A 72,089-nucleotide genomic window follows, 5' to 3' on the forward strand; every position below is an offset into this window, starting at 1 on the left:
TTTATCTCCAACATGGTTCATCATGTCATTTGGCGCCTGAATAACACAAATATGGTCAGCAGAATTATCGGAACCAAAAGTAATAGAAAGTTCAAACATGGCTCAGAACGGCGTTTAACGTCATAATATCACGTTTTGGGCACATTTTGTTTTTTTATCTCCAACTTGCTCCAACATGTCATTTGGCGCCTGAATAACACAAATATGGTCAGCAGAATTATCGGAACCAAAAGTGATAGAAAGTTCAAACATGGCTCAGAACGGCGTATAACGTCATAATATCACGTTTTGGGCACATTTTGTTTTTTATCTCCAACATGCTCCAAGATGTCATTTGGCGCCTGAATATCACAAATACGGTCAACAGAATTACCGGAACCAAAAGTGATAGAAAGTTCAAACATGTCTCAGAACGGCGTATAATGTCATAATATCACGTTTTGGGCACATTTTGTTTTTTATCTCCAACATGCTCCAAGATGTCATTTGGCGCCTGAATATCACAAATATGGTCAACAGAATTACCGGAACCAAAAGTGATAGAAAGTTCAAACATGTCTCAGAACGGCGTATAACGTCATAATATCACGTTTAGGGCACATTTTGTTTTTTATCTCCAACATGCTCCAAGATGTCCTTTGGCGCCTGAATATCACAAATATGGTCAACAGAATTATCGGAACCAAAAGTGATAGAAAGTTCAAACATGTCTCAGAACGGCGTATAACATCATAATATAACGTTTTGGGCACATTTTGTTTTTTATCTCCAACATGCTCCAATATGTCGTTTGGCCCCTGAATATCACAAATATGGTGAACAGAATTATCGGAACCAAAAGTGATAGAAAGTTCAAACATGGCTCAGAACGGCGTATAACGTCATAATATCACGTTTTGGGCACATTTTGTTTTTTATCTCCAACTTGCTCCAACATGTCATTTGGCGCCTGAATAACACAAATATGGTCAGCAGAATTATCGGAACCAAAAGTGATAGAAAGTTCAAACATGGCTCAGAACGGCGTATAACGTCATAATATCACGTTTTGGGCACATTTTGTTTTTTATCTCCAACATGGTTTAACATGTCATTTGGCTCCTAAATATCACAAATATGGTCAGCAGAATTATCGGAACCAAAAGTGATAGAAAGTTCAAACATGGCTCAGAACGGCGTATAACGTCATAATATAACGTTTTGGGCACATTTTGTTTTTTATCTCCAACATGCTCCAATATGTCATTTGGCCCCTGAATATCACAAATATGGTGAACAGAATTATCGGAACCAAAAGTGATAGAAAGTTCAAACATGGCTCAGAACGGCGTATAACGTCATAATATCACGTTTTGGGGACATTTTGTTTTTTATCTCCAACATGGTTCAACATGTCATTTGGCTCCTAAATATCACAAATATGGTCAGCAGAATTATCGGAACCAAAAGTGATAGAAAGTTCAAACATGGCTCAGAACGGCGTATAACGTCATAATATCACGTTTTGGGCACATTTTGTTTTTTATCTCCAACTTGCTCCAACATGTCATTTGGCGCCTGAATAACACAAATATGGTCAGCAGAATTATCGGAACCAAAAGTGATAGAAAGTTCAAACATGGCTCAGAACGGCGTATAACGTCATAATATAACGTTTTGGGCACATTTTGTTTTTTATCTCCAACATGGTACATCATGTCATTTGGCGCCTGAATAACACAAATATGGTCAGCAGAATTATCGGAACCAAAAGTGATAGAAAGTTCAAACATGGCTCAGAACGGCGTATAACGTCATAATATCACGTTTTGGGCACATTTTGTTTTTTATCTCCAACTTGCTCCAACATGTCATTTGGTGCCTGAATAACACAAATATGGTCAGCAGAATTATCGGAACCAAAAGTGATAGAAAGTTCAAACATGGCTCAGAACGGCGTATAACGTCATAATATCACGTTTTGGGCACATTTTGTTTTTTATCTCCAACATGGTTCAACATGTCATTCGGCTCCTAAATATCACAAATATGGTCAGCAGAATTATCGGAACCAAAAGTGATAGAAAGTTCAAACATGGCTCAGAACGGCGTATAACGTCATAATATCACGTTTTGGGCACATTTTGTTTTTTATCTCCGACTTGCTCCAACATGCTATTTGGCGCCTGAATATCACAAATATGGTCAGCAGAATTATCGGAACCAAAAGTGATAGAAAGTTCAAACATGGCTCAGAACGGCGTATAACGTCATAATATAACGTTTTGAGCACATTTTGTTTTTTATCTCCAACATGGTTCATCATGTCATTTGGCGCCTGAATAACACAAATATGGTCAGCAGAATTATCGGAACCAAAAGTGATAGAAAGTTCAAACATGGCTCAGAACGGCGTTTAACGTCATAACATCACGTTTTGGGCACATTTTGTTTTTTATCTCCAACTTGCTCCAACATGACATTTGGCGCCTGAATAACACAAATATGGTCAGCAGAATTATCGGAACCAAAAGTGATAGAAAGTTCAAACATGGCTCAGAACGGCGTAAAACGTCATAATATCACGTTTTGGGCACATTTTGTTTTTTATCTCCAACATGCTCCAAGATGTCATTTGGCGCCTGAATATCACAAATATGGTCAGCAGAATTATCGGAACCAAAAGTGATAGAAAGTTCAAACATGGCTCAGAACGGCGTATAACGTCATAATATCACGTTTTGGGCACATTTTGTTTTTTATCTCCAACATGCTCCAAGATGTCATTTGGCGCCTGAATATCACAAATATGGTCAACAGAATTACCGGAACCAAAAGTGATAGAAAGTTCAAACATGTCTCAGAACGGCGTATAACGTCATAATATCACGTTTTAGGCACATTTTGTTTTTTATCTCCAACATGCTCCAATGTGACATTTGGCATCTGAATATCACATATATGGTCGACAGAATTACCGGAACCAAAAGTGATAGAAAGTTCAAACATGGCTCAGAACGACGTATAACGTCATAATATCACGTTTTGGGCACATTTTATTTTTTATCTCCAACATGCCCCAATATGTTATTTGGCCCCTGAATATAACAAATATGGTCAACAGAATTATCGGAACCAAAAGTGATAGAAAGTTCAAACATGGCTCAGAACGGCACATAACATCATATCACGTTTTGGGCACATTTTGTTTTTCATCTCCAACATGCTCCAATGTGACATTTGGCATCTGAATATCACATATATGGTCGACAGAATTACCGGAACCAAAAGTGATAGAAAGTTCAAACATGTCTCAGAACGGCGTATAACGTCATAATATCACGTTTTGGGCACATTTTGTTTTTTATCTCCAACATGCTCCAAGATGTCATTTGGCGCCTGAATATCACAAATATGGTCAGCAGAATTATCGGAACCAAAAGTGATAGAAAGTTCAAACATGGCTCAGAACGGCGTATAACGTCATAATATAACGTTTTGGGCACATTTTGTTTTTTATCTCCAACATGGTACATCATGTCATTTGGCGCCTGAATAACACAAATATGGTCAGCAGAATTATCGGAACCAAAAGTGATAGAAAGTTCAAACATGGCTCAGAACGGCGTATAACGTCATAATATCACGTTTTGGGCACATTTTGTTTTTTATCTCCAACTTGCTCCAACATGTCATTTGGTGCCTGAATAACACAAATATGGTCAGCAGAATTATCGGAACCAAAAGTGATAGAAAGTTCAAACATGGCTCAGAACGGCGTATAACGTCATAATATCACGTTTTGGGCACATTTTGTTTTTTATCTCCAACATGGTTCAACATGTCATTCGGCTCCTAAATATCACAAATATGGTCAGCAGAATTATCGGAACCAAAAGTGATAGAAAGTTCAAACATGGCTCAGAACGGCGTATAACGTCATAATATCACGTTTTGGGCACATTTTGTTTTTTATCTCCGACTTGCTCCAACATGCTATTTGGCGCCTGAATATCACAAATATGGTCAGCAGAATTATCGGAACCAAAAGTGATAGAAAGTTCAAACATGGCTCAGAACGGCGTATAACGTCATAATATAACGTTTTGAGCACATTTTGTTTTTTATCTCCAACATGGTTCATCATGTCATTTGGCGCCTGAATAACACAAATATGGTCAGCAGAATTATCGGAACCAAAAGTGATAGAAAGTTCAAACATGGCTCAGAACGGCGTTTAACGTCATAACATCACGTTTTGGGCACATTTTGTTTTTTATCTCCAACTTGCTCCAACATGTCATTTGGCGCCTGAATAACACAAATATGGTCAGCAGAATTATCGGAACCAAAAGTGATAGAAAGTTCAAACATGGCTCAGAACGGCGTAAAACGTCATAATATCACGTTTTGGGCACATTTTGTTTTTTATCTCCAACATGGTTCAACATGTCATTTGGCTCCTAAATATCACAAATATGGTCAGCAGAATTATCGGAACCAAAAGTGATAGAAAGTTCAAACATGGCTCAGAACGGCGTATAACGTCATAATATCACGTTTTGGGCACATTTTGTTTTTTATCTCCAACATGGTTCAACATGTCATTCGGCTCCTAAATATCACAAATATGGTCAGCAGAATTATCGGAACCAAAAGTGATAGAAAGTTCAAACATGGCTCAGAACGGCGTATAACGTCATAATATCACGTTTTGGACACATTTTGTTTTTTATCTCCGACTTGCTCCAACATGCTATTTGGCGCCTGAATATCACAAATATGGTCAGCAGAATTATCGGAACCAAAAGTGATAGAAAGTTCAAACATGGCTCAGAACGGCGTATAACGTCATAATATAACGTTTTGAGCACATTTTGTTTTTTATCTCCAACATGGTTCATCATGTCATTTGGCGCCTGAATAACACAAATATGGTCAGCAGAATTATCGGAACCAAAAGTGATAGAAAGTTCAAACATGGCTCAGAACGGCGTTTAACGTCATAACATCACGTTTTGGGCACATTTTGTTTTTTATCTTGAACTTGCTCCAACATGTCATTTGGCGCCTGAATAACACAAATATGGTCAGCAGAATTATCGGAACCAAAAGTGATAGAAAGTTCAAACATGGCTCAGAACGGCGTATAACGTCATAATATCACGTTTTGGGCACATTTTGTTTTTTATCTCCAACATGGTTCAACATGTCATTTGGCTCCTAAATATCACAAATATGGTCAGCAGAATTATCGGAACCAAAAGTGATAGAAAGTTCAAACATGGCTCAGAACGGCGTATAACGTCATAATATCACGTTTTGGGCACATTTTGTTTTTTATCTCCAACATGGTTCAACATGTCATTTGGCTCCTAAATATCACAAATATGGTCAGCAGAATTATCGGAACCAAAAGTGATAGAAAGTTCAAACATGGCTCAGAACGGCGTATAACGTCATAATATCACGTTTTGGGCACATTTTGTTTTTTATCTCCAACATGTTCCAATATGTCATTTGGCCCCTGAATATCACAAATATGGTCAACAGAATTATCGGAACCAAAAGTGATAGAAAGTTCAAACATGGCTCAGAACGGCGTATAACGTCATAATATCACGTTTTGGGCACATTTTGTTTTTTATCTCCAACATGCTCCAAGATGTCATTTGGCGCCTGAATATCACAAATATGGTCAACAGAATTACCGGAACCAAAAGTGATAGAAAGTTCAAACATGGCTCAGAACGGCGTATAACGTCATAATATCACGTTTTGGGCACATTTTGTTTTTTATCTCCAACATGTTCCAATATGTCATTTGGCCCCTGAATATCACAAATATGGTCAACAGAATTATCGGAACCAAAAGTGATAGAAACTTCAAACATGGCTCAGAACGGCGTATAACGTCATGATATCACGTTTTGGGCACATTTTGTTTTTTATCTCCAACATGCTCCAAGATGTCATTTGGCGCCTGAATATCACAAATATGGTCAGCGGAATTATCGGAACCAAAAGTGATAGAAAGTTCAAACATGGCTCAGAACGGCGTATAACGTCATAATATCACGTTTTGGGCACATTTTGTTTTTTATCTCCAACATGGTTCAACATGTCATTTGGCTCCTAAATATCACAAATATGGTCAGCAGAATTATCGGAACCAAAAGTGATAGAAAGTTCAAACATGGCTCAGAACGGCGTATAACGTCATAATATCACGTTTTGGGCACATTTTGTTTTTTATCTCCAACATGGTTCAACATGTCATTTGGCTCCTAAATATCACAAATATGGTCAGCAGAATTATCGGAACCAAAAGTGATAGAAAGTTCAAACATGGCTCAGAACGGCGTATAACGTCATAATATCACGTTTTGGGCACATTTTGTTTTTTATCTCCAACATGTTCCAATATGTCATTTGGCCCCTGAATATCACAAATATGGTCAACAGAATTATCGGAACCAAAAGTGATAGAAAGTTCAAACATGGCTCAGAACGGCGTATAACGTCATAATATCACGTTTTGGGCACATTTTGTTTTTTATCTCCAACATGCTCCAAGATGTCATTTGGCGCCTGAATATCACAAATATGGTCAACAGAATTACCGGAACCAAAAGTGATAGAAAGTTCAAACATGGCTCAGAACGGCGTATAACGTCATAATATCACGTTTTGGGCACATTTTGTTTTTTATCTCCAACATGTTCCAATATGTCATTTGGCCCCTGAATATCACAAATATGGTCAACAGAATTATCGGAACCAAAAGTGATAGAAAGTTCAAACATGGCTCAGAACGGCGTATAACGTCATGATATCACGTTTTGGGCACATTTTGTTTTTTATCTCCAACATGCTCCAAGATGTCATTTGGTGCCTGAATATCACAAATATGGTCAGCGGAATTATCGGAACCAAAAGTGATAGAAAGTTCAAACATGGCTCAGAACGGCGTATAACGTCATAATATCACGTTTTGGGCACATTTTGTTTTTTATCTCCAACTTGCTCCAACATGTCATTTGGCGCCTGAATAACACAAATATGGTCAGCAGAATTATCGGAACCAAAAGTGATAGAAAGTTCAAACATGGCTCAGAACGGCGTATAACGTCATAATATCACGTTTTGGGCACATTTTGTTTTTTATCTCCAACATGGTTCAACATGTCATTTGGCTCCTAAATATCACAAATATGGTCAGCAGAATTATCGGAACCAAAAGTGATAGAAAGTTCAAACATGGCTCAGAACGGCGTATAACGTCATAATATCACGTTTTGGGCACATTTTGTTTTTTATCTCCAACATGGTTCAACATGTCATTTGGCGCCTGAATAACACAAATATGGTCAGCAGAATTATCGGAACCAAAAGTGATAGGAAGTTCAAACATGGCTCAGAACGGCGTATAACGTCATAATATCACGTTTTGGGCACATTTTGTTTTTTATCTCCAACATGCTCCAATGTGATATTTGGCATCTGAATATCACATATATGGTCGACTGAATTACCGGAGCCAAAAGTGATAGAAATTTCAAACATGTCTCAGAACGGCGTATAACGTCATAATATCACGTTTTGGGCACATTTTGTTTTTTATCTCCAACATGCTCCAATGTGACATTTGGCATCTGAATATCACATATATGGTCGACAGAATTACCGGAACCAAAAGTGATAGAAAGTTCAAACATGTCTCAGAAAGGCGTATAACGTCATAATATAACGCTTTGGGCACATTTTGTTTTTTATCTCCAACATGCTCCAATGTGACATTTGGCATCTGAATATCACATATATGGTCGACAGAATTACCGGAACCAAAAGTGATAGAAAGTTCAAACATGTCTCAGAACGGCGTATAACGTCATAATATCACGTTTTGGGCACATTTTGTTTTTTATCTCCAACTTGCTCCAACATGTCATTTGGTGCCTGAATAACACAAATATGGTCAGCAGAATTACCAGAACCAAAAGTGATAGAAAGTTCAAACATGGCTCAGAACGGCGTATAACGTCATAATATAACGTTTTGAGCACATTTTGTTTTTTATCTCCAACATGGTTCATCATGTCATTTGGCGCCTGAATAACACAAATATGGTCAGCAGAATTATCGGAACCAAAAGTGATAGAAAGTTCAAACATGGCTCAGAACGGCGTTTAACGTCATAACATCACGTTTTGGGCACATTTTGTTTTTTATCTCCAACATGGTACATCATGTCATTTGGCGCCTGAATAACACAAATATGGTCAGCAGAATTATCGGAACCAAAAGTGATAGAAAGTTCAAACATGGCTCAGAACGGCGTATAACGTCATAATATCACGTTTTGGGCACATTTTGTTTTTTATCTCCAACTTGCTCCAACATGTCATTTGGTGCCTGAATAACACAAATATGGTCAGCAGAATTATCGGAACCAAAAGTGATAGAAAGTTCAAACATGGCTCAGAACGGCGTATAACGTCATAATATCACGTTTTGGGCACATTTTGTTTTTTATCTCCAACATGGTTCAACATGTCATTCGGCTCCTAAATATCACAAATATGGTCAGCAGAATTATCGGAACCAAAAGTGATAGAAAGTTCAAACATGGCTCAGAACGGCGTATAACGTCATAATATCACGTTTTGGGCACATTTTGTTTTTTATCTCCGACTTGCTCCAACATGCTATTTGGCGCCTGAATATCACAAATATGGTCAGCAGAATTATCGGAACCAAAAGTGATAGAAAGTTCAAACATGGCTCAGAACGGCGTATAACGTCATAATATAACGTTTTGAGCACATTTTGTTTTTTATCTCCAACATGGTTCATCATGTCATTTGGCGCCTGAATAACACAAATATGGTCAGCAGAATTATCGGAACCAAAAGTGATAGAAAGTTCAAACATGGCTCAGAACGGCGTTTAACGTCATAACATCACGTTTTGGGCACATTTTGTTTTTTATCTCCAACTTGCTCCAACATGTCATTTGGCGCCTGAATAACACAAATATGGTCAGCAGAATTATCGGAACCAAAAGTGATAGAAAGTTCAAACATGGCTCAGAACGGCGTAAAACGTCATAATATCACGTTTTGGGCACATTTTGTTTTTTATCTCCAACATGGTTCAACATGTCATTTGGCTCCTAAATATCACAAATATGGTCAGCAGAATTATCGGAACCAAAAGTGATAGAAAGTTCAAACATGGCTCAGAACGGCGTATAACGTCATAATATCACGTTTTGGGCACATTTTGTTTTTTATCTCCAACATGGTTCAACATGTCATTCGGCTCCTAAATATCACAAATATGGTCAGCAGAATTATCGGAACCAAAAGTGATAGAAAGTTCAAACATGGCTCAGAACGGCGTATAACGTCATAATATCACGTTTTGACCACATTTTGTTTTTTATCTCCGACTTGCTCCAACATGCTATTTGGCGCCTGAATATCACAAATATGGTCAGCAGAATTATCGGAACCAAAAGTGATAGAAAGTTCAAACATGGCTCAGAACGGCGTATAACGTCATAATATAACGTTTTGAGCACATTTTGTTTTTTATCTCCAACATGGTTCATCATGTCATTTGGCGCCTGAATAACACAAATATGGTCAGCAGAATTATCGGAACCAAAAGTGATAGAAAGTTCAAACATGGCTCAGAACGGCGTTTAACGTCATAACATCACGTTTTGGGCACATTTTGTTTTTTATCTCCAACTTGCTCCAACATGTCATTTGGCGCCTGAATAACACAAATATGGTCAGCAGAATTATCGGAACCAAAAGTGATAGAAAGTTCAAACATGGCTCAGAACGGCGTATAACGTCATAATATCACGTTTTGGGCACATTTTGTTTTTTATCTCCAACATGGTTCAACATGTCATTTGGCTCCTAAATATCACAAATATGGTCAGCAGAATTATCGGAACCAAAAGTGATAGAAAGTTCAAACATGGCTCAGAACGGCGTATAACGTCATAATATCACGTTTTGGGCACATTTTGTTTTTTATCTCCAACATGTTCCAATATGTCATTTGGCCCCTGAATATCACAAATATGGTCAACAGAATTATCGGAACCAAAAGTGATAGAAAGTTCAAACATGGCTCAGAACGGCGTATAACGTCATAATATCACGTTTTGGGCACATTTTGTTTTTTATCTCCAACATGCTCCAAGATGTCATTTGGCGCCTGAATATCACAAATATGGTCAACAGAATTACCGGAACCAAAAGTGATAGAAAGTTCAAACATGGCTCAGAATGGCGTATAACGTCATAATATCACGTTTTGGGCACATTTTGTTTTTTATCTCCAACATGTTCCAATATGTCATTTGGCCCCTGAATATCACAAATATGGTCAACAGAATTATCGGAACCAAAAGTGATAGAAAGTTCAAACATGGCTCAGAACGGCGTATAACGTCATGATATCACGTTTTGGGCACATTTTGTTTTTTATCTCCAACATGCTCCAAGATGTCATTTGGCGCCTGAATATCACAAATATGGTCAGCGGAATTATCGGAACCAAAAGTGATAGAAAGTTCAAACATGGCTCAGAACGGCGTATAACGTCATAATATCACGTTTTGGGCACATTTTGTTTTTTATCTCCAACTTGCTCCAACATGTCATTTGGCGCCTGAATAACACAAATATGGTCAGCAGAATTATCGGAACCAAAAGTGATAGAAAGTTCAAACATGGCTCAGAACGGCGTATAACGTCATAATATCACGTTTTGGGCACATTTTGTTTTTTATCTCCAACATGGTTCAACATGTCATTTGGCTCCTAAATATCACAAATATGGTCAGCAGAATTATCGGAACCAAAAGTGATAGAAAGTTCAAACATGGCTCAGAACGGCGTATAACGTCATAATATCACGTTTTGGGCACATTTTGTTTTTTATCTCCAACATGGTTCAACATGTCATTTGGCGCCTGAATAACACAAATATGGTCAGCAGAATTATCGGAACCAAAAGTGATAGGAAGTTCAAACATGGCTCAGAACGGCGTATAACGTCATAATATCACGTTTTGGGCACATTTTGTTTTTTATCTCCAACATGCTCCAATGTGATATTTGGCATCTGAATATCACATATATGGTCGACTGAATTACCGGAGCCAAAAGTGATAGAAATTTCAAACATGTCTCAGAACGGCGTATAACGTCATAATATCACGTTTTGGGCACATTTTGTTTTTTATCTCCAACATGCTCCAATGTGACATTTGGCATCTGAATATCACATATATGGTCGACAGAATTACCGGAACCAAAAGTGATAGAAAGTTCAAACATGTCTCAGAAAGGCGTATAACGTCATAATATAACGCTTTGGGCACATTTTGTTTTTTATCTCCAACATGCTCCAATGTGACATTTGGCATCTGAATATCACATATATGGTCGACAGAATTACCGGAACCAAAAGTGATAGAAAGTTCAAACATGGCTCAGAACGGCGTATAACGTCATAATATCACGTTTTGACCACATTTTGTTTTTTATCTCCGACTTGCTCCAACATGCTATTTGGCGCCTGAATATCACAAATATGGTCAGCAGAATTATCGGAACCAAAAGTGATAGAAAGTTCAAACATGGCTCAGAACGGCGTATAACGTCATAATATAACGTTTTGAGCACATTTTGTTTTTTATCTCCAACATGGTTCATCATGTCATTTGGCGCCTGAATAACACAAATATGGTCAGCAGAATTATCGGAACCAAAAGTGATAGAAAGTTCAAACATGGCTCAGAACGGCGTTTAACGTCATAACATCACGTTTTGGGCACATTTTGTTTTTTATCTCCAACTTGCTCCAACATGTCATTTGGCGCCTGAATAACACAAATATGGTCAGCAGAATTATCGGAACCAAAAGTGATAGAAAGTTCAAACATGGCTCAGAACGGCGTATAACGTCATAATATCACGTTTTGGGCACATTTTGTTTTTTATCTCCAACATGGTTCAACATGTCATTTGGCTCCTAAATATCACAAATATGGTCAGCAGAATTATCGGAACCAAAAGTGATAGAAAGTTCAAACATGGCTCAGAACGGCGTATAACGTCATAATATCACGTTTTGGGCACATTTTGTTTTTTATCTCCAACATGGTTCAACATGTCATTTGGCTCCTAAATATCACAAATATGGTCAGCAGAATTATCGGAACCAAAAGTGATAGAAAGTTCAAACATGGCTCAGAACGGCGTATAACGTCATAATATCACGTTTTGGGCACATTTTGTTTTTTATCTCCAACATGTTCCAATATGTCATTTGGCCCCTGAATATCACAAATATGGTCAACAGAATTATCGGAACCAAAAGTGATAGAAAGTTCAAACATGGCTCAGAACGGCGTATAACGTCATAATATCACGTTTTGGGCACATTTTGTTTTTTATCTCCAACATGCTCCAAGATGTCATTTGGCGCCTGAATATCACAAATATGGTCAACAGAATTACCGGAACCAAAAGTGATAGAAAGTTCAAACATGGCTCAGAATGGCGTATAACGTCATAATATCACGTTTTGGGCACATTTTGTTTTTTATCTCCAACATGTTCCAATATGTCATTTGGCCCCTGAATATCACAAATATGGTCAACAGAATTATCGGAACCAAAAGTGATAGAAAGTTCAAACATGGCTCAGAACGGCGTATAACGTCATGATATCACGTTTTGGGCACATTTTGTTTTTTATCTCCAACATGCTCCAAGATGTCATTTGGCGCCTGAATATCACAAATATGGTCAGCGGAATTATCGGAACCAAAAGTGATAGAAAGTTCAAACATGGCTCAGAACGGCGTATAACGTCATAATATCACGTTTTGGGCACATTTTGTTTTTTATCTCCAACTTGCTCCAACATGTCATTTGGCGCCTGAATAACACAAATATGGTCAGCAGAATTATCGGAACCAAAAGTGATAGAAAGTTCAAACATGGCTCAGAACGGCGTATAACGTCATAATATCACGTTTTGGGCACATTTTGTTTTTTATCTCCAACATGGTTCAACATGTCATTTGGCTCCTAAATATCACAAATATGGTCAGCAGAATTATCGGAACCAAAAGTGATAGAAAGTTCAAACATGGCTCAGAACGGCGTATAACGTCATAATATCACGTTTTGGGCACATTTTGTTTTTTATCTCCAACATGGTTCAACATGTCATTTGGCGCCTGAATAACACAAATATGGTCAGCAGAATTATCGGAACCAAAAGTGATAGGAAGTTCAAACATGGCTCAGAACGGCGTATAACGTCATAATATCACGTTTTGGGCACATTTTGTTTTTTATCTCCAACATGCTCCAATGTGATATTTGGCATCTGAATATCACATATATGGTCGACTGAATTACCGGAGCCAAAAGTGATAGAAATTTCAAACATGTCTCAGAACGGCGTATAACGTCATAATATCACGTTTTGGGCACATTTTGTTTTTTATCTCCAACATGCTCCAATGTGACATTTGGCATCTGAATATCACATATATGGTCGACAGAATTACCGGAACCAAAAGTGATAGAAAGTTCAAACATGTCTCAGAAAGGCGTATAACGTCATAATATAACGCTTTGGGCACATTTTGTTTTTTATCTCCAACATGCTCCAATGTGACATTTGGCATCTGAATATCACATATATGGTCGACAGAATTACCGGAACCAAAAGTGATAGAAAGTTCAAACATGTCTCAGAACGGCGTATAACGTCATAATATAACGTTTTGGGCACATTTTGTTTTTTATCTCCAACATGCTCCAAGATGTCATTTGGCGCCTGAATATCACAAATATGGTCAACAGAATTATCGGAACCAAAAGTGATAGAAAGTTCAAACATGTCTCAGAACGGCGTATAACGTCATAATATAACGTTTTGGGCACATTTTGTTTTTTATCTCCAACATGCTCCAATATGTCATTTGGCGCCTGAATATCACAAATATGGTCAACAGAATTATCGGAACCAAAATTGATAGAAAGTTCAAACATGGCTCAGAACGGCGTATAACGTCATAATATCACGTTTTGGGCACATTTTGTTTTTTATCTCCAACATGCTCCAAGATGTCATTTGGCGCCTGAATATCACAAATATGGTCAACAGAATTATCGGAACCAAAAGTGATAGAAAGTTCAAACATGTCTCAGAACGGCGTATAACGTCATAATATAACGTTTTGGGCACATTTTGTTTTTTATCTCCAACATGCTCCAATATGTCATTTGGCGCCTGAATATCACAAATATGGTCAACAGAATTATCGGATCCAAAAGTGATAGAAAGTTCAAACATGTCTCAGAACGGCGTATAACGTCATAATATAACGTTTTGGGCACATTTTGTTTTTTATCTCCAACATGCTCCAATATGTCATTTGGCCCCTGAATATCACAAATATGGTGAACAGAATTATCGGAACCAAAAGTGATAGAAAGTTCAAACATGGCTCAGAACGGCGTATAACGTCATAATATCACGTTTTGGGCACATTTTGTTTTTTATCTCCAACATGCTCCAATGTGACATTTGGCATCTGAATATCACAAATATGGTCAACAGAATTATCGGAACCAAAAGTGATAGAAAGTTCAAACATGGCTCAGAACGGCGTATAACGTCATAATATAACGTTTTGGGCACATTTTGTTTTTTATCTCCAACATGCTCCAATATCTCATTTGGCCCCTGAATATCACATATATGGTCGACATAATTACCGGAACCAAAAGTGATAGAAAGTTCAAACATGTCTCAGAACGGCGTATAACGTCATAATATCACGTTTTGGGCACATTTTGTTTTTTATCTCCAACATGCTCTAAGATGTCATTTGGCGCCTGAATATCACAAATATGGTCAACAGAATTATCGGAACGAAAAGTGATAGAAAGTTCAAACATGACTCAGAACGGCGTATAACGTCATAATATCACGTTTTGGCACATTTTGTTTTTTATCTCCAACATGCTCCAATGTGACATTTGGCATCTGAATATCACATATATGGTCGACAGAATTACCGGAACCAAAAGTGATAGAAAGTTCAAACATGTCTCAGAACGGCGTATAACGTCATAATATAACGCTTTGGGCACATTTTGTTTTTTATCTCCAACATGCTCCAATGTGACATTTGGCATCTGAATATCACATATATGGTCGACTGAATTACCGGAACCAAAAGTGATAGAAAGTTCAAACATGTCTCAGAACGGCGTATAGCGTCATAATATCACGTTTTGGGCACATTTTGTTTTTTATCTCCAATATGCTCCAAGATGTCATTTGGCGCCTGAATATCACAAATATGGTCAACAGAATTATCGGAACCAAAAGTGATAGAAAGTTCAAACATGTCTCAGAACGGCGTATAACGTCATAATATATCGTTTTGGGCACATTTTGTTTTTCATCTCCAACATGCTCCAATATGTCATTTGGCGCCTGAATATCACATATATGGTCAACAGAATTATCGGATCCAAAAGTGATAGAAAGTTGAAACATGTCTCAGAACGGCGTATAACGTCATAATATAACGTTTTGGGCACATTTTGTTTTTTATCTCCAACATGCTCCAATATGTCATTTGGCCCCTGAATATCACAAATATGGTGAACAGAATTATCGGAACCAAAAGTGATAGAAAGTTCAAACATGGCTCAGAACGGCGTATAACGTCATAATATCACGTTTTGGGCACATTTTGTTTTTTATCTCCAACATGCTCCAATGTGACATTTGGCATCTGAATATCACATATATGGTCGACAGAATTACCGGATCCAAAAGTGATAGAAAGTTCAAACATGTCTCAGAACGGCGTATAACGTCATAATATCACGTTTTGGGCACATTTTGTTTTTTATCTCCAACATGCTCCAAGATGTCATTTGGCGCCTGAATATCACAAATATGGTCAACAGAATTATCGGAACCAAAAGTGATAGAAAGTTCAAACATGTCTCAGAACGGCGTATAACGTCATAATATAACGTTTTGGGCACATTTTGTTTTTTATCTCCAACATGCTCCAATATGTCATTTGGCGCCTGAATATCACAAATATGGTCAACAGAATTATCGGATCCAAAAGTGATAGAAAGTTCAAACATGTCTCAGAACGGCGTATAACGTCATAATATAACGTTTTGGGCACATTTTGTTTTTTATCTCCAACATGCTCCAATATGTCATTTGGCCCCTGAATATCACAAATATGGTGAACAGAATTATCGGAACCAAAAGTGATAGAAAGTTCAAACATGGCTCAGAACGGCGTATAACGTCATAATATCACGTTTTGGGCACATTTTGTTTTTTATCTCCAACATGGTTCAACATGTCATTTGGCTCCTAAATATCACAAATATTGTCAGCAGAATTATCGGAACCAAAAGTGATAGAAAGTTCAAACATGGCTCAGAACGGCGTATAACGTCATAATATCACGTTTTGGGCACATTTTGTTTTTTATCTCCAACATGGTTCAACATGTCATTTGGCTCCTAAATATCACAAATATGGTCAGCAGAATTATCGGAACCAAAAGTGATAGAAAGTTCAAACATGGCTCAGAACGGCGTATAACGTCATAATATCACGTTTTGGGCACATTTTGTTTTTTATCTCCAACATGCTCCAAGATGTCATTTGGCGCCTGAATATCACAAATATGGTCAACAGAATTACCGGAACCAAAAGTGATAGAAAGTTCAAACATGTCTCAGAACGGCGTATAACGTCATAATATCACGTTTTAGGCACATTTTGTTTTTTATCTCCAACATGCTCCAATGTGACATTTGGCATCTGAATATCACATATATGGTCGACAGAATTACCGGAACCAAAAGTGATAGAAAGTTCAAACATGGCTCAGAACGACGTATAACGTCATAATATCACGTTTTGGGCACATTTTATTTTTTATCTCCAACATGCCCCAATATGTTATTTGGCCCCTGAATATCACAAATATGGTCAACAGAATTATCGGAACCAAAAGTGATAGAAAGTTCAAACATGGCTCAGAACGGCACATAACATCGTAATATCACGTTTTGGGCACATTTTGTTTTTCATCTCCAACATGCTCCAATGTGACATTTGGCATCTGAATATCACATATATGGTCGACAGAATTACCGGAACCAAAAGTGATAGAAAGTTCAAACATGGCTCAGAACGGCGTATAACGTCATAATATCACGTTTTGGGCACATTTTGTTTTTTATCTCCAACATGGTTCAACATGTCATTTGGCTCCTAAATATCACAAATATGGTCAGCAAAATTATCGGAACCAAAAGTGATAGAAAGTTCAAACATGGCTCAGAACGGCGTATAACGTCATAATATCACGTTTTGGGCACATTTTGTTTTTTATCTCCGACTTGCGCCAACATGCTATTTGGCGCCTGAATATCACAAATATGGTCAGCAGAATTATCGGAACCAAAAGTGATAGAAAGTTGAAACATGGCTCAGAACGGCGTATAACGTCATAATATAACGTTTTGAGCACATTTTGTTTTTTATCTCCAACATGGTTCATCATGTCATTTGGCGCCTGAATAACACAAATATGGTCAGCAGAATTATCGGAACCAAAAGTGATAGAAAGTTCAAACATGGCTCAGAACGGCGTTTAACGTCATAATATCACGTTTTGGGCACATTTTGTTTTTTATCTCCAACTTGCTCCAACATGTCATTTGGCGCCTGAATAACACAAATATGGTCAGCAGAATTATCGGAACCAAAAGTGATAGAAAGTTCAAACATGGCTCAGAACGGCGTATAACGTCATAATATCACGTTTTGGGCACATTTTGTTTTTTATCTCCAACATAGTTCAACATGTCATTTGGCTCCTAAATATCACAAATATGGTCAACAGAATTATCGGAACCAAAAGTGATAGAAAGTTCAAACATGTCTCAGAACGGCGTATAACGTCATGATATCACGTTTTGGGCACATTTTGTTTTTTATCTCCAACATGCTCCAAGATGTCATTTGGCGCCTGAATATCACAAATATGGTCAGCGGAATTATCGGAACCAAAAGTGATAGAAAGTTCAAACATGGCTCAGAACGGCGTATAACGTCATAATATCACGTTTTGGGCACATTTTGTTTTTTATCTCCAACTTGCTCCAACATGTCATTTGGCGCCTGAATAACACAAATATGGTCAGCAGAATTATCGGAACCAAAAGTGATAGAAAGTTCAAACATGGCTCAGAACGGCGTATAACGTCATAATATCACGTTTTGGGCACATTTTGTTTTTTATCTCCAACATGGTTCAACATGTCATTTGGCTCCTAAATATCACAAATATGGTCAGCAGAATTATCGGAACCAAAAGTGATAGAAAGTTCAAACATGGCTCAGAACGGCGTATAACGTCATAATATCACGTTTTGGGCACATTTTGTTTTTTATCTCCAACATGGTTCAACATGTCATTTGGCGCCTGAATAACACAAATATGGTCAGCAGAATTATCGGAACCAAAAGTGATAGGAAGTTCAAACATGGCTCAGAACGGCGTATAACGTCATAATATCACGTTTTGGGCACATTTTGTTTTTTATCTCCAACATGCTCCAATGTGACATTTGGCATCTGAATATCACATATATGGTCGACAGAATTACCGGAACCAAAAGTGATAGAAAGTTCAAACATGTCTCAGAACGGCGTATAACGTCATAATATCACGTTTTGGGCACATTTTGTTTTTTATCTCCAACATGCTCCAATGTGACATTTGGCATCTGAATATCACATATATGGTCGACAGAATTACCGGAACCAAAAGTGATAGAAAGTTCAAACATGTCTCAGAAAGGCGTATAACGTCATAATATAACGCTTTGGGCACATTTTGTTTTTTATCTCCAACATGCTCCAATGTGACATTTGGCATCTGAATATCACATATATGGTCGACAGAATTACCGGAACCAAAAGTGATAGAAAGTTCAAACATGTCTCAGAACGGCGTATAACGTCATAATATAACGTTTTGGGCACATTTTGTTTTTTATCTCCAACATGCTCCAAGATGTCATTTGGCGCCTGAATATCACAAATATGGTCAACAGAATTATCGGAACCAAAAGTGATAGAAAGTTCAAACATGTCTCAGAACGGCGTATAACGTCATAATATAACGTTTTGGGCACATTTTGTTTTTTATCTCCAACATGCTCCAATATGTCATTTGGCGCCTGAATATCACAAATATGGTCAACAGAATTATCGGAACCAAAATTGATAGAAAGTTCAAACATGGCTCAGAACGGCGTATAACGTCATAATATCACGTTTTGGGCACATTTTGTTTTTTATCTCCAACATGCTCCAAGATGTCATTTGGCGCCTGAATATCACAAATATGGTCAACAGAATTATCGGAACCAAAAGTGATAGAAAGTTCAAACATGTCTCAGAACGGCGTATAACGTCATAATATAACGTTTTGGGCACATTTTGTTTTTCATCTCCAACATGCTCCAATATGTCATTTGGCGCCTGAATATCACATATATGGTCAACAGAATTATCGGATCCAAAAGTGATAGAAAGTTCAAACATGTCTCAGAACGGCGTATGACGTCATAATATAACGTTTTGGGCACATTTTGTTTTTTATCTCCAACATGCTCCAATATGTCATTTGGCCCCTGAATATCACAAATATGGTGAACAGAATTATCGGAACCAAAAGTGATAGAAAGTTCAAACATGGCTCAGAACGGCGTATAACGTCATAATATCACGTTTTGGGCACATTTTGTTTTTTATCTCCAACATGCTCCAATGTGACATTTGGCATCTGAATATCACAAATATGGTCAACAGAATTATCGGAACCAAAAGTGATAGAAAGTTCAAACATGGCTCAGAACGGCGTATAACGTCATAATATAACGTTTTGGGCACATTTTGTTTTTTATCTCCAACATGCTCCAATATCTCATTTGGCCCCTGAATATCACATATATGGTCGACATAATTACCGGAACCAAAAGTGATAGAAAGTTCAAACATGTCTCAGAACGGCGTATAACGTCATAATATCACGTTTTGGGCACATTTTGTTTTTTATCTCCAACATGCTCCAAGATGTCATTTGGCGCCTGAATATCACAAATATGGTCAACAGAATTATCGGAACGAAAAGTGATAGAAAGTTCAAACATGTCTCAGAACGGCGTATAGCGTCATAATATCACGTTTTGGGCACATTTTGTTTTTTATCTCCAATATGCTCCAAGATGTCATTTGGCGCCTGAATATCACAAATATGGTCAACAGAATTATCGGAACCAAAAGTGATAGAAAGTTCAAACATGTCTCAGAACGGCGTATAACGTCATAATATAACGTTTTGGGCACATTTTGTTTTTCATCTCCAACATGCTCCAATATGTCATTTGGCGCCTGAATATCACATATATGGTCAACAGAATTATCGGATCCAAAAGTGATAGAAAGCTCAAACATGTCTCAGAACGGCGTATAACGTCATAATATAACGTTTTGGGCACATTTTGTTTTTCATCTCCAACATGCTCCAATATGTCATTTGGCGCCTGAATATCACATATATGGTCAACAGAATTATCGGATCCAAAAGTGATAGAAAGTTCAAACATGTCTCAGAACGGCGTATAACGTCATAATATAACGTTTTGGGCACATTTTGTTTTTTATCTCCAACATGCTCCAATATCTCATTTGGCCCCTGAATATCACAAATATGGTGAACAGAATTATCGGAACCAAAAGTGATAGAAAGTTCAAACATGGCTCAGAACGGCGTATAACGTCATAATATCACGTTTTGGGCACATTTTGTTTTTTATCTCCAACATGCTCCAAGATGTCATTTAGCGCCTGAATATCACAAATATGGTCAACAGAATTATCGGAACGAAAAGTGATAGAAAGTTCAAACATGACTCAGAACGGCGTATAACGTCATAATATCACGTTTTGGCACATTTTGTTTTTTATCTCCAACATGCTCCAATGTGACATTTGGCATCTGAATATCACATATATGGTCGACAGAATTACCGGATCCAAAAGTGATAGAAAGTTCAAACATGTCTCAGAACGGCGTATAACGTCATAATATAACGCTTTGGGCACATTTTGTTTTTTATCTCCAACATGCTCCAATGTGACATTTGGCATCTGAATATCACATATATGGTCGACAGAATTACCGGAACCAAAAGTGATAGAAAGTTCAAATATGGCTCAGAACGGCGTATAACGTCATATCACGTTTTGGGCACATTTTGTTTTTTATCTCCAACATGCTCCAAGATGTCATTTGGCGCCTGAATATCACAAATATGGTCAACAGAATTATCGGAACCAAAAGTGATAGAAAGTTCAAACATGTCTCAGAACGGCGTATAACGTCATAATATAACGTTTTGGGCACATTTTGTTTTTTATCTCCAACATGCTCCAATGTGACATTTGGCATCTGAATATCACATATATGGTCGACAGAATTACCGGAACCAAAAGTGATAGAAAGTTCAAACATGGCTCAGAACGGCGTATAACGTCATAATATCACGTTTTGGGCACATTTTGTTTTTTATCTCCAACATGCTCCAATGTGACATTTGGCATCTGAATATCACATATATGGTCGACAGAATTACCGGAACCAAAAGTGATAGAAAGTTCAAACATGTCTCAGAACGGCGTATAACGTCATAATATAACGTTTTGGGCACATTTTGTTTTTTATCTCCAACATGCTCCAATATGTCATTTGGCCCCTGAATATCACAAATATGGTGAACAGAATTATCGGAACCAAAAGTGATAGAAAGTTCAAACATGGCTCAGAACGGCGTATAACGTCATAATATCACGTTTTGGGCACATTTTGTTTTTTATCTCCAACATGCTCCAATGAGACATTTGGCATCTGAATATCACATATATGGTCGACTGAATTACCGGAACCAAAAGTGATAGAAAGTTCAAACATGTCTCAGAACGGCGTATAGCGTCATAATATCACGTTTTGGGCACATTTTGTTTTTTATCTCCAATATGCTCCAAGATGTCATTTGGCGCCTGAATATCACAAATATGGTCAACAGAATTATCGGAACCAAAAGTGATAGAAAGTTCAAACATGTCTCAGAACGGCGTATAACGTCATAATATAACGTTTTGGGCACATTTTGTTTTTCATCTCCAACATGCTCCAATATGTCATTTGGCGCCTGAATATCACATATATGGTCAACAGAATTATCGGATCCAAAAGTGATAGAAAGCTCAAACATGTCTCAGAACGGCGTATAACGTCATAATATAACGTTTTGGGCACATTTTGTTTTTCATCTCCAACATGCTCCAATATGTCATTTGGCGCCTGAATATCACATATATGGTCAACAGAATTATCGGATCCAAAAGTGATAGAAAGTTCAAACATGTCTCAGAACGGCGTATAACGTCATAATATAACGTTTTGGGCACATTTTGTTTTTTATCTCCAACATGCTCCAATATGTCATTTGGCCCCTGAATATCACAAATATGGTGAACAGAATTATCGGAACCAAAAGTGATAGAAAGTTCAAACATGTCTCAGAACGGCGTATAACGTCATAATATAACGTTTTGGGCACATTTTGTTTTTTATCTCCAACATGCTCCAATATGTCATTTGGCCCCTGAATATCACAAATATGGTGAACAGAATTATCGGAACCAAAAGTGATAGAAAGTTCAAACATGTCTCAGAACGGCGTATAACGTCATAATATAACGTTTTGGGCACATTTTGTTTTTTATCTCCAACATGCTCCAAGATGTCATTTAGCGCCTGAATATCACAAATATGGTCAACAGAATTATCGGAACGAAAAGTGATAGAAAGTTCAAACATGACTCAGAACGGCGTATAACGTCATAATATCACGTTTTGGCACATTTTGTTTTTTATCTCCAACATGCTCCAATGTGACATTTGGCATCTGAATATCACATATATGGTCGACAGAATTACCGGATCCAAAAGTGATAGAAAGTTCAAACATGTCTCAGAACGGCGTATAACGTCATAATATCACGTTTTGGGCACATTTTGTTTTTTATCTCCAACATGCTCCAAGATGTCATTTGGCGCCTGAATATCACAAATATGGTCAACAGAATTATCGGAACCAAAAGTGATAGAAAGTTCAAACATGTCTCAGAACGGCGTATAACGTCATAATATAACGTTTTGGGCACATTTTGTTTTTTATCTCCAACATGCTCCAATATGTCATTTGGCGCCTGAATATCACAAATATGGTCAACAGAATTATCGGATCCAAAAGTGATAGAAAGTTCAAACATGTCTCAGAACGGCGTATAACGTCATAATATAACGTTTTGGGCACATTTTGTTTTTTATCTCCAACATGCTCCAATATGTCATTTGGCCCCTGAATATCACAAATATGGTGAACAGAATTATCGGAACCAAAAGTGATAGAAAGTTCAAACATGGCTCAGAACGGCGTATAACGTCATAATATCACGTTTTGGGCACATTTTGTTTTTTATCTCCAACATGCTCCAATGTGACATTTGGCATCTGAATATCACATATATGGTCGACAGAATTACCGGAACCAAAAGTGATAGAAAGTTCAAATATGGCTCAGAACGGCGTATAACGTCATAATATAACGTTTTGGGCACATTTTGTTTTTTATCTCCAACATGCTCCAATATCTCATTTGGCCCCTGAATATCACATATATGGTCGACATAATTACCGGAACCAAAAGTGATAGAAAGTTCAAACATGTCTCAGAACGGCGTATAACGTCATAATATCACGTTTTGGGCACATTTTGTTTTCTATCTCCAACATGCTCCAATGTGACATTTGGCATCTGAATATCACAAATATGGTCAACAGAATTATCGGAACCAAAAGTGATAGAAAGTTCAAACATGGCTCAGAACGGCGTATAACGTCATAATATCACGTTTTGGCACATTTTGTTTTTTATCTCCAACATGCTCCAATGTGACATTTGGCATCTGAATATCACATATATGGTCGACAGAATTACCGGAACCAAAAGTGATAGAAAGTTCAAACATGTCTCAGAACGGCGTATAGCGTCATAATATCACGTTTTGGGCACATTTTGTTTTTTATCTCCAATATGCTCCAAGATGTCATTTGGCGCCTGAATATCACAAATATGGTCAACAGAATTATCGGAACCAAAAGTGATAGAAAGTTCAAACATGTCTCAGAACGGCGTATAACGTCATAATATAACGTTTTGGGCACATTTTGTTTTTCATCTCCAACATGCTCCAATATGTCATTTGGCGCCTGAATATCACATATATGGTCAACAGAATTATCGGATCCAAAAGTGATAGAAAGTTCAAACATGTCTCAGAACGGCGTATAACGTCATAATATAACGTTTTGGGCACATTTTGTTTTTTATCTCCAACATGCTCCAATATGTCATTTGGCCCCTGAATATCACAAATATGGTGAACAGAATTATCGGAACCAAAAGTGATAGAAAGTTCAAACATGGCTCAGAACGGCGTATAACGTCATAATATCACGTTTTGGGCACATTTTGTTTTTTATCTCCAACATGCTCCAATGTGACATTTGGCATCTGAATATCACATATATGGTCGACAGAATTACCGGATCCAAAAGTGATAGAAAGTTCAAACATGTCTCAGAACGGCGTATAACGTCATAATATAACGCTTTGGGCACATTTTGTTTTTTATCTCCAACATGCTCCAATGTGACATTTGGCATCTGAATATCACATATATGGTCGACAGAATTACCGGAACCAAAAGTGATAGAAAGTTCAAATATGGCTCAGAACGGCGTATAACGTCATATCACGTTTTGGGCACATTTTGTTTTTTATCTCCAACATGCTCCAAGATGTCATTTGGCGCCTGAATATCACAAATATGGTCAACAGAATTATCGGAACCAAAAGTGATAGAAAGTTCAAACATGTCTCAGAACGGCGTATAACGTCATAATATAACGTTTTGGGCACATTTTGTTTTTTATCTCCAACATGCTCCAATGTGACATTTGGCATCTGAATATCACATATATGGTCGACAGAATTACCGGAACCAAAAGTGATAGAAAGTTCAAACATGGCTCAGAACGGCGTATAACGTCATAATATCACGTTTTGGGCACATTTTGTTTTTTATCTCCAACATGCTCCAATGTGACATTTGGCATCTGAATATCACATATATGGTCGACAGAATTACCGGAACCAAAAGTGATAGAAAGTTCAAACATGTCTCAGAACGGCGTATAACGTCATAATATAACGTTTTGGGCACATTTTGTTTTTTATCTCCAACATGCTCCAATATGTCATTTGGCCCCTGAATATCACAAATATGGTGAACAGAATTATCGGAACCAAAAGTGATAGAAAGTTCAAACATGGCTCAGAACGGCGTATAACGTCATAATATCACGTTTTGGGCACATTTTGTTTTTTATCTCCAACATGCTCCAATGTGACATTTGGCATCTGAATATCACATATATGGTCGACAGAATTACCGGATCCAAAAGTGATAGAAAGTTCAAACATGTCTCAGAACGGCGTATAACGTCATAATATCACGTTTTGGGCACATTTTGTTTTTTATCTCCAACATGCTCCAAGATGTCATTTGGCGCCTGAATATCACAAATATGGTCAACAGAATTATCGGAACCAAAAGTGATAGAAAGTTCAAACATGTCTCAGAACGGCGTATAACGTCATAATATAACGTTTTGGGCACATTTTGTTTTTTATCTCCAACATGCTCCAATATGTCATTTGGCGCCAGAATATCACAAATATGGTCAACAGAATTATCGGATCCAAAAGTGATAGAAAGTTCAAACATGTCTCAGAACGGCGTATAACGTCATAATATAACGTTTTGGGCACATTTTGTTTTTTATCTCCAACATGCTCCAATATGTCATTTGGCCCCTGAATATCACAAATATGGTGAACAGAATTATCGGAACCAAAAGTGATAGAAAGTTCAAACATGGCTCAGAACGGCGTATAACGTCATAATATCACGTTTTGGGCACATTTTGTTTTTTATCTCCAACATGCTCCAATGTGACATTTGGCATCTGAATATCACAAATATGGTCAACAGAATTATCGGAACCAAAAGTGATAGAAAGTTCAAACATGGCTCAGAACTGCGTATAACGTCATAATATAACGTTTTGGGCACATTTTGTTTTTTATCTCCAACATGCTCCAATATCTCATTTGGCCCCTGAATATCACATATACGGTCGACATAATTACCGGAACCAAAAGTGATAGAAAGTTCAAACATGTCTCAGAACGGCGTATAACGTCATAATATCACGTTTTGGGCACATTTTGTTTTCTATCTCCAACATGCTCCAAGATGTCATTTGGCGCCTGAATATCACAAATATGGTCAACAGAATTATCGGAACGAAAAGTGATAGAAAGTTCAAACATGACTCAGAACGGCGTATAACGTCATAATATCACGTTTTGGCACATTTTGTTTTTTATCTCCAACATGCTCCAATGTGACATTTGGCATCTGAATATCACATATATGGTCGACAGAATTACCGGAACCAAAAGTGATAGAAAGTTCAAACATGTCTCAGAACGGCGTATAACGTCATAATATAACGCTTTGGGCACATTTTGTTTTTTATCTCCAACATGCTCCAATGTGACATTTGGCATCTGAATATCACATATATGGTCGACTGAATTACCGGAACCAAAAGTGATAGAAAGTTCAAACATGTCTCAGAACGGCGTATAGCGTCATAATATCACGTTTTGGGCACATTTTGTTTTTTATCTCCAATATGCTCCAAGATGTCATTTGGCGCCTGAATATCACAAATATGGTCAACAGAATTATCGGAACCAAAAGTGATAGAAAGTTCAAACATGTCTCAGAACGGCGTATAACGTCATAATATAACGTTTTGGGCACATTTTGTTTTTCATCTCCAACATGCTCCAATATGTCATTTGGCGCCTGAATATCACATATATGGTCAACAGAATTATCGGATCCAAAAGTGATAGAAAGTTCAAACATGTCTCAGAACGGCGTATAACGTCATAATATAACGTTTTGGGCACATTTTGTTTTTTATCTCCAACATGCTCCAATATGTCATTTGGCCCCTGAATATCACAAATATGGTGAACAGAATTATCGGAACCAAAAGTGATAGAAAGTTCAAACATGGCTCAGAACGGCGTATAACGTCATAATATCACGTTTTGGGCACATTTTGTTTTTTATCTCCAACATGCTCCAATGTGACATTTGGCATCTGAATATCACATATATGGTCGACAGAATTACCGGATCCAAAAGTGATAGAAAGTTCAAACATGTCTCAGAACGGCGTATAACGTCATAATATAACGCTTTGGGCACATTTTGTTTTTTATCTCCAACATGCTCCAATGTGACATTTGGCATCTGAATATCACATATATGGTCGACAGAATTACCGGAACCAAAAGTGATAGAAAGTTCAAATATGGCTCAGAACGGCGTATAACGTCATATCACGTTTTGGGCACATTTTGTTTTTTATCTCCAACATGCTCCAAGATGTCATTTGGCGCCTGAATATCACAAATATGGTCAACAGAATTATCGGAACCAAAAGTGATAGAAAGTTCAAACATGTCTCAGAACGGCGTATAACGTCATAATATAACATTTTGGGCACATTTTATTTTTTATCTCCAACATGCTCCAATGTGACATTTGGCATCTGAATATCACATATATGGTCGACAGAATTACCGGAACCAAAAGTGATAGAAAGTTCAAACATGGCTCAGAACGGCGTATAACGTCATAATATCACGTTTTGGGCACATTTTGTTTTTTATCTCCAACATGCTCCAATGTGACATTTGGCATCTGAATATCACATATATGGTCGACAGAATTACCGGAACCAAAAGTGATAGAAAGTTCAAACATGTCTCAGAACGGCGTATAACGTCATAATATCACGTTTTGGGCACATTTTGTTTTTTATCTCCAACATGCTCCAAGATGTCATTTGGCACCTGAATATCACAAATATGGTCAACAGAATTACCGGAACCAAAAGTGATAGAAAGTTCAAACATGTCTCAGAACGGCGTATAACGTCATAATATAACGTTTTGGGCACATTTTGTTTTTTATCTCCAACATGCTCCAATGTGACATTTGGCATCTGAATATCACATATATGGTCGACAGAATTACCGGAACCAAAAGTGATAGAAAGTTCAAACATGGCTCAGAACGGCGTATAACGTCATAATATCACGTTTTGGGCACATTTTGTTTTTTATCTCCAACATGCTCCAATGTGACATTTGGCATCTGAATATCACATATATGGTCGACTGAATTACCGGAACCAAAAGTGATAGAAAGTTCAAACATGTCTCAGAACGGCGTATAACGTCATAATATCACGTTTTGGGCACATTTTGTTTTTTATCTCCAACATGCTCCAAGATGTCATTTGGCGCCTGAATATCACAAATATGGTCAACAGAATTATCGGAACCAAAAGTGATAGAAAGTTCAAACATGTCTCAGAACGGCGTATAATGTCATAATATCACGTTTTGGGCACATTTTGTTTTTTATCTCCAACATGCTCCAATGTGACATTTGGCATCTGAATATCACATATATGGTCGACAGAATTACCGGAACCAAAAGTGATAGAAAGTTCAAACATGTCTCAGAACGGCGTATAACGTCATAATATCACGTTTTGGGCACATTTTGTTTTTTATCTCCAACATGCTCCAATGTGACATTTGGCATCTGAATATCACATATATGGTCGACAGAATTACCGGAACCAAAAGTGATAGAAAATTCAAACATGTCTCAGAACGGCGTATAACGTCATAATATCAAGTTTTGGGCACATTTTGTTTTTTATCTCCAACATGCTCCAAGATGTCATTTGGCGCCTGAATATCACAAATATGGTCAACAGAATTATCGGAACCAAAAGTGATAGAAAGTTCAAACATGGCTCAGAACGGCGTATAACGTCATAATATCACGTTTTGGGCACATTTTGTTTTTTATCTCCAACATGCTCCAATATGTCATTTGGCCCCTGAATATCACAAATATGGTCAACAGAATTATCGGAACCAAAAGTGATAGAAAATTCAAACATGGCTCAGAACGGCGTATAACGTCATAATATCACGTTTTGGGCACATTTTGTTTTTTATCTCCAACATGCTCCAATGTGACATTTGGCATCTGAATATCACATATATGGTCGACTGAATTACCGGAACCAAAAGTGATAGAAAGTTCAAACATGTCTCAGAACGGCGTATAGCGTCATAATATCACGTTTTGGGCACATTTTGTTTTTTATCTCCAATATGCTCCAAGATGTCATTTGGCGCCTGAATATCACAAATATGGTCAACAGAATTATCGGAACCAAAAGTGATAGAAAGTTCAAACATGTCTCAGAACGGCGTATAACGTCATAATATAACGTTTTGGGCACATTTTGTTTTTCATCTCCAACATGCTCCAATATGTCATTTGGCGCCTGAATATCACATATATGGTCAACAGAATTATCGGATCCAAAAGTGATAGAAAGTTCAAACATGTCTCAGAACGGCGTATAACGTCATAATATAACGTTTTGGGCACATTTTGTTTTTTATCTCCAACATGCTCCAATATGTCATTTGGCCCCTGAATATCACAAATATGGTGAACAGAATTATCGGAACCAAAAGTGATAGAAAGTTCAAACATGGCTCAGAACGGCGTATAACGTCATAATATCACGTTTTGGGCACATTTTGTTTTTTATCTCCAACATGCTCCAATGTGACATTTGGCATCTGAATATCACATATATGGTCGACAGAATTACCGGATCCAAAAGTGATAGAAAGTTCAAACATGTCTCAGAACGGCGTATAACGTCATAATATAACGCTTTGGGCACATTTTGTTTTTTATCTCCAACATGCTCCAATGTGACATTTGGCATCTGAATATCACATATATGGTCGACAGAATTACCGGAACCAAAAGTGATAGAAAGTTCAAATATGGCTCAGAACGGCGTATAACGTCATATCACGTTTTGGGCACATTTTGTTTTTTATCTCCAACATGCTCCAAGATGTCATTTGGCGCCTGAATATCACAAATATGGTCAACAGAATTATCGGAACCAAAAGTGATAGAAAGTTCAAACATGTCTCAGAACGGCGTATAACGTCATAATATAACGTTTTGGGCACATTTTGTTTTTTATCTCCAACATGCTCCAATGTGACATTTGGCATCTGAATATCACATATATGGTCGACAGAATTACCGGAACCAAAAGTGATAGAAAGTTCAAACATGGCTCAGAACGGCGTATAACGTCATAATATCACGTTTTGGGCACATTTTGTTTTTTATCTCCAACATGCTCCAATGTGACATTTGGCATCTGAATATCACATATATGGTCGACAGAATTACCGGAACCAAAAGTGATAGAAAGTTCAAACATGTCTCAGAACGGCGTATAACGTCATAATATCACGTTTTGGGCACATTTTGTTTTTTATCTCCAACATGCTCCAAGATGTCATTTGGCACCTGAATATCACAAATATGGTCAACAGAATTACCGGAACCAAAAGTGATAGAAAGTTCAAACATGTCTCAGAACGGCGTATAACGTCATAATATAACGTTTTGGGCACATTTTGTTTTTTATCTCCAACATGCTCCAATGTGACATTTGGCATCTGAATATCACATATATGGTCGACAGAATTACCGGAACCAAAAGTGATAGAAAGTTCAAACATGGCTCAGAACGGCGTATAAAGTCATAATATCACGTTTTGGGCACATTTTGTTTTTTATCTCCAACATGCTCCAATGTGACATTTGGCATCTGAATATCACATATATGGTCGACTGAATTACCGGAACCAAAAGTGATAGAAAGTTCAAACATGTCTCAGAACGGCGTATAACGTCATAATATCACGTTTTGGGCACATTTTGTTTTTTATCTCCAACATGCTCCAAGATGTCATTTGGCGCCTGAATATCACAAATATGGTCAACAGAATTATCGGAACCAAAAGTGATAGAAAGTTCAAACATGTCTCAGAACGGCGTATAATGTCATAATATCACGTTTTGGGCACATTTTGTTTTTTATCTCCAACATGCTCCAATGTGACATTTGGCATCTGAATATCACATATATGGTCGACAGAATTACCGGAACCAAAAGTGATAGAAAGTTCAAACATGTCTCAGAACGGCGTATAACGTCATAATATCACGTTTTGGGCACATTTTGTTTTTTATCTCCAACATGCTCCAATGTGACATTTGGCATCTGAATATCACATATATGGTCGACAGAATTACCGGAACCAAAAGTGATAGAAAATTCAAACATGTCTCAGAACGGCGTATAACGTCATAATATCAAGTTTTGGGCACATTTTGTTTTTTATCTCCAACATGCTCCAAGATGTCATTTGGCGCCTGAATATCACAAATATGGTCAACAGAATTATCGGAACCAAAAGTGATAGAAAGTTCAAACATGGCTCAGAACGGCGTATAACGTCATAATATCACGTTTTGGGCACATTTTGTTTTTTATCTCCAACATGCTCCAATATGTCATTTGGCCCCTGAATATCACAAATATGGTCAACAGAATTATCGGAACCAAAAGTGATAGAAAATTCAAACATGGCTCAGAACGGCGTATAACGTCATAATATCACGTTTTGGGCACATTTTGTTTTTTATCTCCAACATGCTCCAATGTGACATTTGGCATCTGAATATCACATATATGGTCGACTGAATTACCGGAACCAAAAGTGATAGAAAGTTCAAACATGTCTCAGAACGGCGTATAGCGTCATAATATCACGTTTTGGGCACATTTTGTTTTTTATCTCCAATATGCTCCAAGATGTCATTTGGCGCCTGAATATCACAAATATGGTCAACAGAATTATCGGAACCAAAAGTGATAGAAAGTTCAAACATGTCTCAGAACGGCGTATAACGTCATAATATAACGTTTTGGGCACATTTTGTTTTTCATCTCCAACATGCTCCAATATGTCATTTGGCGCCTGAATATCACATATATGGTCAACAGAATTATCGGATCCAAAAGTGATAGAAAGTTCAAACATGTCTCAGAACGGCGTATAACGTCATAATATAACGTTTTGGGCACATTTTGTTTTTTATCTCCAACATGCTCCAATATGTCATTTGGCCCCTGAATATCACAAATATGGTGAACAGAATTATCGGAACCAAAAGTGATAGAAAGTTCAAACATGTCTCAGAACGGCGTATAACGTCATAATATAACGATTTGGGCACATTTTGTTTTTTATCTCCAACATGCTCCAATGTGACATTTGGCATCTGAATATCACATATATGGTCGACAGAATTACCGGAACCAAAAGTGATAGAAAGTTCAAACATGGCTCAGAACGGCCTATAACGTCATAATATCACGTTTTGGGCACATTTTGTTTTTTATCTCCAACATGTTCCAGTGTGACATTTGGCATCTGAATGTCACATATATGGTCGACAGAATTACCGGAACCAAAAGTGATAGAAAGTTCAAACATGTCTCAGAACGGCGTATAACGTCATAATATCACGTTTTGGGCACATTTTGTTTTTTATCTCCAACATGCTCCAAGATGTCATTTGGCACCTGAATATCACAAATATGGTCAACAGAATTACCGGAACCAAAAGTGATAGAAAGTTCAAACATGTCTCAGAACGGCGTATAACGTCATAATATAACGCTTCGGGCACATTTTGTTTTTTATCTCCAACATGCTCCAATGTGACATTTGGCATCTGAATATCACATATATGGTCGACTGAATTACCGGAACCAAAAGTGATAGAAAGTTCAAACATGTCTCAGAACGGCGTATAACGTCATAATATCACGTTTTGGGCACATTTTGTTTTTTATCTCCAATATGCTGCAAGATGTCATTTGGCGCCTGAATATCACAAATATGGTCATCAGAATTATCGGAACCAAAAGTGATAGAAAGTTCAAACATGTCTCAGAACGGCGTATAACGTCATAATATAACGTTTTGGGCACATTTTGTTTTTCATCTCCAACATGCTCCAATATGTCATTTGGCGCCTGAATATCACATATATGGTCAACAGAATTATCGGATCGAAAAGTGATAGAAAGTTCAAACATGTCTCAGAACGGCGTATAACGTCATAATATAACGTTTTGGGCACATTTTGTTTTTTATCTCCAACATGCTCCAATGTGACATTTGGCATCTGAATATCACATATATGGTCGACAGAATTACCGGAACCAAAAGTGATAGAAAGTTCAAACATGTCTCAGAACGGCGTATAACGTCATAATATAACGTTTTGGGCACATTTTGTTTTTTATCTCCAACATGCTCCAATATGTCATTTGGCCCCTGAATATCACAAATATGGTGAACAGAATTATCGGAACCAAAAGTGATAGAAAGTTCAAACATGGCTCAGAACGGCGTATAACGTCATAATATCACGTTTTGGGCACATTTTGTTTTTTATCTCCAACATGCTCCAATGTGACATTTGGCATCTGAATATCACATATATGGTCGACAGAATTACCGGAACCAAAAGTGATAGAAAGTTCAAACATGTCTCAGAACGGCGTATAACGTCATAATATCACGTTTTGGGCACATTTTGTTTTTTATCTCCAACATGCTCCAAGATGTCATTTGGCACCTGAATATCACAAATATGGTCAACAGAATTACCGGAACCAAAAGTGATAGAAAGTTCAAACATGTCTCAGAACGGCGTATAACGTCATAATATAACGCTTTGGGCACATTTTGTTTTTTATCTCCAACATGCTCCAATGTGACATTTGGCATCTGAATATCACATATATGGTCGACAGAATTACCGGAACCAAAAGTGATAGAAAGTTCAAACATGGCTCAGAACGGCGTATAACGTCATAATATCACGTTTTGGGCACATTTTGTTTTTTATCTCCAACATGCTCCAATATGTCATTTGGCGCCTGAATATCACAAATATGGTCAACAGAATTATCGGATCCAAAAGTGATAGAAAGTTCAAACATGTCTCAGAACGGCGTATAACGTCATAATATAACGTTTTGGGCACATTTTGTTTTTTATCTCCAACATGCTCCAATATGTCATTTGGCCCCTGAATATCACAAATATGGTGAACAGAATTATCGGAACCAAAAGTGATAGAAAGTTCAAACATGGCTCAGAACGGCGTATAACGTCATAATATCACGTTTTGGGCACATTTTGTTTTTTATCTCCAACATGCTCCAATGTGACATTTGGCATCTGAATATCACATATATGGTCGACAGAATTACCGGAACCAAAAGTGATAGAAAGTTCAAACATGGCTCAGAACGGCGTATAACGTCATAATATAACGTTTTGGGCACATTTTGTTTTTTATCTCCAACATGCTCCAATATGTCATTTGGCGCCTGAATATCACAAATATGGTCAACAGAATTATCGGATCCAAAAGTGATAGAAAGTTCAAACATGTCTCAGAACGGCGTATAACGTCATAATATAACGTTTTGGGCACATTTTGTTTTTTATCTCCAACATGCTCCAATATGTCATTTGGCCCCTGAATATCACAAATATGGTGAACAGAATTATCGGAACCAAAAGTGATAGAAAGTTCAAACATGGCTCAGAACGGCGTATAATGTCATAATATCACGTTTTGGGCACATTTTGTTTTTTATCTCCAACATGCTCCAATGTGACATTTGGCATCTGAATATCACATATATTTTCGACAGAATTACCGGAACCAAAAGTGATAGAAAGTTCAAACATGTCTCAGAACGGCGTATAACGTCATAATATCACGTTTTGGGCACATTTTGTTTTTTATCTCCAACATGCTCCAATGTGACATTTGGCATCTGAATATCACATATATGGTCGACAGAATTACCGGAACCAAAAGTGATAGAAAGTTCAAACATGTCTCAGAACGGCGTATAACGTCATAATATCACGTTTTGGGCACATTTTGTTTTTTATCTCCAACATGCTCCAAGATGTCATTTGGCGCCTGAATATCACAAATATGGTCAACAGAATTATCGGAACGAAAAGTGATAGAAAGTTCAAACATGACTCAGAACGGCGTATAACGTCATACTATCACGTTTTGGCACATTTTGTTTTTTATCTCCAACATGCTCCAATGTGACATTTGGCATCTGAATATCACATATATGGTCGACAGAATTACCGGAAGCAAAAGTGATAGAAAGTTCAAACATGTCTCAGAACGGCGTATAACGTCATAATATAACGCTTTGGGCACATTTTGTTTTTTATCTCCAACATGCTCCAATGTGACATTTGGCATCTGAATATCACATATATGGTCGACTGAATTACCGGAACCAAAAGTGATAGAAAGTTCAAACATGTCTCAGAACGGCGTATAACGTCATAATATCACGTTTTGGGCACATTTTGTTTTTTATCTCCAATATGCTGCAAGATGTCATTTGGCGCCTGAATATCACAAATATGGTCAACAGAATTATCGGAACCAAAAGTGATAGAAAGTTCAAACATGTCTCAGAACGGCGTATAACTTCATAATATAACGTTTTGGGCACATTTTGTTTTTCATCTCCAACATGCTCCAATATGTCATTTGGCGCCTGAATATCACAAATATGGTCAACAGAATTATCGGAACCAAAAGTGATAGAAAGTTCAAACATGGCTCAGAACGGCGTATAACGTTATAATATCACGTTTTGGGCACATTTTGTTTTTTATCTCCAACATACTCCAATGTGACATTTGGCATCTGAATATCACATATATGGTCGACAGAATTACCGGAACCAAGAGTGATAGAAAGTTCAAACATGGCTCAGAACGGCGTATAACGTCATAATATCACGTTTTGGGCACATTTTGTTTTTTATCTCCAACATGCTCCAAGATGTCATTTGGCGCCTGAATATCACAAATATGGTCAACAGAATTATCGGAACCAAAAGTGATAGAAAGTTCAAACATGGCTCAGAACGGCGTATAACGTCATAATATCACGTTTTGGGCACATTTTGTTTTTTATCTCCGACTTGCTTCAACATGTTATTTGGCGCCTGAATATCACAAATATGGTCAGCAGAATTATCGGAACCAAAAGTGATAGAAAGTTCAAACATGGCTCAGAACGGCGTATAACGTCATAATATCACGTTTTGGGCACATTTTGTTTTTTATCTCCAACATGCTCCAAGATGTCATTTGGCGCCTGAATATCACAAATATGGTCAACAGAATTATCGGAACCAAAAGTGATAGAAAGTTCAAACATGGCTCAGAACGGCGTATAACGTCATAATATCACGTTTTGGGCACATTTTGTTTTTTATCTCCGACTTGCTTCAACATGTTATTTGGCGCCTGAATAACACAAATATGGTCAGCAGAATTATCGGAACCAAAAGTGATAGAAAGTTCAAACATGGCTCAGAACGGCGTATAACGTCATAATATCACGTTTTGGGCACATTTTGTTTTTTATCTCCAACATGCTCCAAGATGTCATTTGGCGCCTGAATATCACAAATATGGTCAACAGAATTATCGGAACCAAAAGTGATAGAAAGTTCAAACATGGCTCAGAACGGCGTATAACGTCATAATATCACGTTTTGGGCACATTTTGTTTTTTATCTCCAACATGTTCCAGTGTGACATTTGGCATCTGAATGTCACATATATGGTCGACAGAATTACCGGAACCAAAAGTGATAGAAAGTTCAAACATGTCTCAGAACGGCGTATAACGTCATAATATCACGTTTTGGGCACATTTTGTTTTTTATCTCCAACATGCTCCAAGATGTCATTTGGCACCTGAATATCACAAATATGGTCAACAGAATTACCGGAACCAAAAGTGATAGAAAGTTCAAACATGTCTCAGAACGGCGTATAACGTCATAATATAACGCTTCGGGCACATTTTGTTTTTTATCTCCAACATGCTCCAATGTGACATTTGGCATCTGAATATCACATATATGGTCGACTGAATTACCGGAACCAAAAGTGATAGAAAGTTCAAACATGTCTCAGAACGGCGTATAACGTCATAATATCACGTTTTGGGCACATTTTGTTTTTTATCTCCAATATGCTGCAAGATGTCATTTGGCGCCTGAATATCACAAATATGGTCATCAGAATTATCGGAACCAAAAGTGATAGAAAGTTCAAACATGTCTCAGAACGGCGTATAACGTCATAATATAACGTTTTGGGCACATTTTGTTTTTCATCTCCAACATGCTCCAATATGTCATTTGGCGCCTGAATATCACATATATGGTCAACAGAATTATCGGATCGAAAAGTGATAGAAAGTTCAAACATGTCTCAGAACGGCGTATAACGTCATAATATAACGTTTTGGGCACATTTTGTTTTTTATCTCCAACATGCTCCAATGTGACATTTGGCATCTGAATATCACATATATGGTCGACAGAATTACCGGAACCAAAAGTGATAGAAAGTTCAAACATGTCTCAGAACGGCGTATAACGTCATAATATAACGTTTTGGGCACATTTTGTTTTTTATCTCCAACATGCTCCAATATGTCATTTGGCCCCTGAATATCACAAATATGGTGAACAGAATTATCGGAACCAAAAGTGATAGAAAGTTCAAACATGGCTCAGAACGGCGTATAACGTCATAATATCACGTTTTGGGCACATTTTGTTTTTTATCTCCAACATGCTCCAATGTGACATTTGGCATCTGAATATCACATATATGGTCGACAGAATTACCGGAACCAAAAGTGATAGAAAGTTCAAACATGTCTCAGAACGGCGTATAACGTCATAATATCACGTTTTGGGCACATTTTGTTTTTTATCTCCAACATGCTCCAAGATGTCATTTGGCACCTGAATATCACAAATATGGTCAACAGAATTACCGGAACCAAAAGTGATAGAAAGTTCAAACATGTCTCAGAACGGCGTATAACGTCATAATATAACGCTTTGGGCACATTTTGTTTTTTATCTCCAACATGCTCCAATGTGACATTTGGCATCTGAATATCACATATATGGTCGACAGAATTACCGGAACCAAAAGTGATAGAAAGTTCAAACATGGCTCAGAACGGCGTATAACGTCATAATATCACGTTTTGGGCACATTTTGTTTTTTATCTCCAACATGCTCCAATATGTCATTTGGCGCCTGAATATCACAAATATGGTCAACAGAATTATCGGATCCAAAAGTGATAGAAAGTTCAAACATGTCTCAGAACGGCGTATAACGTCATAATATAACGTTTTGGGCACATTTTGTTTTTTATCTCCAACATGCTCCAATATGTCATTTGGCCCCTGAATATCACAAATATGGTGAACAGAATTATCGGAACCAAAAGTGATAGAAAGTTCAAACATGGCTCAGAACGGCGTATAACGTCATAATATCACGTTTTGGGCACATTTTGTTTTTTATCTCCAACATGCTCCAATGTGACATTTGGCATCTGAATATCACATATATGGTCGACAGAATTACCGGAACCAAAAGTGATAGAAAGTTCAAACATGGCTCAGAACGGCGTATAACGTCATAATATAACGTTTTGGGCACATTTTGTTTTTTATCTCCAACATGCTCCAATATGTCATTTGGCGCCTGAATATCACAAATATGGTCAACAGAATTATCGGATCCAAAAGTGATAGAAAGTTCAAACATGTCTCAGAACGGCGTATAACGTCATAATATAACGTTTTGGGCACATTTTGTTTTTTATCTCCAACATGCTCCAATATGTCATTTGGCCCCTGAATATCACAAATATGGTGAACAGAATTATCGGAACCAAAAGTGATAGAAAGTTCAAACATGGCTCAGAACGGCGTATAATGTCATAATATCACGTTTTGGGCACATTTTGTTTTTTATCTCCAACATGCTCCAATGTGACATTTGGCATCTGAATATCACATATATTTTCGACAGAATTACCGGAACCAAAAGTGATAGAAAGTTCAAACATGTCTCAGAACGGCGTATAACGTCATAATATCACGTTTTGGGCACATTTTGTTTTTTATCTCCAACATGCTCCAATGTGACATTTGGCATCTGAATATCACATATATGGTCGACAGAATTACCGGAACCAAAAGTGATAGAAAGTTCAAACATGTCTCAGAACGGCGTATAACGTCATAATATCACGTTTTGGGCACATTTTGTTTTTTATCTCCAACATGCTCCAAGATGTCATTTGGCGCCTGAATATCACAAATATGGTCAACAGAATTATCGGAACGAAAAGTGATAGAAAGTTCAAACATGACTCAGAACGGCGTATAACGTCATACTATCACGTTTTGGCACATTTTGTTTTTTATCTCCAACATGCTCCAATGTGACATTTGGCATCTGAATATCACATATATGGTCGACAGAATTACCGGAAGCAAAAGTGATAGAAAGTTCAAACATGTCTCAGAACGGCGTATAACGTCATAATATAACGCTTTGGGCACATTTTGTTTTTTATCTCCAACATGCTCCAATGTGACATTTGGCATCTGAATATCACATATATGGTCGACTGAATTACCGGAACCAAAAGTGATAGAAAGTTCAAACATGTCTCAGAACGGCGTATAACGTCATAATATCACGTTTTGGGCACATTTTGTTTTTTATCTCCAATATGCTGCAAGATGTCATTTGGCGCCTGAATATCACAAATATGGTCAACAGAATTATCGGAACCAAAAGTGATAGAAAGTTCAAACATGTCTCAGAACGGCGTATAACTTCATAATATAACGTTTTGGGCACATTTTGTTTTTCATCTCCAACATGCTCCAATATGTCATTTGGCGCCTGAATATCACAAATATGGTCAACAGAATTATCGGAACCAAAAGTGATAGAAAGTTCAAACATGGCTCAGAACGGCGTATAACGTTATAATATCACGTTTTGGGCACATTTTGTTTTTTATCTCCAACATACTCCAATGTGACATTTGGCATCTGAATATCACATATATGGTCGACAGAATTACCGGAACCAAGAGTGATAGAAAGTTCAAACATGGCTCAGAACGGCGTATAACGTCATAATATCACGTTTTGGGCACATTTTGTTTTTTATCTCCAACATGCTCCAAGATGTCATTTGGCGCCTGAATATCACAAATATGGTCAACAGAATTATCGGAACCAAAAGTGATAGAAAGTTCAAACATGGCTCAGAACGGCGTATAACGTCATAATATCACGTTTTGGGCACATTTTGTTTTTTATCTCCGACTTGCTTCAACATGTTATTTGGCGCCTGAATATCACAAATATGGTCAGCAGAATTATCGGAACCAAAAGTGATAGAAAGTTCAAACATGGCTCAGAACGGCGTATAACGTCATAATATCACGTTTTGGGCACATTTTGTTTTTTATCTCCAACATGCTCCAAGATGTCATTTGGCGCCTGAATATCACAAATATGGTCAACAGAATTATCGGAACCAAAAGTGATAGAAAGTTCAAACATGGCTCAGAACGGCGTATAACGTCATAATATCACGTTTTGGGCACATTTTGTTTTTTATCTCCGACTTGCTTCAACATGTTATTTGGCGCCTGAATAACACAAATATGGTCAGCAGAATTATCGGAACCAAAAGTGATAGAAAGTTCAAACATGGCTCAGAACGGCGTATAACGTCATAATATCACGTTTTGGGCACATTTTGTTTTTTATCTCCAACATGCTCCAAGATGTCATTTGGCGCCTGAATATCACAAATATGGTCAACAGAATTATCGGAACCAAAAGTGATAGAAAGTTCAAACATGGCTCAGAACGGCGTATAACGTCATAATATCACGTTTTGGGCACATTTTGTTTTTTATCTCCAACATGCTCCAATGTGACATTTGGCGCCTGAATATCACAAATATGGTCAACAGAATTATCGGAACCAAAAGTGATAGAAAGTTCAAACATGTCTCAGAACGGCGTATAACGTCATAATATAACGTTTTGGGCACATTTTGTTTTTTATCTCCAACATGCTCCAATGTGACATTTGGCATCTGAATATCACATATATGGTCGACTGAATTACCGGAACCAAAAGTGATAGAAAGTTCAAACATGTCTCAGAACGGCGTATAACGTCATAATATCACGTTTTGGGCACATTTTGTTTTTTATCTCCAACATGCTCCAATGTGACATTTGGCATCTGAATATCACATATATGGTCGACAGAATTATCGGAACCAAAAGTGATAGAAAGTTCAAACATGTCTCAGAACGGCATATAACGTCATAATATCAGGTTTTGGGCACATTTTGTTTTTTATCTCCAACATGCTCCAAGATGTCATTTGGCGCCTGAATATCACAAATATGGTCAACAGAATTATCGGAACCAAAAGTGATAGAAAGTTCAAACATGGCTCAGAACGGCGTATAACGTCATAATATCACGTTTTGGGCACATTTTGTTTTTTATCTCCGACTTGCTTCAACATGTTATTTGGCGCCTGAATATCACAAATATGGTCAGCAGAATTATCGGAACCAAAAGTGATAGAAAGTTCAAACATGGCTCAGAACGGCGTATAACGTCATAATATCACGTTTTGGGCACATTTTGTTTTTTATCTCCAACATGCTCCAATGTGACATTTGGCATCTGAATATCACATATATGGTCGACAGAATTACCGGAACCAAAAGTGATAGAAAGTTCAAACATGTCTCAGAACGGCGTATAACGTCATAATATCACGTTTTGGGCACATTTTGTTTTTTATCTCCAACATGCTCCAATGTGACATTTGGCATCTGAATATCACATATATGGTCGACAGAATTACCGGAACCAAAAGTGATAGAAAGTTCAAACATGTCTCAGAACGGCGTATAACGTCATAATATCACGTTTTGGGCACATTTTGTTTTTTATCTCCAACATGCTCCAATGTGACATTTGGCATCTGAATATCACATATATGGTCGACAGAATTACCGGAACCAAAAGTGATAGAAAGTTCAAACATGTCTCAGAACGGCGTATAACGTCATAATATAACGTTTTGGGCACAGTTTGTTTTTTATCTCCAACATGCTCCAATATGTCATTTGGCCCCTGAATATCACAAATATGGTGAACAGAATTTATCGGAACCAAAAGTGATAGAAAGTTCAAACATGGCTCAGAACGGCGTATAACGTCATAATATCACGTTTTGGGCACATTTTGTTTTTTATCTCCAACATGCTCCAATGTGACATTTGGCATCTGAATATCACATATATGGTCGACAGAATTACCGGAACCAAAAGTGATAGAAAGTTCAAACATGTCTCAGAACGGCGTATAACGTCATAATATCACGTTTTGGGCACATTTTGTTTTTTATCTCCAACATGCTCCAAGATGTCATTTGGCGCCTGAATATCACAAATATGGTCAACAGAATTATCGGAACCAAAAGTGATAGAAAGTTTAAACATGGCTCAGAACGGCGTATAACGTCATAATATCACGTTTTGGGCACATTTTGTGTTTTATCTCCGACTTGCTCCAACATGTTATTTGGCGCCTGAATATCACAAATATGGTCAGCAGAATTATCGGTACCAAAAGTGATAGAAAGTTCAAACATGGCTCAGAACGGCGTATAACGTCATAATATCACGTTTTGGGCACATTTTGTTTTTTATCTCCAACATGCTCCAATGTGACATTTGGCATCTGAATATCACAAATATGGTCAACAGAATTATCGGAACCAAAAGTGATAGAAAGTTCAAACATGTCTCAGAACGGCGTATAACGTCATAATATCACGTTTTGGGCACATTTTGTTTTTTATCTCCAACATGCTCCAAGATGTCATTTGGCGCCTGAATATCACAAATATGGTCAACAGAATTATCGGAACGAAAAGTGATAGAAAGTTCAAACATGACTCAGAACGGCGTATAACGTCATACTATCACGTTTTGGCACATTTTGTTTTTTATCTCCAACATGCTCCAATGTGACATTTGGCATCTGAATATCACATATATGGTCGACAGAATTACCGGAAGCAAAAGTGATAGAAAGTTCAAACATGTCTCAGAACGGCGTATAACGTCATAATATAACGCTTTGGGCACATTTTGTTTTTTATCTCCAACATGCTCCAATGTGACATTTGGCATCTGAATATCACATATATGGTCGACTGAATTACCGGAACCAAAAGTGATAGAAAGTTCAAACATGTCTCAGAACGGCGTATAACGTCATAATATCACGTTTTGGGCACATTTTGTTTTTTATCTCCAATATGCTGCAAGATGTCATTTGGCGCCTGAATATCACAAATATGGTCAACAGAATTATCGGAACCAAAAGTGATAGAAAGTTCAAACATGTCTCAGAACGGCGTATAACTTCATAATATAACGTTTTGGGCACATTTTGTTTTTCATCTCCAACATGCTCCAATATGTCATTTGGCGCCTGAATATCACAAATATGGTCAACAGAATTATCGGAACCAAAAGTGATAGAAAGTTCAAACATGGCTCAGAACGGCGTATAACGTTATAATATCACGTTTTGGGCACATTTTGTTTTTTATCTCCAACATACTCCAATGTGACATTTGGCATCTGAATATCACATATATGGTCGACAGAATTACCGGAACCAAGAGTGATAGAAAGTTCAAACATGGCTCAGAACGGCGTATAACGTCATAATATCACGTTTTGGGCACATTTTGTTTTTTATCTCCAACATGCTCCAAGATGTCATTTGGCGCCTGAATATCACAAATATGGTCAACAGAATTATCGGAACCAAAAGTGATAGAAAGTTCAAACATGGCTCAGAACGGCGTATAACGTCATAATATCACGTTTTGGGCACATTTTGTTTTTTATCTCCGACTTGCTTCAACATGTTATTTGGCGCCTGAATATCACAAATATGGTCAGCAGAATTATCGGAACCAAAAGTGATAGAAAGTTCAAACATGGCTCAGAACGGCGTATAACGTCATAATATCACGTTTTGGGCACATTTTGTTTTTTATCTCCAACATGCTCCAATGTGACATTTGGCGCCTGAATATCACAAATATGGTCAACAGAATTATCGGAACCAAAAGTGATAGAAAGTTCAAACATGTCTCAGAACGGCGTATAACGTCATAATATAACGTTTTGGGCACATTTTGTTTTTTATCTCCAACATGCTCCAATGTGACATTTGGCATCTGAATATCACATATATGGTCGACTGAATTACCGGAACCAAAAGTGATAGAAAGTTCAAACATGTCTCAGAACGGCGTATAACGTCATAATATCACGTTTTGGGCACATTTTGTTTTTTATCTCCAACATGCTCCAATGTGACATTTGGCATCTGAATATCACATATATGGTCGACAGAATTATCGGAACCAAAAGTGATAGAAAGTTCAAACATGTCTCAGAACGGCATATAACGTCATAATATCAGGTTTTGGGCACATTTTGTTTTTTATCTCCAACATGCTCCAAGATGTCATTTGGCGCCTGAATATCACAAATATGGTCAACAGAATTATCGGAACCAAAAGTGATAGAAAGTTCAAACATGGCTCAGAACGGCGTATAACGTCATAATATCACGTTTTGGGCACATTTTGTTTTTTATCTCCGACTTGCTTCAACATGTTATTTGGCGCCTGAATATCACAAATATGGTCAGCAGAATTATCGGAACCAAAAGTGATAGAAAGTTCAAACATGGCTCAGAACGGCGTATAACGTCATAATATCACGTTTTGGGCACATTTTGTTTTTTATCTCCAACATGCTCCAATGTGACATTTGGCATCTGAATATCACATATATGGTCGACAGAATTACCGGAACCAAAAGTGATAGAAAGTTCAAACATGTCTCAGAACGGCGTATAACGTCATAATATCACGTTTTGGGCACATTTTGTTTTTTATCTCCAACATGCTCCAATGTGACATTTGGCATCTGAATATCACATATATGGTCGACAGAATTACCGGAACCAAAAGTGATAGAAAGTTCAAACATGTCTCAGAACGGCGTATAACGTCATAATATCACGTTTTGGGCACATTTTGTTTTTTATCTCCAACATGCTCCAATGTGACATTTGGCATCTGAATATCACATATATGGTCGACAGAATTACCGGAACCAAAAGTGATAGAAAGTTCAAACATGTCTCAGAACGGCGTATAACGTCATAATATAACGTTTTGGGCACAGTTTGTTTTTTATCTCCAACATGCTCCAATATGTCATTTGGCCCCTGAATATCACAAATATGGTGAACAGAATTTATCGGAACCAAAAGTGATAGAAAGTTCAAACATGGCTCAGAACGGCGTATAACGTCATAATATCACGTTTTGGGCACATTTTGTTTTTTATCTCCAACATGCTCCAATGTGACATTTGGCATCTGAATATCACATATATGGTCGACAGAATTACCGGAACCAAAAGTGATAGAAAGTTCAAACATGTCTCAGAACGGCGTATAACGTCATAATATCACGTTTTGGGCACATTTTGTTTTTTATCTCCAACATGCTCCAAGATGTCATTTGGCGCCTGAATATCACAAATATGGTCAACAGAATTATCGGAACCAAAAGTGATAGAAAGTTTAAACATGGCTCAGAACGGCGTATAACGTCATAATATCACGTTTTGGGCACATTTTGTGTTTTATCTCCGACTTGCTCCAACATGTTATTTGGCGCCTGAATATCACAAATATGGTCAGCAGAATTATCGGTACCAAAAGTGATAGAAAGTTCAAACATGGCTCAGAACGGCGTATAACGTCATAATATCACGTTTTGGGCACATTTTGTTTTTTATCTCCAACATGCTCCAATGTGACATTTGGCATCTGAATATCACAAATATGGTCAACAGAATTATCGGAACCAAAAGTGATAGAAAGTTCAAACATGGCTCAGAACGGCGTATAACGTCATAATATAACGTTTTGGGCACATTTTGTTTTTTATCTCCAACATGCTCCAAGTTGTCATTTGGCGCCTGAATATCACATATATGGTCGACAGAATTATCGGAACCAAAAGTGATAGAAAGTTCAAACATGGCTCAGAACGGCGTATAACGTTATAATATCACGTTTTGGGCACATTTTGTTTTTTATCTCCAACATGCTCCAATGTGACATTTGGCATCTGAATATCACATATATGGTCGACAGAATTACCGGAACCAAGAGTGATAGAAAGTTCAAACATGGCTCAGAACGGCGTATAACGTCATAATATCACGTTTTGGGCACATTTTGTTTTTTATCTCCAACATGCTCCAAGATGTCATTTGGCGCCTGAATATCACAAATATGGTCAACAGAATTATCGGAACGAAAAGTGATAGAAAGTTCAAACATGACTCAGAACGGCGTATAACGTCATAATATCACGTTTTGGCACATTTTGTTTTTTATCTCCAACATGCTCCAATATGTCATTTGGCGCATGAATATCACAAATATGGTCAACAGAATTATCGGATCCAAAAGTGATAGAAAGTTCAAACATGTCTCAGAACGGCGTATAACGTCATAATATAATGTTTTGGGCACATTTTGTTTTTTATCTCCAACATGCTCCAAGTTGTCATTTGGCGCCTGAATATCACATATATGGTCGACAGAATTATCGGAACCAAAAGTGATAGAAAGTTCAAACATGGCTCAGAACGGCGTATAACGTCATAATATCACGTTTTGGGCACATTTTGTTTTTTATCTCCGACTTGCTCCAACATGTTATTTGGCGCCTGAATATCACAAATATGGTCAACAGGATTATCGGAACCAAAAGTGATAGAAAGTTCAAACATGTCTCAGAACGGCGTATAACGTCATAATATCACGTTTTGGGCACATTTTGTTTTTTATCTCCAACATGCTCCAATGTGACATTTGGCATCTGAATATTACATATATGGTCGACAGAATTACCGGAACCAAAAGTGATAGAAAGTTCAAACATGTCTCAGAACGGCGTATAACGTCATAATATCACGTTTTGGGCACATTTTGTTTTTTATCTCCAACATGCTCCAAGATGTCATTTGGCACCTGAATATCACAAATATGGTCAACAGAATTACCGGAACCAAAAGTGATAGAAAGTTCAAACATGTCTCAGAACGGCGTATAACGTCATAATATAACGTTTTGGGCACATTTTGTTTTTTATCTCCAACATGCTCCAATGTGACATTTGGCATCTGAATATCACATATATGGTCGACAGAATTACCGGAACCAAAACTGATAGAAAGTTCAAACATGGCTCTGAACGGCGTATAACGTCATAATATCACGTTTTGGGCACATTTTGTTTTTTATCTCCAACATGCTCCAATATGTCATTTGGCGCCTGAATATCACAAATATGATCAACAGAATTATCGGATCCAAAAGTGATAGAAAGTTCAAACATGTCTCAGAACGGCGTATAACATCATAATATCACGTTTTGGGCACATTTTGTTTTTTATCTCCAACATGCTCCAATATGTCATTTGGCCCCTGAATATCACAAATATGGTGAACAGAATTATCGGAACCAAAAGTGATAGAAAGTTCAAACATGGCTCAGAACGGCGTATAACGTCATAATATCACGTTTTGGGCACATTTTGTTTTTTATCTCCAACATGCTCCAATGTGACATTTGGCATCTGAATATCACATATATGGTCGACAGAATTACCGGAACCAAAAGTGATAGAAAGTTCAAACATGGCTCAGAACGGCGTATAACGTCATAATATCACGTTTTGGGCACATTTTGTTTTTTATCTCCAACATGCTCCAATGTGACATTTGGCATCTGAATATCACATATATGGTCGACAGAATTACCGGAACCAAAAGTGATAGAAAGTTCAAACATGTCTCAGAACGGCGTATAACGTCATAATATCACGTTTTGGGCACATTTTGTTTTTTATCTCCAACATGCTCCAATGTGACATTTGGCATCTGAATATCACATATATGGTCGACAGAATTACCAAAAGTGATAGAAAGTTCAAACATGTCTCAGAACGGCGTATAACGTCATAATATAACGTTTTGGGCACATTTTGTTTTTTATCTCCAACATGCTCCTTTGTGACATTTGGCATCTGAATATCACATATATGGTCGACAGAATTACCGGAACCAAAAGTGATAGAAAGTTCAAACATGTCTCAGAACGGCGTATAACGTCATAATATCACGTTTTGGGCACATTTTGTTTTTTATCTCCAACATGCTCCAATGTGACATTTGGCATCTGAATATCACATATATGGTCGACAGAATTACCGGAACCAAAAGTGATAGAAAGTTCAAACATGGCTCAGAACGGCGTATAACGTCATAATATCACGTTTTGGGCACATTTTGTTTTTTATCTCCAACATGCTCCAATATGTCATTTGGCCGCTGAATATCACAAATATGGTCAACAGAATTATCGGAACCAAAAGTGATAGAAAATTCAAACATGGCTCAGAACGGCGTATAACGTCATAATATCACGTTTTGGGCACATTTTGTTTTTTATCTCCAACATGCTCCAATGTGACATTTGGCATCTGAATATCACATATATGGTCGACAGAATTACCGGAACCAAAAGTGATAGAAAGTTCAAACATGTCTCAGAACGGCGTATAACGTCATAATATCACGTTTTGGGCACATTTTGTTTTTTATCTCCAACATGCTCCAATGTGACATTTGGCATCTGAATATCACATATATGGTCGACAGAATTACCGGAACCAAAAGTGATAGAAAGTTCAAACATGTCTCAGAACGGCGTATAACGTCATAATATCACGTTTTGGGCACATTTTGTTTTTTATCTCCAACATGCTCCAATGTGACATTTGGCATCTGAATATCACATATATGGTCGACAGAATTACCGGAACCAAAAGTGATAGAAAGTTCAAACATGTCTCAGAACGGCGTATAACGTCATAATATCACGTTTTGGGCACATTTTGTTTTTTATCTCCAACATGCTCCAATGTGACATTTGGCATCTGAATATCACATATATGGTCGACAGAATTACCGGAACCAAAAGTGATAGAAAGTTCAAACATGTCTCAGAACGGCGTATAACGTCATAATATAACGTTTTGGGCACAGTTTGTTTTTTATCTCCAACATGCTCCAATATGTCATTTGGCCCCTGAATATCACAAATATGGTGAACAGAATTTATCGGAACCAAAAGTGATAGAAAGTTCAAACATGGCTCAGAACGGCGTATAACGTCATAATATCACGTTTTGGGCACATTTTGTTTTTTATCTCCAACATGCTCCAATGTGACATTTGGCATCTGAATATCACATATATGGTCGACAGAATTACCGGAACCAAAAGTGATAGAAAGTTCAAACATGTCTCAGAACGGCGTATAACGTCATAATATCACGTTTTGGGCACATTTTGTTTTTTATCTCCAACATGCTCCAAGATGTCATTTGGCGCCTGAATATCACAAATATGGTCAACAGAATTATCGGAACCAAAAGTGATAGAAAGTTTAAACATGGCTCAGAACGGCGTATAACGTCATAATATCACGTTTTGGGCACATTTTGTGTTTTATCTCCGACTTGCTCCAACATGTTATTTGGCGCCTGAATATCACAAATATGGTCAGCAGAATTATCGGTACCAAAAGTGATAGAAAGTTCAAACATGGCTCAGAACGGCGTATAACGTCATAACATCACGTTTTGGGCACATTTTGTTTTTTATCTCCAACATGCTCCAAGATGTCATTTGGCGCCTGAATATCACAAATATGGTCAACAGAATTATCGGATCCAAAAGTGATAGAAAGTTCAAACATGTCTCAGAACGGCGTATAACGTCATAATATAATGTTTTGGGCACATTTTGTTTTTTATCTCCAACATGCTCCAATATGTCATTTGGCCCCTGAATATCACAAATATGGTGAACAGAATTATCGGAACCAAAAGTGATAGAAAGTTCAAACATGGCCCAGAACGGCGTATAACGTCATAATATCACGTTTTGGGCACATTTTGTTTTTTATCTCCGACTTGCTCCAACATGTTATTTGGCGCCTGAATATCACAAATATGGTCAGCAGAATTATCGGAACCAAAAGTGATAGAAAGTTCAAACATGGCTCAGAACGGCGTATAACGTCATAATATCACGTTTTGGGCACATTTTGTTTTTTATCTCCAACATGCTCCAATGTGACATTTGGCATCTGAATATCACAAATATGGTCAACAGAATTATCGGAACCAAAAGTGATAGAAAGTTCAAACATGGCTCAGAACGGCGTATAACGTCATAATATCACGTTTTGGGCACATTTTGTTTTTTATCTCCAACATGCTCCAAGATATCATTTGGCGCCTGAATATCACAAATATGGTCAACAGAATTATCGGAACCAAAAGTGATAGAAAGTTCAATCATGTCTCAGAACGGCGTATAACGTCATAATATAACGTTTTGGGCACATTTTGTTTTTTATCTCCAACATGCTCCAATGTGACATTTGGCATCTGAATATCACATATATGGTCGACTGAATTACCGGAACCAAAGGTGATAGAAAGTTCAAACATGTCTCAGAACGGCGTATAACGTCATAATATAACGTTTTGGGCACATTTTGTTTTTTATCTCCAACATGCTCTAATGTGACATTTGGCATCTGAATATCACATATATGGTCGACAGAATTACCGGAACCAAAAGTGATAGAAAGTTCAAACATGGCTCTGAACGGCGTATAACGTCATAATATCACGTTTTGGGCACATTTTGTTTTTTATCTCCAACATGCTCCAAGATGTCATTTGGCGCCTGAATATCACAAATATGGTCAACAGAATTATCGGAACGAAAAGTGATAGAAAGTTCAAACATGATTCAGAACGGCGTATAACGTCATAATATCACGTTTGGCACATTTTGTTTTTTATCTCCAACATGCTCCAATGTGACATTTGGCATCTGAATATCACATATATGGTCGACAGAATTACCGGAACCAAAAGTGATAGAAAGTTCAAACATGTCTCAGAACGGCGTATAACGTCATAATATCACGTTTTGGGCACATTTTGTTTTTTATCTCCAATATGCTCCAAGATGTCATTTGGCGCCTGAATATCACAAATATGGTCAACAGAATTATCGGAACCAAAAGTGATAGAAAGTTCAAACATGTCTCAGAACGGCGTATAACGTCATAATATAACGTTTTGGGCACATTTTGTTTTTTATCTCCAACATGCTCCAATATGTCATTTGGCGCCTGAATATCACAAATATGGTCAACAGAATTATCGGATCCAAAAGTGATAGAAAGTTCAAACATGTCTCAGAACGGCGTATAACGTCATAATATAATGTTTTGGGCACATTTTGTTTTTTATCTCCAACATGCTCCAATATGTCATTTGGCCCCTGAATATCACAAATATGGTGAACAGAATTATCGGAACCAAAAGTGATAGAAAGTTCAAACATGGCCCAGAACGGCGTATAACGTCATAATATCACGTTTTGGGCACATTTTGTTTTTTATCTCCAACATGCTCCAATGTGACATTTGGCATCTGAATATCACAAATATGGTCAACAGAATTATCGGAACCAAAAGTGATAGAAAGTTCAAACATGGCTCAGAACGGCGTATAACGTCATAATATCACGTTTTGGGCACATTTTGTTTTTTATCTCCAACATGCTCCAAGATATCATTTGGCGCCTGAATATCACAAATATGGTCAACAGAATTATCGGAACCAAAAGTGATAGAAAGTTCAATCATGTCTCAGAACGGCGTATAACGTCATAATATAACGTTTTGGGCACATTTTGTTTTTTATCTCCAACATGCTCCAATGTGACATTTGGCATCTGAATATCACATATATGGTCGACTGAATTACCGGAACCAAAGGTGATAGAAAGTTCAAACATGTCTCAGAACGGCGTATAACGTCATAATATCACGTTTTGGGCACATTTTGTTTTTTATCTCCAACATGCTCCAATGTGACATTTGGCATCTGAATATCACATATATGGTCGACAGAATTACCGGAACCAAAAGTTATAGAAAGTTCAAACATGTCTCAGAACGGCGTATAACGTCATAATATCACGTTTTGGGCACATTTTGTTTTTTATCTCCAACATGCTCCAATGTGACATTTGGCATCTGAATACCACAAATATGGTCAACAGAATTATCGGAACCAAAAGTGATAGAAAGTTCAAACATGGCTCAGAACGGCGTATAACGTCATAATATAAGGTTTTGGGCACATTTTGTTTTTTATCTCCAACATGCTCCAATGTGACATTTGGCATCTGAATATCACGTATATGGTCGACAGAATTACCGGAACCAAAAGTGATAGAAAGTTCAAACATGTCTCAGAACGGCGTATAACGTCATAATATCACGTTTTGGGCACATTTTGTTTTTTATCTCCAATATGCTCCAAGATGTCATTTGGCGCCTGAATATCACAAATATGGTCAACAGAATTATCGGAACCAAAAGTGATAGAAAGTTCAAACATGGCTCAGAACGGCGTATAACGTCATAATATCACGTTTTGGGCACATTTTGTTTTTTATCTCCAACATGCTCCAAGATGTCATTTGGCGCCTGAATATCACAAATATGGTCAACAGAATTATCGGAACCAAAAGTGATAGAAAGTTCAAACATGGCTCAGAACGGCGTATAACGTCATAATATCACGTTTTGGGCACATTTTGTTTTTTATCTCCAACATGCTCCAAGATGTCATTTGGCGCCTGAATATCACAAATATGGTCAACAGAATTATCGGTACCAAAAGTGATAGAAAGTTCAAACATGGCTCAGAACGGCGTATAACGTCATAATATAACGTTTTGGGCACATTTTGTTTTTTATCTCCAACATGCTCCAAGTTGTCATTTGGCGCCTGAATATCACATATATGGTCGACAGAATTATCGGAACCAAAAGTGATAGAAAGTTCAAACATGGCTCAGAACGGCGTATAACGTTATAATATCACGTTTTGGGCACATTTTGTTTTTTATCTCCAACATGCACCAATGTGACATTTGGCATCTGAATATCACATATATGGTCGACAGAATTACCGGAACCAAGAGTGATAGAAAGTTCAAACATGGCTCAGAATGGCGTATAACGTCATAATATCACGTTTTGGGCACATTTTGTTTTTTATCTCCAACATGCTCCAAGTTGTCATTTGGCGCCTGAATATCACATATATGGTCGACAGAATTATCGGAACCAAAAGTGATAGAAAGTTCAAACATGGCTCAGAACGGCGTATAACATTATAATATCACGTTTTGGGCACATTTTGTTTTTTATCTCCAACATGCACCAATGTGACATTTGGCATCTGAATATCACATATATGGTCGACAGAATTACCGGAACCAAGAGTGATAGAAAGTTCAAACATGGCTCAGAACGGCGTATAACGTCATAATATCACGTTTTGGGCACATTTTGTTTTTTATCTCCAACATGCTCCAAGATGTCATTTGGCGCCTGAATATCACAAATATGGTCAACAGAATTATCGGAACCAAAAGTGATAGAAAGTTCAAACATGTCTCAGAACGGCGTATAACGTCATAATATAACGTTTTGGGCACATTTTGTTTTTTATCTCCAACATGCTCCAATGTGACATTTGGCATCTGAATATCACATATATGGTCGACTGAATTACCGGAACCAAAGGTGATAGAAAGTTCAAACATGTCTCAGAACGGCGTATAACGTCATAATATCACGTTTTGGGCACATTTTGTTTTTTATCTCCAACATGCTCCAATGTGACATTTGGCATCTGAATATCACGTATATGGTCGACAGAATTACCGGAACCAAAAGTGATAGAAAGTTCAAACATGTCTCAGAACGGCGTATAACGTCATAATATCACGTTTTGGGCACATTTTGTTTTTTATCTCCAATATGCTCCAAGATGTCATTTGGCGCCTGAATATCACAAATATAGTCAACAGAATTATCGGAACCAAAAGTGATAGAAAGTTCAAACATGGCTCAGAACGGCGTATAACGTCATAATATCACGTTTTGGGCACATTTTGTTTTTTATCTCCAACATGCTCCAAGATGTCATTTGGCGCCTGAATATCACAAATATGGTCAACATAATTATCGGAACCAAAAGTGATAGGAAGTTCAAACATGTCTCAGAACGGCGTATAACGTCATAATATCACGTTTTGGGCACATTTTGTTTTTTATCTCCAATATGCTCCAAGATGTCATTTGGCGCCTGAATATCACAAATATGGTCAACAGAATTATCGGAACCAAAAGTGATAGAAAGTTCAAACATGGCTCAGAACGGCGTATAACGTCATAATATCACGTTTTGGGCACATTTTGTTTTTTATCTCCAACATGCTCCAAGATGTCATTTGGCGCCTGAATATCACAAATATGGTCAACAGAATTATCGGTACCAAAAGTGATAGAAAGTTCAAACATGGCTCAGAACGGCGTAAAACGTCATAATATAACGTTTTGGGCACATTTTGTTTTTTATCTCCAACATGCTCCAAGTTGTCATTTGGCGCCTGAATATCACATATATGGTCGACAGAATTATCGGAACCAAAAGTGATAGAAAGTTCAAACATGGCTCAGAACGGCGTATAACGTTATAATATCACGTTTTGGGCACATTTTGTTTTTTATCTCCAACATGCACCAATGTGACATTTGGCATCTGAATATCACATATATGGTCGACAGAATTACCGGAACCAAGAGTGATAGAAAGTTCAAACATGGCTCAGAACGGCGTATAACGTCATAATATCACGTTTTGGGCACATTTTGTTTTTTATCTCCAACATGCTCCAAGTTGTCATTTGGCGCCTGAATATCACATATATGGTCGACAGAATTATCGGAACCAAAAGTGATAGAAAGTTCAAACATGGCTCAGAACGGCGTATAACATTATAATATCACGTTTTGGGCACATTTTGTTTTTTATCTCCAACATGCACCAATGTGACATTTGGCATCTGAATATCACATATATGGTCGACAGAATTACCGGAACCAAGAGTGATAGAAAGTTCAAACATGGCTCAGAACGGCGTATAACGTCATAATATCACGTTTTGGGCACATTTTGTTTTTTATCTCCAACATGCTCCAAGATGTCATTTGGCGCCTGAATATCACAAATATGGTCAACAGAATTATCGGAACGAAAAGTGATAGAAAGTTCAAACATGTCTCAGAACGGCGTATAACGTCATAATATAACGTTTTGGGCACATTTTGTTTTTTATCTCCAACATGCTCCAATGTGACATTTGGCATCTGAATATCACATATATGGTCGACTGAATTACCGGAACCAAAGGTGATAGAAAGTTCAAACATGTCTCAGAACGGCGTATAACGTCATAATATCACGTTTTGGGCACATTTTGTTTTTTATCTCCAACATGCTCCAATGTGACATTTGGCATCTGAATATCACGTATATGGTCGACAGAATTACCGGAACCAAAAGTGATAGAAAGTTCAAACATGTCTCAGAACGGCGTATAACGTCATAATATCACGTTTTGGGCACATTTTGTTTTTTATCTCCAATATGCTCCAAGATGTCATTTGGCGCCTGAATATCACAAATATAGTCAACAGAATTATCGGAACCAAAAGTGATAGAAAGTTCAAACATGGCTCAGAACGGCGTATAACGTCATAATATCACGTTTTGGGCACATTTTGTTTTTTATCTCCAACATGCTCCAAGATGTCATTTGGCGCCTGAATATCACAAATATGGTCAACATAATTATCGGAACCAAAAGTGATAGGAAGTTCAAACATGTCTCAGAACGGCGTATAACGTCATAATATCACGTTTTGGGCACATTTTGTTTTTTATCTCCAATATGCTCCAAGATGTCATTTGGCGCCTGAATATCACAAATATGGTCAACAGAATTATCGGAACCAAAAGTGATAGAAAGTTCAAACATGGCTCAGAACGGCGTATAACGTCATAATATCACGTTTTGGGCACATTTTGTTTTTTATCTCCAACATGCTCCAAGATGTCATTTGGCGCCTGAATATCACAAATATGGTCAACAGAATTATCGGAACCAAAAGTGATAGAAAGTTCAAACATGGCTCAGAACGGCGTATAACGTCATAATATAACGTTTTGGGCACATTTTGTTTTTTATCTCCAACATGCTCCAAGTTGTCATTTGGCGCCTGAATATCACATATATGGTCGACAGAATTATCGGAACCAAAAGTGATAGAAAGTTCAAACATGGCTCAGAACGGCGTATAACGTTATAATATCACGTTTTGGGCACATTTTGTTTTTTATCTCCAACATGCACCAATGTGACATTTGGCATCTGAATATCACATATATGGTCGACAGAATTACCGGAACCAAGAGTGATAGAAAGTTCAAACATGGCTCAGAACGGCGTATAACGTCATAATATCACGTTTTGGGCACATTTTATTTTTTATCTCCAACATGCTCCAAGTTGTCATTTGGCGCCTGAATATCACATATATGGTCGACAGAATTATCGGAACCAAAAGTGATAGAAAGTTCAAACATGGCTCAGAACGGCGTATAACATTATAATATCACGTTTTGGGCACATTTTGTTTTTTATCTCCAACATGCACCAATGTGACATTTGGCATCTGAATATCACATATATGGTCGACAGAATTACCGGAACCAAGAGTGATAGAAAGTTCAAACATGGCTCAGAACGGCGTATAACGTCATAATATCACGTTTTGGGCACATTTTGTTTTTTATCTCCAACATGCTCCAAGATGTCATTTGGCGCCTGAATATCACAAATATGGTCAACAGAATTATCGGAACCAAAAGTGATAGAAAGTTCAAACATGTCTCAGAACGGCGTATAACGTCATAATATAACGTTTTGGGCACATTTTGTTTTTTATCTCCAACATGCTCCAATGTGACATTTGGCATCTGAATATCACATATATGGTCGACTGAATTACCGGAACCAAAGGTGATAGAAAGTTCAAACATGTCTCAGAACGGCGTATAACGTCATAATATCACGTTTTGGGCACATTTTGTTTTTTATCTCCAACATGCTCCAATGTGACATTTGGCATCTGAATATCACGTATATGGTCGACAGAATTACCGGAACCAAAAGTGATAGAAAGTTCAAACATGTCTCAGAACGGCGTATAACGTCATAATATCACGTTTTGGGCACATTTTGTTTTTTATCTCCAATATGCTCCAAGATGTCATTTGGCGCCTGAATATCACAAATATAGTCAACAGAATTATCGGAACCAAAAGTGATAGAAAGTTCAAACATGGCTCAGAACGGCGTATAACGTCATAATATCACGTTTTGGGCACATTTTGTTTTTTATCTCCAACATGCTCCAAGATGTCATTTGGCGCCTGAATATCACAAATATGGTCAACATAATTATCGGAACCAAAAGTGATAGAAAGTTCAAACATGTCTCAGAACGGCGTATAACGTCATAATATCAGGTTTTGGGCACATTTTGTTTTTTATCTCCGACTTGCTCCAACATGTTATTTGGCGCCTGAATATCACAAATATGGTCAACAGGATTATCGGAACCAAAAGTGATAGAAAGTTCAAACATGTCTCAGAACGGCGTATAACGTCATAATATCACGTTTTGGGCACATTTTGTTTTTTATCTCCAATATGCTCCAAGATGTCATTTGGCGCCTGAATATCACAAATATGATCAACAGAATTACCGGAGCCAAAAGTGGTAGAAAGTTCAAACATGGCTCAGAACGGCGTATAACGTCATAATATCACGTTTTGGGCACATTTTGTTTTTTATCTCCAACATGCTCCAATGTGACATTTGGCATCTGAATATCACATATATGGTCGACAGAATTACCGGAACCAAAAGTGATAGAAAGTTCAAACATGTCTCAGAACGGCGTATAACGTCATAATATCACGTTTTGGGCACATTTTGTTTTTTATCTGCAACATGCTCCAATGTGACATTTGGCATCTGAATATCACATATATGGTCGACAGAATTATCGGAACCAAAAGTGATAGAAAGTTCAAACATGGCTCAGAACGGCGTATAACGTTATAATATCACGTTTTGGGCACATTTTGTTTTTTATCTCCAACATGCACCAATGTGACATTTGGCATCTGAATATCACATATATGGTCGACAGAATTACCGGAACCAAGAGTGATAGAAAGTTCAAACATGGCTCAGAACGGCGTATAACGTCATAATATCACGTTTTGGACACATTTTGTTTTTTATCTCCAACATGCACCAATGTGACATTTGGCATCTGAATATCACATATATGGTCGACAGAATTACCGGAACCAATAGTGATAGAAAGTTCAAACATGGCTCAGAACGGCGTATAACGTCATAATATCACGTTTTGGGCACATTTTGTTTTTTATCTCCAACATGCTCCAAGATGTCATTTGGCGCCTGAATATCACAAATATGGTCAACAGAATCATCGGAACCAAAAGTGATAGAAAGTTCAAACATGTCTCAGAACGGCGTATAACGTCATAATATAACGTTTTGGGCACATTTTGTTTTTTATCTCCAACATGCTCCAATGTGACATTTGGCATCTGAATATCACATATATGGTCGACTGAATTACCGGAACCAAAGGTGATAGAAAGTTCAAACATGTCTCAGAACGGCGTATAACGTCATAATATCACGTTTTGGGCACATTTTGTTTTTTATCTCCAACATGCTCCAATGTGACATTTGGCATCTGAATATCACATATATGGTCGACAGAATTACCGGAACCAAAAGTGATAGAAAGTTCAAACATGTCTCAGAACGGCGTATAACGTCATAATATCAGGTTTTGGGCACATTTTGTTTTTTATCTCCAACATGCTCCAAGATGTCATTTGGCGCCTGAATATCACAAATATGGTCAACAGAATTACCGGAACCAAAAGTGATAGAAAGTTCAAACATGTCTCAGAACGGCGTATAACGTCATAATATAACGTTTTGGGCACATTTTGTTTTTTATCTCCAACATGCTCCAATGTGACATTTGGCATCTGAATATCACATATATGGTCGACAGAATTACCGGAACCAAAAGTGATAGAAAGTTCAAACATGTCTCAGAACGGCGTATAACGTCATAATATCACCTTTTGGGCACATTTTGTTTTTTATCTCCAATATGCTCCAAGATGTCATTTAGCGCCTGAATATCACAAATATGGTCAACAGAATTATCGGAACCAAAAGTGATAGAAAGTTCAAACATGGCTCAGAACGGCGTATAACGTCATAATATCACGTTTTGGGCACATTTTGTTTTTTATCTCCAACATGCTCCAAGATGTCATTTGGCGCCTGAATATCACAAATATGGTCAACAGAATTATCGGAACCAAAAGTGATAGAAAGTTCAAGCATGGCTCAGAACGGCGTATAACGTCATAATATAACGTTTTGGGCACATTTTGTTTTTTATCTCCAACATGCTCCAATATCTCATTTGGCCCCTGAATATCACATATATGGTCGACATAATTACCGGAACCAAAAGTGATAGAAAGTTCAAACATGTCTCAGAACGGCGTATAACGTCATAATATCACGTTTTGGGCACATTTTGTTTTTTATCTCCAACATGCTCCAATGTGACATTTGGCATCTGAATATCACATATATGGTCGACAGAATTACCGGAACCAAAAGTGATAGAAAGTTCAAACATGGCTCAGAACGGCGTATAACGTCATAATATCACGTTTTGGGCACATTTTGTTTTTTATCTCCAACATGCTTCAATGTGACATTTGGCATCTGAATATCACATATATGGTCGACAGAATTACCGGAACCAAAAGTGATAGAAAGTTCAAACATGTCTCAGAACGGCGTATAACGTCATAATATAACGCTTTGGGCACATTTTGTTTTTTATCTCCAACATGCTCCAATGTGACATTTGGCATCTGAATATCACATATATGGTCGACAGAATTACCGGAACCAAAAGTGATAGAAAGTTCAAATATGGCTCAGAACGGCGTATAACGTCATAATATCACGTTTTGGGCACATTTTGTTTTTTATCTCCAACATGCTCCAATGTGACATTTGGCATCTGAATATCACTTATATGGTCGACAGAATTACCGGAACCAAAAGTGATAGAAAGTTCAAATATGGCTCAGAACGGCGTATAACGTCATAATATAACGTTTTGGGCACATTTTGTTTTTTATCTCCAACATGCTCCAATATGTCATTTGGCCCCTGAATATCACAAATATGGTGAACAGAATTATCGGAACCAAAAGTGATAGAAAGTTCAAACGTGGCTCAGAACGGCGTATAACGTCATAATATCACGTTTTGGGCACATTTTGTTTTTTATCTCCAACATGCTCCAATGTGACATTTGGCATCTGAATATCACATATATGGTCGACAGAATTACCGGAACCAAAAGTGATAGAAAGTTCAAACATGGCTCAGAACGGCGTATAACGTCATAATATCACGTTTTGGGCACATTTTGTTTTTTATCTCCAACATGCTCCAATGTGACATTTGGCATCTGAATATCACATATATGGTCGACAGAATTACCGGAACCAAAAGTGATAGAAAGTTCAAACATGTCTCAGAACGGCGTATAACGTCATAATATCACGTTTTGGGCACATTTTGTTTTTTATCTCCAACATGCTCCAAGATGTCATTTGGCGCCTGAATATCACAAATATGGTCAACAGAATTATCGGAACCAAAAGTGATAGAAAGTTCAAACATTGCTCAGAACGGCGTATAACGTCATAATATCAAGTTTTGGGCACATTTTGTTTTTTATCTCCAACATGCTCCAATGTGACATTTGGCATCTGAATATCACAAATATGGTCAACAGAATTACCGGAACCAAAAGTGATAGAAAGTTCAAACATGTCTCAGAACGGCGTATAACGTCATAATATAACGTTTTGGGCACATTTTGTTTTTTATCTCCAACATGCTCCAATGTGACATTTGGCATCTGAATATCACATATATGGTCGACAGAATTACCGGAACCAAAAGTGATAGAAAGTTCAAACATGTCTCAGAACGGCGTATAACGTCATAATATAACGTTTTGGGCACAGTTTGTTTTTTATCTCCAACATGCTCCAATATGTCATTTGGCCCCTGAATATCACAAATATGGTGAACAGAATTATCGGAACCAAAAGTGATAGAAAGTTCAAACTTGGCTCAGAACGGCGTATAACGTCATAATATCACGTTTTGGGCACATTTTGTTTTTTATCTCCAACATGCTCCAATGTGACATTTGGCATCTGAATATCACATATATGGTCGACAGAATTACCGGAACCAAAAGTGATAGAAAGTTCAAACATGGCTCAGAACGGCGTATAACGTCATAATATCACGTTTTGGGCACATTTTGTTTTTTATCTCCAACATGCTCCAAGATGTCATTTGGCATCTGAATATCACATATATGGTCGACACAATTACCGGAACCAAAAGTGATAGAAAGTTCAAACATGTCTCAGAACGGCGTATAACGTCATAATATCACGTTTTGGGCACATTTTGTTTTTTATCTCCAACTTGCTCCAATATGTCATTTGGCGCCTGAATATCACAAATATGGTCAACAGAATTATCGGATCCAAAAGTGATAGAAAGTTCAAACATGTCTCAGAACGGCGTATAACGTCATAATATCACGTTTTGGGCACATTTTGTTTTTTATCTCCAACATGCTCCAATGTGACATTTGGCATCTGAATATCACATATATGGTCGACAGAATTACCGGAACCAAAAGTGATAGAAAGTTCAAACATGTCTCAGAACGGCGTATAGCGTCATAATATCACGTTTTGGGCACATTTTGTTTTTTATCTCCAACATGCTCCAATGTGACATTTGGCATCTGAATATCACAAATATGGTCAACAGAATTATCGGAACCAAAAGTGATAGAAAGTTCAAACATGTCTCAGAACGGCGTATAACGTCATAATATAACGTTTTGGGCACATTTTGTTTTCTATCTCCAACATGCTCCAATATGTCATTTGGCGCCTGAATATCACAAATATGGTCAACAGAATTATCGGATCCAAAAGTGATAGAAAGTTCAAACATGTCTCAGAACGGCGTATAACGTCATAATATAACGTTTTGGGCACATTTTGTTTTTTATCTCCAACATGCTCCAATATGTCATTTGGCCCCTGAATATCACAAATATGGTGAACAGAATTATCGGAACCAAAAGTGATAGAAAGTTCAAACATGTCTCAGAACGGCGTATAACGTCATAATATAACGTTTTGGGCACATTTTGTTTTTTATCTCCAACATGCTCCAATGTGACATTTGGCATCTGAATATCACATATATGGTCGACAGAATTACCGGAACCAAAAGTGATAGAAAGTTCAAACATGTCTCAGAACGGCGTATAACGTCATAATATCACGTTTTGGGCACATTTTGTTTTTTATCTCCAACATGCTCCAAGATGTCATTTGGCGCCTGAATATCACAAACATGGTCGACAGAATTACCGGAACCAAAAGTGATAGAAAGTTCAAACATGTCTCAGAACGGCGTATAACGTCATAATATCACGTTTTGGGCACATTTTGTTTTTTATCTCCAACATGCTCCAAGATGTCATTTGGCGCCTGAATATCACAAATATGGTCAACAGAATTATCGGAACCAAAAGTGATAGAAAGTTCAAACATTGCTCAGAACGGCGTATAACGTCATAATATCAAGTTTTGGGCACATTTTGTTTTTTATCTCCAACATGCTCCAATGTGACATTTGGCATCTGAATATCACATATATGGTCGACAGAATTACCGGAACCAAAAGTGATAGAAAGTTCAAACATGTCTCAGAACGGCGTATAACGTCATAATATCACGTTTTGGGCACATTTTGTTTTTTATCTCCAACTTGCTCCAATATGTCATTTGGCGCCTGAATATCACAAATATGGTCAACAGAATTATCGGATCCAAAAGTGATAGAAAGTTCAAACATGTCTCAGAACGGCGTATAACGTCATAATATAACGTTTTGGGCACAGTTTGTTTTTTATCTCCAACATGCTCCAATATGTCATTTGGCCCCTGAATATCACAAATATGGTGAACAGAATTATCGGAACCAAAAGTGATAGAAAGTTCAAACTTGGCTCAGAACGGCGTATAACGTCATAATATCACGTTTTGGGCACATTTTGTTTTTTATCTCCAACATGCTCCAATGTGACATTTGGCATCTGAATATCACATATATGGTCGACAGAATTACCGGAACCAAAAGTGATAGAAAGTTCAAACATGGCTCAGAACGGCGTATAACGTCATAATATCACGTTTTGGGCACATTTTGTTTTTTATCTCCAACATGCTCCAAGATGTCATTTGGCATCTGAATATCACATATATGGTCGACAGAATTACCGGAACCAAAAGTGATAGAAAGTTCAAACTTGGCTCAGAACGGCGTATAACGTCATAATATCACGTTTTGGGCACATTTTGTTTTTTATCTCCAACATGCTCCAATGTGACATTTGGCATCTGAATATCACATATATGGTCGACACAATTACCGGAACCAAAAGTGATAGAAAGTTCATACATGTCTCAGAACGGCGTATAACGTCATAATATCACGTTTTGGGCACATTTTGTTTTTTATCTCCAACATGCTCCAAGATGTCATTTGGCGCCTGAATATCACAAATATGGTCAACAGAATTATCGGAACCAAAAGTGATAGAAAGTTCAAACATTGCTCAGAACGGCGTATAACGTCATAATATCAAGTTTTGGGCACATTTTGTTTTTTATCTCCAACATGCTCCAATGTGACATTTGGCATCTGAATATCACAAATATGGTCAACAGAATTACCGGAACCAAAAGTGATAGAAAGTTCAAACATGTCTCAGAACGGCGTATAACGTCATAATATAACGTTTTGGGCACATTTTGTTTTTTATCTCCAACATGCTCCAATGTGACATTTGGCATCTGAATATCACATATATGGTCGACAGAATTACCGGAACCAAAAGTGATAGAAAGTTCAAACATGTCTCAGAACGGCGTATAACGTCATAATATCACGTTTTGGGCACATTTTGTTTTTTATCTCCAACTTGCTCCAATATGTCATTTGGCGCCTGAATATCACAAATATGGTCAACAGAATTATCGGATCCAAAAGTGATAGAAAGTTCAAACATGTCTCAGAACGGCGTATAACGTCATAATATCACGTTTTGGGCACATTTTGTTTTTTATCTCCAACATGCTCCAATGTGACATTTGGCATCTGAATATCACATATATGGTCGACAGAATTACCGGAACCAAAAGTGATAGAAAGTTCAAACATGTCTCAGAACGGCGTATAGCGTCATAATATCACGTTTTGGGCACATTTTGTTTTTTATCTCCAACATGCTCCAATGTGACATTTGGCATCTGAATATCACATATATGGTCGACAGAATTACCGGAACCAAAAGTGATAGAAAGTTCAAACATGTCTCAGAACGGCGTATAACGTCATAATATCACGTTTTGGGCACATTTTGTTTTTTATCTCCAACATGCTCCAATATGTCATTTGTCCCCTGAATATCACAAATATGGTCAACAGAATTATCGGAACCAAAAGTGATAGAAAGTTCAAACATGTCTCAGAACGGCGTATAACGTCATAATATAACGTTTTGGGCACATTTTGTTTTCTATCTCCAACATGCTCCAATATGTCATTTGGCGCCTGAATATCACAAATATGGTCAACAGAATTATCGGATCCAAAAGTGATAGAAAGTTCAAACATGTCTCAGAACGGCGTATAACGTCATAATATAACGTTTTGGGCACATTTTGTTTTTTATCTCCAACATGCTCCAATATGTCATTTGGCCCCTGAATATCACAAATATGGTGAACAGAATTATCGGAACCAAAAGTGATAGAAAGTTCAAACATGTCTCAGAACGGCGTATAACGTCATAATATAACGTTTTGGGCACATTTTGTTTTTTATCTCCAACATGCTCCAATGTGACATTTGGCATCTGAATATCACATATATGGTCGACAGAATTACCGGAACCAAAAGTGATAGAAAGTTCAAACATGTCTCAGAACGGCGTATAACGTCATAATATCACGTTTTGGGCACATTTTGTTTTTTATCTCCAACATGCTCCAAGATGTCATTTGGCGCCTGAATATCACAAATATGGTCGACAGAATTACCGGAACCAAAAGTGATAGAAAGTTCAAACATGTCTCAGAACGGCGTATAACGTCATAATATCACGTTTTGGGCACATTTTGTTTTTTATCTCCAACATGCTCCAATGTGACATTTGGCATCTGAATATCACAAATATGGTCAACAGAATTATCGGAACCAAAAGTGATAGAAAGTTCAAACATGTCTCAGAACGGCGTATAACGTCATAATATAACGTTTTGGGCACATTTTGTTTTCTATCTCCAACATGCTCCAATATGTCATTTGGCCCCTGAATATCACAAATATGGTGAACAGAATTATCGGAACCAAAAGTGATAGAAAGTTCAAACATGTCTCAGAACGGCGTGTAACGTCATAATATAACGTTTTGGGCACATTTTGTTTTCTATCTCCAACATGCTCCAATATGTCATTTGGCGCCTGAATATCACAAATATGGTCAACAGAATTATCGGATCCAAAAGTGATAGAAAGTTCAAACATGTCTCAGAACGGCGTATAACGTCATAATATAACGTTTTGGGCACATTTTGTTTTTTATCTCCAACATGCTCCAATATGTCATTTGGCCCCTGAATATCACAAATATGGTGAACAGAATTATCGGAACCAAAAGTGATAGAAAGTTCAAACATGTCTCAGAACGGCGTATAACGTCATAATATAACGTTTTGGGCACATTTTGTTTTTTATCTCCAACATGCTCCAATGTGACATTTGGCATCTGAATATCACATATATGGTCGACAGAATTACCGGAACCAAAAGTGATAGAAAGTTCAAACATGTCTCAGAACGGCGTATAACGTCATAATATCACGTTTTGGGCACATTTTGTTTTTTATCTCCAACATGCTCCAAGATGTCATTTGGCGCCTGAATATCACAAATATGGTCGACAGAATTACCGGAACCAAAAGTGATAGAAAGTTCAAACATGTCTCAGAACGGCGTATAACGTCATAATATCACGTTTTGGGCACATTTTGTTTTTTATCTCCAACATGCTCCAATATGTCATTTGTCCCCTGAATATCACAAATATGGTCAACAGAATTATCGGAACCAAAAGTGATAGAAAGTTCAAACATGTCTCAGAACGGCGTATAACGTCATAATATAACGTTTTGGGCACATTTTGTTTTCTATCTCCAACATGCTCCAATATGTCATTTGGCGCCTGAATATCACAAATATGGTCAACAGAATTATCGGATCCAAAAGTGATAGAAAGTTCAAACATGTCTCAGAACGGCGTATAACGTCATAATATAACGTTTTGGGCACATTTTGTTTTTTATCTCCAACATGCTCCAATATGTCATTTGGCCCCTGAATATCACAAATATGGTGAACAGAATTATCGGAACCAAAAGTGATAGAAAGTTCAAACATGTCTCAGAACGGCGTATAACGTCATAATATAACGTTTTGGGCACATTTTGTTTTTTATCTCCAACATGCTCCAATGTGACATTTGGCATCTGAATATCACATATATGGTCGACAGAATTACCGGAACCAAAAGTGATAGAAAGTTCAAACATGTCTCAGAACGGCGTATAACGTCATAATATCACGTTTTGGGCACATTTTGTTTTTTATCTCCAACATGCTCCAAGATGTCATTTGGCGCCTGAATATCACAAATATGGTCAACAGAATTACCGGAACCAAAAGTGATAGAAAGTTCAAACATGTCTCAGAACGGCGTATAACGTCATAATATCACGTTTTGGCACATTTTGTTTTTTATCTCCAACATGCTCCAATGTGACATTTGGCATCTGAATATCACATATATGGTCGACAGAATTACCGGAACCAAAAGTGATAGAAAGTTCAAACATGTCTCAGAACGGCGTATAACGTCATAATATAACGCTTTGGGCACATTTTGTTTTTTATCTCCAACATGCTCCAATGTGACATTTGGCATCTGAATATCACATATATGGTCGACAGAATTACCGGAACCAAAAGTGATAGAAAGTTCAAATATGGCTCAGAACGGCGTATAACGTCATAATATCACGTTTTGGGCACATTTTGTTTTTTATCTCCAACATGCTCCAATGTGACATTTGGCATCTGAATATCACATATATGGTCGACAGAATTACCGGAACCAAAAGTGATAGAAAGTTCAAATATGTCTCGGAACGGCGTATAACGTCATAATATAACGTTTTGGGCACATTTTGTTTTTTATCTCCAACATGCTCCAATATGTCATTTGGCCCCTGAATATCACAAATATGGTGAACAGAATTATCGGAACCAAAAGTGATAGAAAGTTCAAACGTGGCTCAGAACGGCGTATAACGTCATAATATCACGTTTTGGGCACATTTTGTTTTTTATCTCCAACATGCTCCAATGTGACATTTGGCATCTGAATATCACATATATGGTCGACAGAATTACTGGAACCAAAAGTGATAGAAAGTTCAAACATGGCTCAGAACGGCGTATAACGTCATAATATCACGTTTTGGGCACATTTTGTTTTTTATCTCCAACATGCTCCAATGTGACATTTGGCATCTGAATATCACACATATGGTCAGCAGAATTACCGGAACCAAAAGTGATAGAAAGTTCAAACATGTCTCAGAACGGCGTATAACGTCATAATATCACGTTTTGGGCACATTTTGTTTTTTATCTCCAACATGCTCCAAGATGTCATTTGGCACCTGAATATCACAAATATGGTCAACAGAATTACCGGAACCAAAAGTGATAGAAAGTTCAAACATGTCTCAGAACGGCGTATAACGTCATAATATAACGTTTTGGGCACATTTTGTTTTTTATCTCCAACATGCTCCAATGTGACATTTGGCATCTGAATATCACATATATGGTCGACAGAATTACCGGAACCAAAAGTGATAGAAAGTTCAAACATGTCTCAGAACGGCGTATAACGCCATAATATCACGTTTTGGGCACATTTTGTTTTTTATCTCCAACTTGCTCCAATATGTCATTTGGCGCCTGAATATCACAAATATGGTCAACAGAATTATCGGATCCAAAAGTGATAGAAAGTTCAAACATGTCTCAGAACGGCGTATAACGTCATAATATCACGTTTTGGGCACATTTTGTTTTTTATCTCCAACATGCTCCAATGTGACATTTGGCATCTGAATATCACATATATGGTCGACAGAATTACCGGAACCAAAAGTGATAGAAAGTTCAAACATGTCTCAGAACGGCCGTATAACGTCATAATATCACGTTTTGGGCACATTTTGTTTTTTATCTCCAACATGCTCCAATATGTCATTTGTCCCCTGAATATCACAAATATGGTCAACAGAATTATCGGAACCAAAAGTGATAGAAAGTTCAAACATGTCTCAGAACGGCGTATAACGTCATAATATCACGTTTTGGGCACATTTTGTTTTTTATCTCCAACATGCTCCAATATGTCATTTGTCCCCTGAATATCACAAATATGGTCAACAGAATTATCGGAACCAAAAGTGATAGAAAGTTCAAACATGTCTCAGAACGGCGTATAACGTCATAATATAACGTTTTGGGCACATTTTGTTTTTTATCTCCAACAATGTGACATTTGGCATCTGAATATCACATATATGGTCGACAGAATTACCGGAACCAAAAGTGATAGAAAGTTCAAACATGTCTCAGAACGGCGTATAACGTCATAATATAACGTTTTGGGCACATTTTGTTTTTTATCTCTAACATGCTCCAATATGTCATGTGGCCCCTGAATATCACAAATATGGTGAACAGAATTATCGGAACCAAAAGTGATAGAAAGTTCAAACATGGCTCAGAACGGCGTATAATGTCATAATATCACGTTTTGGACACATTTTGTTTTTTATCTCCAACATGCTCCAATATGTCATTTGGCCCCTGAATATCACAAATATGGTGAACAGAATTATCGGAACCAATAGTGATAGAAAGTTCAAATATGGCTCAGAACGGCGTATAACGTCATAATATCACGTTTTGGGCACATTTTGTTTTTTATCTCCAACATGCTCAAATGTGACATTTGGCATCTCAATATCACATATATGGTCGACAGAATTACCGGAACCAAAAGTGATAGAAAGTTCAAACATGGCTCAGAACGGCGTATAACGTCATAATATAACGTTTTGGGCACATTTTGTTTTTTATCTCCAACATGCTCCAATGTGACATTTGGCATCTGAATATCACATATATGGTCGACAGAATTACCGGAACCAAAAGTGATAGAAAGTTCAAATATGGCTCAGAACGGCGTATAACGTCATAATATAACGTTTTGGGCACATTTTGTTTTTTATCTCCAACATGCTCCAATATGTCATTTGGCCCCTGAATATCACAAATATGGTGAACAGAATTATCGGAACCAAAAGTGATAGAAAGTTCAAACATGGCTCAGAACGGCGTATAACGTCATAATATCACGTTTTGGGCACATTTTGTTTTTTATCTCCAACATGCTCCAATATCTCATTTGGCCCCTGAATATCACATATATGGTCGACATAATTACCGGAACCAAAAGTGATAGAAAGTTCAAACATGTCTCAGAACGGCGTATAACGTCATAATATCACGTTTTGGGCACATTTTGTTTTTTATCTCCAACATGCTCCAAGATGTCATTTGGCGCCTGAATATCACAAATATGGTCAACAGAATTATCGGAACCAAAAGTGATAGAAAGTTCAAACATGTCTCAGAACGGCGTATAACGTCATAATATAACGTTTTGGGCACATTTTGTTTTTTATCTCCAACATGCTCCAATGTGACATTTGGCATCTGAATATCACATATATGGTCGACTGAATTACCGGAACCAAAGGTGATAGAAAGTTCAAACATGTCTCAGAACGGCGTATAACGTCATAATATCACGTTTTGGGCACATTTTGTTTTTTATCTCCAACATGCTCCAATGTGACATTTGGCATCTGAATATCACATATATGGTCGACTGAATTACCGGAACCAAAGGTGATAGAAAGTTCAAACATGTCTCAGAACGGCGTATAATGTCATAATATCACGTTTTGGGCACATTTTGTTTTTTATCTCCAACATGCTCCAATGTGACATTTGGCATCTGAATATCACATATATGGTCGACTGAATTACCGGAACCAAAGGTGATAGAAAGTTCAAACATGTCTCAGAACGGCGTATAACGTCATAATATCACGTTTTGGGCACATTTTGTTTTTTATCTGCAACATGCTCCAATGTGACATTTGGCATCTGAATATCACATACATGGTCGACAGAATTATCGGAACCAAAAGTGATAGAAAGTTCAAACATGGCTCAGAACGGCGTATAACGTTATAATATCACGTTTTGGGCACATTTTGTTTTTTATCTCCAACATGCACGAATGTGACATTTGGCATCTGAATATCACATATATGGTCGACAGAATTACCGGAACCAAGAGTGATAGAAAGTTCAAACATGGCTCAGAACGGCGTATAACGTCATAATATCACGTTTTGGACACATTTTGTTTTTTATCTCCAACATGCACCAATGTGACATTTGGCATCTGAATATCACATATATGGTCGACAGAATTACCGGAACCAATAGTGATAGAAAGTTCAAACATGGCTCAGAACGGCGTATAACGTCATAATATCACGTTTTGGGCACATTTTGTTTTTTATCTCCAACATGCTTCAAGCTGTCATTTGGCGCCTGAATATCACAAATATGGTCAACAGAATCATCGGAACCAAAAGTGATAGAAAGTTCAAACATGTCTCAGAACGGCGTATAACGTCATAATATAACGTTTTGGGCACATTTTGTTTTTTATCTCCAACATGCTCCAATGTGACATTTGGCATCTGAATATCACATATATGGTCGACTGAATTACCGGAACCAAAGGTGATAGAAAGTTCAAACATGTCTCAGAACGGCGTATAACGTCATAATATCACGTTTTGGGCACATTTTGTTTTTTATCTCCAACATGCTCCAAGATGTCATTTGGCGCCTGAATATCACAAATATGGTCAACAGAATTACCGGAACCA

The sequence above is a fragment of the Onthophagus taurus genome, chromosome 3 (assembly GCF_036711975.1).
Source record: "Onthophagus taurus isolate NC chromosome 3, IU_Otau_3.0, whole genome shotgun sequence".
Lineage (NCBI taxonomy): Eukaryota > Metazoa > Arthropoda > Insecta > Coleoptera > Scarabaeidae > Onthophagus > Onthophagus taurus.